This window comes from Equus przewalskii, chromosome 16 (genome assembly GCF_037783145.1).
Source record: "Equus przewalskii isolate Varuska chromosome 16, EquPr2, whole genome shotgun sequence".
Classification (NCBI taxonomy): domain Eukaryota; kingdom Metazoa; phylum Chordata; class Mammalia; order Perissodactyla; family Equidae; genus Equus; species Equus przewalskii.
In genome coordinates, this window is record NC_091846.1 from 36,928,786 (window position 1) to 37,000,874 (window position 72,089).

Sequence of the window (72,089 nt, forward strand, 5' to 3'; positions counted from 1 at the left end):
CAAAGGACATTATAACACAAAATTGGAAAACACATAAACTAATAATAAAAGTCATTCTTCTAGACTGAATGCCTTTAGTTATTGAAAACTAGTCTTAATCCACACTCCTTCCAATAGTATGACATTCTTGCTTTTAGTCTTCTACGTAATATCTTATTTCACTGCTTTATGCACTAAGATTTTGTGAATTTTTGCCTTCTCTCTCACACCAGGATATAAGTTCCTTGAACATATGGAGTTTTATATCCCCGTTGCCAAACTACTGTACCACATAACAGCCACTCATTAAGTATTTGATGAAAGAAGAATGTGTGACTACAAATTAAAATAAAAAGTTTAGTTAGATATCTAAATGGCTCTAATTTGCTTGCTCCTTTTCCTTTAGAGACAAAGTATATGGCAGAGGTTTATATGCAGTCCAGATATTTTCTTGTTTCAATATACTAGCCATGTGCCACATATGTTTTCCCCTGTCACCTTCTATTGTCAGAAGAAAAGGTTTTTAATTTCTGCCTCATGTTCTTCAGACTTTATTAACAGAATTATACAGTTGAAACTAGCACATTTTGCATTAGTAATTGCTAACATAGATGTGGTAACTTCTCTTTTCTCAGAGTAGCACAGTCACTGCTTAAATACATTTGACATTTGTAAAGCTAATTTCTATATTTTTCAAGGTGAGATAAAAATTTGATTTTTTAATACAACTTTAGACTACTGCATTTATTACCTAATAGATACTGAATTCTCACCATGTTGTTCGCCCGTAATAATTGTTTACAGAGACAATCTTTATCTTCAGGGATCTTGAGTTGATAACTGATAGCTATGATTTTCTAACTTGAAATTTTTGCTTGAATGATAATAGGAAACAATTCAATGACTGGTTTTCACATACTTATTTAAGGCAATGCCTATCAGAATTTTATTTGATATGAGGAAATATGCCAATATGACACTTTTGCACAAAAAAAGTCCATGGAATAAAATTTGTATATGTTATTTGAATTCATTATTGTATGTATATTTAATCTTCCTTCTTGTTCCTGACCTTTGTTCTATATGCCTTGTATTTTTCTGTGTTAAGGATGAGGATAAGAAAAAACAATGCAGGTCACAGGCCTTCAGTCCATCATAGTCACACTGATGTGTTCCATGCCCAAGTTCACATGGTCCCACAAGGACGTTGGCTCAGCTCTACTCAGCCTGGCTTTAGCACAGGACTCTGCCAAGATTGAGTCCTCGCTGTAGCTCTTTGTCTTCTGCCTGGGTTCGTTACACACCTTTTCTCTCTGAGTTGCTAGTACCACCCAGAGCACAGCCAGGTAGCAGAACATGAATCCCCAGGCCAGGCCTTGGGGCATTTCAGTGTATTTATTAGGGAAACTAAAATATAGAACAAAGGTACTTTTGGAGTTAATTCTGTTAATGTTACCTTGGGGAACATCTTAAAGGAGTGATTTCAACATAGACAGCTTATGTGTTTCATAATCTTACCATCTCTCATGCATTTTAGATTTTATACTTAATAGTCTCATCCTGATAACTCTGTTAGGAAAAATTATACATAATTACACTCTTCTACAAGATAGTGAAAAGAAACCAGGAGAGTACTGCATTTAAAAAAAAATTTTGACAGTTTTTAGCACTCTTTCAAACTTCAGTATCATAAACTCTGTGAAGATAAAGATAATTGTCCTTTGCCGCACTTGTAAATTATGTTACTTAGATATTTAGGATATAGTTGGTTCTCAAGGTCTTTGATTCTAAAATATTTTCCAGGTTTCATTTTCTAAATGCCTGTAAATTTTTTTTACATATATGATTAGTGGATTCTAGACCTTGGAAATATTCCATAAAATGAAATGAGATAATTTTTTAACGGGATAGAGGGATGAGTTGATATATAAAAGCAGCTTGTTCTTTTCTTCATATTGGTGTCATCAAAAAATTTTTGAAATACCATCGTTAAAGAGAAAAATTAAGTTAAATTTTGTTCCTCTTCATTATACCACATTTTCTGCCTTGGGCTTTTCAAAGACCCTCTATAGTTGAGTGTAGTTTATTTTTGTTGTTTATTTCATAAAAAGTGTCAAGTATGAATCTCAAAAACATCATGTTAAGTGAAAGAAACCAGACACAAAAGACTACACATTGTACATTTTGTATGATTTCATTTGCATGAAATGTTTCGAAAAAGGAATGCCTATAGAGATAAAAAGATTTGTGGCTGTGTTGGCCTGGGAGTGGGAATGGAAGGGACTACAAATAGGCATGAGATTTCTTTCTGGGGTGATGGAAGTCATTTAAAATTAGATTGTTGTGATATATTCTGTAAATATACATAAAAATCATTGAATTATACACAATGAGTGTTTTTTATGGTATATAAATTACATCTCAGTAAAACCATAAATATGCCTAATAGCTCATCGAAGACTCATAAGCACTATAACAAGGAAATTTGAGGTGTTTTAGTAATACGAAAATTTTTTTTTAAGCTCAAATCTCTCTTATTTTTGCAATGGCTACCAGATACTTTTTGAAATTACTACAAGGCTATATAAGTAAGGGAAACACATCAGTACAGTGCCAATATATTACAAACATTTTTATTAATATGATAATCATCTGTGATACTGAAAACAGACACTTGTCCCCTCATAATTCTGCCCCCTCCCTAATAAAGCATGAAACATTCTGGTATGGGAAGTAGGCCAGTCTTAGAGGGATTTCCCCACACAGAATGAATAAATATTACAGATTCTGGAAAATCATAGGACATATTGACAGTATACTTCTCAAGATCTTCATTGTTACTAGGCATCCATGGAACTGTAAAGTGGATCTGTAAGGTCCAGTATTTAAGTAATGGCAACAGCAAGGTAGACAGAGGAGTGGAGCTTCCCTTGAGGGGATGAAAAGAACTATCAGCAGATAAGGAAACGTGGCACATCAGACAAAACTAATTCCACACATTTTGAGAAAAGTTTTTTGCCATACATATAGCAGTTAGAGGGCTAATTTATTTTACATACAAACAGATTATTAAAATTAGTATTTAAGAAACAAAAACAAATGATTAAAAGAAGCAACACTTCTCCTTTTTTAGATTGCTTGCCTAGGAAGGTTACCCAGATCCTTATTCAGTGAGGTTCTGAGTCTCTGTTTCCTCACTCTTGGCAGGGCATAGTTAATACAATTTCCTACTTTACTGAGGATGGGAGCACAAACAGGCACCCCAATGGATCCCCTGAATCCCAGACCTACTGGTCCCTGCCCCCGTTATGTAGTAGCAAACAAACATTTTCATGATATCCAAGATTGATTACCCCACACGTACAGTGGTTTACTTTTTGCCTATGGATGTACTGGCATGAGGAGTCCCAAATGACCATGTGACATCATTGCTTAGGTTCAGTGTAACCTCACTATATCCACAGGTGAAAACATTCCAGCTCTTGAATTCTACTCCTGTAATGCTGCCGAGTCTGAAGTTTCAAAAGCAGTGAAGCACAAAAACATAAGAGAATCACAGAGAGGAATGGTGACAGACATCACTGCTAATTCTTCTTCTGTTTCGTAGACTCAACATTTTTTTTTGTATTGGCAGACACAGTACTATGTAATGACTATCATTTTAACTTACATACCAATCTTCAATGATGATGCCCTAACCCTACAGGATGTCATCCCCAATGTGATATTATTTTAGCCTTGAAGAGGTCATTTCAAGGTGCTGTCAGGCCAGGAGTTTCTGAGTGATGTGGTGTATGGTACATGTAGTGGATTTTTTGATCAAGTGCTCATTTTCACATCTAAAAGTGGGTCTTTTGGTGTGAGGTGAGGTTATGTGAGGTCTTATGTTGTTAAATCTAATGTTTGTGTACCTTCAGATGGTGGTGCTGGTATAGACTCAGAGGGCAGGTTGGACAAATCCATTAATAGAACATGAATCAATCTAGAAATCAATATCCCCTTTAGAATGGAAGGATTGTAATGCAATCAACTTGCCAGTAAGAGACTGGTTGGTCTCCTTGAAAGGTCAAGGACTCAGCATTGGTCTTTACTGCTGATAGGTTGCATATTTAGCAGCTGCAGACAGCAGATCAACTTTAAACAGAGGAATCTCCTTCTGCTGTGTCCATGAATATTTTCCACCCTGATACTATGGCTATGATGTGCATGTGACGTTATGAACACGCTTGGGATGGCTGAGGTCAGAGACTGGGGGACATCCACTGGAGAGTCATTCAGTCTTCCTGTTGGTTGAATACCTCCTCTGTAACACATGCTGTGTGGTGAGCATTGTACTTCTCCAGGTTTATCCATGTCCTTCTATTACAGAATTTTCTCTTTTTTGTTGTCCTAGCTTGCTCTTCCCAGAACCCTAAACCATAAATCTAAGTGATTCATCCACCAAGTTTATGGCCAAGTATGTTAGTGTCCACTGGAACGATTTCTCTCCTTCTGTCTTTCAGGTAACCCCTACATGGGGCTATCCATCTTCCGTTCACAGTAACATATTGAATTTTCTATAAATCAGAGCTAGATTTTTTTTCTTCACTGAAGGAAACTACTCATGAGGCTATATGCATGAGTTAATGAAGAGGCGTTAGTGCTACCGAGGTCAATGGGTGTCTTGATCACTGATTTGTGTACCCTCAGATGTGATTGGACTTGATTCTGTATGTACCATTTCCGTTGTATAATGGACTGCTGTTGCATCTGCTTGACCTAATGACTTGGTGCAATTTATAAAACCCAACTCATAGTGAGCAACTCTGAGCACAAAATCACTTGATATCTCATGATAATACTCTTAGTTTCTACCTAGGCTTGGTAGTATACCAGAAGCTGATTTATTTTTAAATTAAACTTTTTATTTTGAGATGATTGTACATTCACATATATTTGTAAAAAGTAATGCAGGATGATCTTCTGTATACTTTGCAAAGTTTTCCTCAATGATAACATCTTGCAAAACTGTAGTACAATATTACAACCGGAATATGTACAACTGATATTCTGCCAATATTATTCAGATTTTACTAGTATACACATCACTATTTTAATGAAGAGAACATGGTCATCTGGTGGATTCTCTAATCTTACACAATAAATCCATTCTAATACACTTCCTTCTTTGAGTATTCTGAAAGGCTTCTTTTATACTCTTCCAATGCAATTATGGCATTTTTACCTTGATTACTGTAGTGCACGGTTTATTCCAAACTTCAAGGAACTATGCTCTAAATGTATTAGGATTAATTTCTTGTCAGAATCACTGACAGGATTTATTACACCATCCCAAACTCTTTCTCTTGTTCACCCTTCAAGAAAAAAGTAAACTTTTTTTAAAATAAAAAAAATAATAGTATATAAGCATAAATTTGAGGGGTATCTTTCCCACAAAAGTTTACATGCGTGTTCCATAAACATAGAAATCCAAAGAAATAACAAAAGATTATTTTGTATTTGCTGTTAAAGTTACATAAACACTGTTATATTCATTCATTCAGTGAGATTTGAGTAAAGCATAATAACCTCCTCTAGTTGCTGGGAAAACGTCAGTGAGTAACCGAGACAAAAATCTCTGCTTTTATACAGCTTACATTGCAATGAGCAATGGCAAATCCAAAAATAATTAAAACATACAGCCTATTATATGGCAATAACTACAATGGAGAAAACCAATCTACAAGGGAATAGGCCAATGAGTTAAATACTGTTACCAGGAAAGGGTTTAGTGAAAACGAGACATTCACAGCAATACTTGAATGAGCTGAGAGAATGGTTCTTGCAGATATCGGGGGCAAGAGGTGTTCCAGTCAGTGGGAACAAGAAGCAGAATAACCTAAAGGAAGGAGTGTGATCTTTTGTTTGAAAAAAATTAATGAGACCAGTGTGTAAGTCTGGGGATGATCCCCAAATAAGACCAGTATGTCAATCTTGGGATGGGCAGCAGAGACAGTGAAGGACATAAGGATCAGTGAGGTAATGCAAAACCATATTTTCTAGCATGATGCAAGTCATTGTAAGACTTTGGCTGTACCCTGAGTGAGATGAAAAGACATAGGAAGGTATTGTGTGTACAAGTGATATTATCTGACCTAATTTTTAAAAGAATATCTCTGACACCGTGTTGGAAAAGGTTACAGGGCAAAAGTAAGGAACTATTAAAAGTCACTAAAGTTTTAAATCCACATATGGATTTAGTGTTAACAGGGAAGAAAAAGAAATCAGCACTGTCTAGTTTCTGACTGGAGGAGCACCATTTGTATTGTATTCTTTGCAGCCTGCAACCCCTGGAGCACGAAGTGAATGGTAACCTCTGGGATTCTCAGCATGGCAGCTATGTGAGGAGTGGTCACACAGACTGTTCTGCAACTTGATCTGTTGCTGGATATTGACTTTTTAATATCTACTCATGTTGATTCATATAACTCAAGTTCTTTATTTTTAAATGAATGAATATTATTCCATTGGATAGAAATACACACACATCATAAACAACTTGATATGTATTACAGTTGAATGATGGTTAAGATAGTAGTTTCTAGAGTATATTGAGTAATTTGGATCTTAGCCCTGCCACTAACTAGTTTTATGATCTTGAACAATTTACATAATTAACCTGTGCATCAGTTTTCTTATCTTTGAAGTGGGATTAATAATAGCAGCTTTCCTCTTAAGGTTTTCATGAAGATTAAATAACAATACAAGTAAAATATTTAGAAATGCAATTGCTCCATATGGACTAGATGCTATTGTTATTTCTGCTCTGCTGTTGTTATTTATATACACCCTCATTGATGGACAATTATGTTCTCAATCTATCACTATTATAAACAACAGTGCTATAAACACTCTTTATGACTGACAAACATTTTATGCATTTTGGGACATTAGGTTTCTCTTGGGTATATATTTCTATATATTCCATATCACAGGGTAATTTTAATTTTCTAGATACTGTGATATTGTTCTTTAGCATGGTTGTAATAATTCCTACTCCTACCGGGAGTGTGTAAGACAGAGTTTAACCACATTACTATCAACTGATATTTTCACATTTGGGCCCACAAGACATTATCTCATTATTGCTTTAATTTTCATTTCTCTAAATGATAGTCAAGTTGAATATCTTTTCATGTGCTAGCCTCCCCTTCTTAGGAATTTCTGTTTATATAATTAGCCTTTTTTAAATAATAATTCCTGAGTAAATTCTTTAAATATTACAATTTATCATTTTTTTAAATTTTTATTTATGTTGGAGAGTGTACTCAGTCTCTGTGGTTTGTCATTTTACTTTGTTTACACTGTCATTCTGTATAACAGATTTAGTTACAAGAAATAAAATATAACAAACTACTTATATTTTTACCTTTAATTCACTTCAAATTCATATCTGTGTATGAAGTAATGTGCATTATAATTTTATCCTATTTAATTTATGTGGAAAGATGACATTATATCCCATTTATAGAATAGGCCATTTTTTTCTCACTAATAGGGAAGGCAATGCTGTCAAGTTCCCATATGTATTTGGTTATGTTTCTGCCTTCCTAGTATGTTTTATTTATTTAGTCATCTATTTACTCATTAATTAGTATGCCAGTTCCCAGTGTCTTAATTGGTATGACTTATAAAAGAGTTTTGAATGTGGTAGTCCATTTCTCCTTTTCCAGAATTGTCTCAAGTTTTCAGCTGATTTTAGCCTTTGACTCTCCTTATATATTTCTTTTTCCTTTTTTTCTATTCTTGTCACTGAATTTCCTACTTTAGGTCACCAGCTATCCTCACTTTTTTTATATTTCTTGGTTATTTCGCTGTGAACAATAGCAGCAACAAAAATAGCAAGGGTAACAAGTAAAAGCCATTTTATTTAAAGCATATTAAAGGGCTCACACATTTCATTCAAGGCAGGAAGATGATACTGAGGAATAAACAGGATCAAAGGAATCTCCAGAAAGTCAAGAAGTCTGATCCAAGAATCCTATAACGGGACAGCTTGGAGAACAAGCAGTTGAAACACTGCGTCTGCTGGTATCACCATGCCTGGTGTGGTGTGCTCCTCCACAACCTCTGTTTCCTGTGCCATGTGCTTAAAATCTAGTCTCAGGAAAGAGCATGTTCTTGGATGGTGTTTGGCTTCCTTCTCTCCTTCTGTCTTTAAAATAACTGATAGAGAAAGGATCTAGCACCCTTGGCTTCTGTTTCATCCTCTGCAGGAGGGTTGAGGATGAGGGAGACCCAAACTGGGACCAATTTTACATATTCCTGTCTTTCAATTCCACTTCAAATAAAACACCAGCTCTTCCACAGCATGCGTGATCTGACCTGTTTACCCTCTTTAAGCCTATTCTCTGACTTACTCTTGCTTGTTACCAATCTAGTCAGGGAACAAGATGAACCTGTTTTGCCCTCAGGGCCTTTGTTCTTCTGGCCTCTGCTTGGATTGCTGTCTCCTGATCTTTGCCCTGCTGCATCCTTCATTCAGTGTAGTATCATCCTTTCTTTTCCTTCTGATATTCTCATTACAGGTATGATACACCTTATGTAGTTTTCCTACAGTCCTTGAATATTCTCTTCTGTTTTTCTCAGTCTTTATTCTCTTTGCTTTTCAGTTTTCAAGGATTCTATTGATATATTCTCTAGCTTAGAGATTCTTCCCTCAGCCGTGGCCTGTCTACTAGTAAGCCCATCAAAGGCTTTCTTCATTTCTGTTACAATGTTTTTTTTTATTTGCAGCATATGTTTTTGTTTTTTCTAGTTATTCATCTCTCTGCTTACATTGCCCATCAGTTCTTGCGTGCTGCTATTGTATCCATTAGAGTTCTTAGCATATTAACCATAGTTGTTTTAAATTTCTGGTCTGATAATTCCAACATCCTTGCCATATCTGCTTCTGATGTTTGCCCTGTCTCTTCAAATTGTTTTGTGCCTTTTTCTACGTGTTGTGAGTTTTTCTTGACAGTGGAGTATGACTGTACTGGGGACAAGGAAATGCTGTGGATAGGTCTTCGGTGACGTGGTGATGAGGTGTGGGGCAGGCAAGTGTTCTATAGTCCTGTGATTAGGTCTCAGAATTTTAGTGAGCCGTGCCTCTGGACTATGAACTTCACAAGTGTTTCTCAGTTTTTTCTGCCCCCTTAGGTAGAATAGGATGGCAAGAGTGGGCTGGAATTGGGTATTTCCCTTCCCCAGGTAGTCTCTGATAATACCCCAGCAGTTCTGGCTTTGGTTAATTAGTTTCCCCTGATGTCAGGTCTTGTGAAGAAGAACAGAGTACTCTGGAGTGTTTCAAAATGGTTCTTTCCTCTTCCCCCTACCTGAAGCCAGAGGGGATACTTCTACTACACTCATTGTGAGAAACTGGTGGAGTGCCAGAAGAATGTCACAATATTGTTGACTGGGTTCCCCTGGAGTTTTGAACTCTCAGACTTGTCCACACTGAGCTTCCAGCAATTTGTCAATTACAGTTCAGTTTTCTGACCCTGGAGTCTCTGATCCAGTAAGCCGTGATTCCCTGTGTGTCTTCAGTCTTGGGGGTAGTGGTTGCTCTATGTCCTTCCCTCTCTTACAAATCCAAGAAGAGTTCTTGATTTTTCAGTCTGTTCAGCTTTTTACTTGCTGTTATGAAGAGTGGCAACTTCCAAGCTCCTCATATGCAGAACCAGAAACCCAAAGTCCTCATATTTGATTTCAATGCTGCTGAAAAGACATTAATTTTAAAACATTCATATTCTAATTTTTATTGGTTGATATACAGAGAAATGAATGTATATATTTTCATTTTCCTGGAAACCTAAAAAATTTACTTATTAATTATAATAGTTTATCTACATATTATTTTGGGCTTTACATATAATTACATCATCTGCATGAGGATTTTAAAATTTTTTGTTTAAAAATTTTATGTTTTTATTTACTTCATTCCCTCTTATTTTACTTATTTTTACCTTGTATATAATTATTTTTTTCCCATCTATATAATTCTTAATAGAAGTGATATGACAAACATCTTTGTCTTATTTTGATTTCAAAGTGAAAATTTTAACATTTATCCAGTAAATGTATTAGATGGACTTTTAAAATTTTCTTATTTTCTGAAATATTTTTATTTTCCAAAGATACATATTAAATTTTATGAAACACTTTAGCTAAATCTATTGAAATAATTACATATTTCTCTTTACTATTTTGAAGACATAGTATACTACATGGCTTTTCAAATGTTGCACTAGTCTTGCATTTGTGGAATATATTTGATTTGGACTTAAAAGTATACTTTTACTTATTGCTTGTTTATGCAAATTTTTGAAAAGATTTTTTCATTGATTAAAGAACTGTATTCACTTATAATTTTCTCTTTAGTAATATTATTTTAAGTTTTTGCTATTGAGGTTGTTTGTGCAATATAAACACACTTTCCAGCCTATATGTTTGGAGGAAGTAAATCTTGACATCTATGGATCTGAATTTCTCAATAGAAGTTTTTCAGTTAAAGATAGAGTTTCTTAGAATACTTGGATTTTTTATTGCATTTTGTGTCAATATTACATGGTGTGGTTTTCCAAGAATTTGTATAATATATTAATTAAGTTTCAAATTTATGTGACTAATTTTTAAAATATACCCATGAATTTGGTTATATATGTGGGTAGTGTAGTGAGTGTTCTTTTCATTCCTGATATTAGTTATTGTGCTTTCTCCTTTTTATTTATTTAATTTTTTTTTGAGGAAGATTAGCCCTGAGCTAACAACTGCTGCCAATCCTCCTCTTTTTGCTGAGGAAGACTGGCCCTGAGCCAACATCCGTGCCCATCTTTCTCTACTTTATATGTGGGACGCCTGCCACAGCATTGCTTGACAAGCAGTACATAGGTTCGCACCAGGGATCCGAGCAAGTGAACCCTGGGCCACCAAAGCAGAACATTGGGACTTAACCGCTGCACCCCTGGGCTGGCCCTCTCATTTTTATTGTTGATCAGTCTGACTAGAGGATTCATCAATTTGTATTAGTCTGTATCAAAGAAATGATTTTTGGTTTTGTTTATTTTCTCACTTATATATTTGTTTCTCTTTCATTTATATCTGCTCTTATCTTTACTTTGCCATTCCTTCCTTCTGCTTTACTTAAAGATATATTTGCTCTTCATTGCTTTTACTTGCTCGTTGGGATGAACTTTTAGTTCATAGATTTGAAATCTTTCATTCCTGTTTACGGTGATAGATTTTCTTCTAAGCAAGTTCTACATGTGAAGAAGGTTTTGTTTATTCATTTGGTTTTTGTAGTTTTTTTTTTTTTTTACCTTGCTCAGAGTTAGCTCACATCCTTTCTCTATCTCTTTTCACTGTCAGTCTCCTAAAATGTGTAGTCCAAACTCACTGCTCCTGCCTCCTCCTCTCCCATTCCTTCTCTTAGTAATGTCTTGAACTTTGACTTCCATCCCTGAGACTTTCTCTTTTTTTTCTGTTTTATTAAGAAACAATTTACGTGCAATAAAATTCATCAATTATAACTATACTTTTGAGGGTCCTTAAAAAATGCAGTCATACAACCATACCACCAAAAACATGATTAAGATATTTCCATTTTCCAAAAAGTTTCCTCATCTCTTTTTCAGTCAATCTTTCCCTCTACTCCCTGGGTTCTGACAACCACTCATATTTCTTCTGCTATAGATTCACTTTCTTGAGAATTTTGTATATATGGAATCCTCACGCAGTGTGTAGTCTTTTATATCTGGAGTCCTTTCCTTAGCATAAGCCTGTTGAAATTCAACCATCGAGTACAGTTTATGAGGGTGTAAATAGCACATTCTTTTCTACTGCTGAGTAATATTTCATTGTGTGAATATACCATGAGTTTTTTATTCATTCACATTTGTATCATTTTCAATTGGGGGTTGTTATTGATAAAGCTGCCATGAATATTAGAGTATAAATCTTTGTGTGAAAATAGGTTTTCACATCTTTTTGGTAAATATACAGAATATGACTTGCTGAGTTTTATGGGGAGTTTGTGTTTAACTTTTTAAGTTTCTGATATATTATTTCTCAATAGAAGAGAGTTCCACTGGCTCCAGAGCCTCTCCAACATTTGGTTTTGTCTCTGCTTTTAATTTCAGCCCTTCTAGTGGATGTGTAGTGATATCTCATTGTTATTTTAATTTGAATTTCCCTAAGGACTAATGGTGTTGAGCATATTTTCACGGTTTAATTCCTATTTATATATCTTCATTGGTGAAGTATCTGTTCAAAACTTCCCATTTATTTTGGATAGTTTGTCTTATTATTGAGTGGTAATACTTTATATATTCTGAATACTGGTCAATCCTTGAATATGTACTTTGTAAATACTTTCTTCCTGACTTGCCTTTTCATACTTTTAATTGTGTGTATGTACGCATGTTTTGTTTTTGAAGAGAAAATTTTTTTATTTTGTACAAATAGATTTATCATCTTTTTCTTTTGTACGTTTTGAAATCTTTTTAATAGATGATTGCCTAATCCAAAGTTACAAAGCTTCTCTTCTAATATTTTCCCTGCATGTTTGATACTCTTATTTATGTCTTTAAGTTTTTGATGCATTACATCTCATTGTTTTGTGTGTGATTAGAAATAAGTGTCTAGGTTTTGATTTGATTCGTGTTATTTGCATATGGATAAATAATTCTTTTAGCACAATTTTTTGGAGACAATCCCATTTCCACAATAAATAACTGTGGCAAATTTGTCAAAAACTAATTCCTCTTTTATGTGTGTGTCTGTTACTGTGCTCTCTATTCTCTTCATGGATATGTATGTCCACGTCTATGCCAATATGACATTCTACAATTATAGTTGCTTTATAGTCTTAAAGTTGTATAGTGTTAGTCCTCCTTTTGTCTCCTTTTTCTTAATGATCACACTTCTTTGATTCCTTTGGTCCAATATAAGAAAACCTTTGTTTCATATATTTTGTCAAGTTTTCTCATTGTTTAGAGGGGAGGTAAATTCTTGTAAAAGTTAATCATGCCTGGCAGGAAACAGAAGTCAACCACAAGTTTTGATATATAGTATTTTTATTTTCTCTGTGAGGAAGATTGGCCCTGAGCTAACATCTGTTGCTAATCTTCCTTTTCTTCAGAGCCTAGGTTTTTTTTTCAAAATTTTGACTACTTCCAATGTCTCCAGTTTTTTGTTTGTTTGTTTAAAGATTGGCACGTGAGCTAACATCTGTTACAAATCTTCTTTTACTTGTTTTTCCTTCTTCTTCTCCCCAAAGTCCCCCAGTACATAGTTGTATATTCTAGTTGTAGGGCCTTCTGGTTGTGCTATGTGAGATGCTGCCTCAGCGTAGCTTGATGAGTGGTGCCATGTCCGCACCCAGGATCCAAACTGGTGAAACCCCGAGCTGCTGAACTGGAGTGTATGAACTTAACCGCTAGGCCACAGGGCTGGCGCCTGATATATAGTATTTTAAATTTCATTTATTTCAAAATGTTTTCTAATTTCGTTTGTGACTTATTTATAAATTTTTATTCAAAAACAGATTGGCTTTAATGTGGTTTGCGTAGAACTTTGTATTATTGAGTTATAGCTTAATTCCTTTTGGTAGGAAAACAATCATCTTACATTTAAATTTTTTTAATTGAAGTAACATTGGTTTATAACATTATATAAATTTGAGGTGTACATAATTATATTTCATCTTTTGTATAGGCTGCAGAATGCTCATCACCAAAAGTCTGGTTTCTATCTACTACCTTACAAATGTCCTCCTTTAGCCTTTTGCCCTCCCCCACCCCCTTCCCCTCTGGTAACCACCAATGTTCTCTGTATCTATGTGTTTGTTGTTGTTTTTATCTTCCTCATATGAGTGAAATCATACAGTATTTGTCTTTCTTCATCTGACTTACTTCACTTAGCATAATACCTTGAAGGCCCATCCATGCTGTTGCAAATGGCAAGATTTAATGTTTTTTATGGCTGAGTAGTATTCCCTTGTGTATGTGTCTCTCTCTCTCTCTGTGTGTATATATATATATATATGTGTGTGTATATATATATATATATATACACACATCTTCTTTATATATATATATATATATATATATATATATATATATATATATCTTCTTTATCCATTCATCCATTAATGGGCACTTAGTGTTTCCAAGTCTTGGCTATTGTAAATAATGCTGCTATGAGCTTAGGGGTACATAAATTCTTTTCAAATTATTGTTTTCATGTGTTTTGAATAAATACCCATAAGTGGAATAACTGGATCATATGGTAGTTCTGTTTTTAATTTTTTGGAAGAATCCCCATGCTGTTTTCCATAGCAGCTACACCAATTTACATTCCCACCAGCAGTGTATGTGAGTTCTCTTTTCTCCACATCCTCTTTAACAATTGTTATTTCTTGGCTTTTTAATAATAGCCATTCTGATGGGTATGAGGTGATATCTCATTGTGGTTTTCATTTCCATTTTCCTAATAGTTAGTGGTGTTGAACATCTTTTCATATGCCTGTTGGCCACCTGTATATCTTCTTTGGAAAAATGTCTGTTCAGATCCTCTATTTTTTTAATTGGGTTGTTTGTTTTTTGTTGCTGTTGAGATGTATGCATTCTTCATATATTTTGGATATTAACCTCTTACCAGATATGTGATTTGCAAATATCTTCTCCCAATCAGTAGGCTGTCTTTTTGTTTTCTTGATGGTTTCTTTTGCTGTGCAGAAGCTTTTTAATTTGATATAATCACATTTGTTTATTTTTTCTTTTATTTCCCTTGCCTGAGGAGACATATTCAAAAAGATATTGCTAAGACCGATGTCAAAGAGTGCACTGCCTAGGTTTTCTTCTAGGAGTTTTTTAGTTTAAGATCTTACATTCAAGTCTTTAATCTATTTTGGGTTAATTTTTATGAATGCTATAATAGTTCTCTAGTTTTGTTCTTTTGCATGTGGCTGTGTAGTTTTCCCAACACCATTTATTGAAGAGACTTTCTTTCTCCGTTTTATGTTCTTGGTTCCCTTGTTGAAAATTAGCTGTCCATAGATGTGCGGGTTTATTTCTGGGTTCTTGATTTTGTTCCATTGATCTGTCTGTCTGCTTTTCTGCCACTACCATGCTGTTTGATTACTATAGCTTTGTCGTATACTTTGAAATCAGGGAGTGTGATACCTCCAGCTTTGTTCTTTTTTCTCAGAATTCCTTTGGCTATTTGAAGTCTTTTGTTGTTCTATATACATTTTAGATTTTTTGTTCTATTTCTCTGAAAAATGTTGTTGGGATTTTGATGGGGGTGGCATTGAATCTTTAGTTTGCTTTAGGTAACATGGATGTTTTAACTATGTTAATTCTTCTAATCCATGAGCATAGAGAATCTTTCCATTTCTTTATGTTTTCTTTGATTTCTTTCAACAATGTCTTAGTTTTCAGAGTACAAGTCTTTCACCTCTTTGGTCAAATTTATTCCTAGGTATTTTGTTCTTTTTGTTGCAGTTGTAGATGGGATTGTATTATTGATTTATCTTTCTGCTAGATTGTTGTTAGTGTATAGAAATGCAACTGATTTTTGTAAGTTTATTTTGTACCTGCAACTTTACTGTATTCATTTATTATTTCTAATAGTTTTTTGCTGTATTCTTTAGGGTTTTCTACGTATAAAATCACATCATCCACAAATAGTGGCAGTTTTACTTCTTCCTTTCCAATTTAGATAAGTTTTATGTCTTTTTCTTGCCTAAATGCTTTGTATAGGCCTTCCAAAACCATGTTGAATAAGAGTGGCAAGAATGAGCATCTTTGTATTGTTACTGTTCTTAAGTAATAGTCTTCAGTCTTTCACCATTAAGTAAGATTTTAGCTGTGGGTTTGTAGTATATGGCTTTTATTATGTTGAGATACTTTCCTTCTCTACCCATTTCATTGCGAGTTTTTCTCATAAACTATGTTGAATCTTGTCAAATGCTTTCTTGGTGTCTATTGAGATTCATGTGATTTTTATTTTTCACTATGTTAATGTTGTGTATCGCTTTGATTGATTTGTGGATTTTGAACCATACCTGCCTCTGTGGAATAAATCCTACTTGAATGTGGTGTATGATCTTTTTAATATATTGTTATATTCAATTTGCTAATATTTTGGGTATTTTTGCAACTATGTTGATCAGCAATTATTGGATTCTAATTTTCCCTTTTGGGTTGTCCTTGTCTGGTTTTGGTATCAGGGTAATGTTGGCCTTGTAAAATGAGGTAAGAAACACCCCATCCTCATCAGTTTTTTGAAATAGCTTGAGTATAGGTATTAAATCTTCTTTGAATGTTTGATAGAATTCACCAGAGAAGCCATCTGGTCCTGGACTTTCATTTTTGGGGGGATTTTTGATTAATATTTCAATCTCCTTACATGTGATTAGTCTATTCAAGTTTTCTATTTCTTCTTGATTCAGTTTTGGGAGATTGTATGATTCTAAGAATTTACCCATTTCTTCTATTTTACCCAATATGTTAGCATATAGCTTTTCATAGTATTTTCCTGTAATCCTTTGTAATTCTGTAGTATCTGTTGTAATTTGTCCGGTTTCATTTCTGATTTTTTTTTTTTTTGTGAGTCTAGCTAAGGGTTTGTCAAATTTGCTTATCTTTCAAAGAACCAGTTTTTAATTTCATTGATCCTTTCTGTTATATTTTTAGTCTCTATTTCATTTATTTCTGCTCTGATTTTTATTATTTCCTTCTTTCTACTGACTTTGGGCTTTGTTTGTGTGGGTTTTTTTCTAGTTCTTCTAAGTATAGTGTTAGATGTTTTATTTGAGATTTTTCTTATTTTTTTCTAGATAGGCCTGTATTGCTATAAATTTCCCTCTTAGTACTACCTTTGTTACACCCCATTTTAGTATGTTGTGTTTTCATTTTCATCTTTCTCCAGGTATTTTTGATTTCTCCTTTGATTTCTTCATTGATCCAATAGTTTTTCAGCAACATATTGTTTAGTCTCTACATATTTGTGATTTTCCAGCTTTCTTCCTGTAGTTGATTTCTAGTTTTATACCATTTTGGTTAGAAAAGTTGCTTGAAATGATTTCAATCTTCTAAAATTTATTAAGGCCTGTCTTTTTCCCATTGTATGCTCTATCTTTTACAATATTCCATGTACACTTAAGAAGAAGGTGTATTCTGCTGCTTTTGGATATGATGTTCTGTATATATCTATTAAGTCCATCTGGTCTAGTGTTTCATTTAAGGCCAATGTTTCCTTGTTAACTTTCTGTCTGAATGATCTATCCATTGATGTAAGTGGGGTGTTAAAGTCTCCTACTATTATTGTATTGCTGTCAATTTCTCCCTTTAGGTATGTTAATAGTTGCTTTATATACTTTGTTGCTCCTATGTTAGGTGCATATATATTAATAAATGTTATGTCTTCCTGATTGAATGTCCCTTTAATCATAATATAATGTCCATCTTTGTCTCTTATTGTCACCTTGGCTTCAAGTCTATTTTGTCTGATATAGGTATGGCTGCATCCACTTTCTTTTGGTTGCCATTTGCTTGGAATATCATCTTCCACCCCTTCACTTTGAGCTTGTATTTTTCTTTAAAGCTAAGATTGGTCTCTTGGAGACAGCATATTGTTGAGTCTTTATTTTCTTTTTCCCTTGAGGAAGATTAGCCCTGAGCTAACATCTGTGCCCATCTTCCTCTATTTTATGTGTGGGACAACTGCCACAGAATGGCTTGATCAGCAGTGCATAAGTCTGCACCTGAGATCTGAACCAGTGAACCCTGGGCCACCAAAGCAGAGCATGTGAACTTAACCACTACACCACTGGGCCAGTCCCTGTTGGGTTTTGGTTTTTATTCCATCCAGCCACTCTGTGTCTTTTGATTGGTCATTCAATCCATTTACACTTAAGGCAATTATTGATATATGAGGACTCAATACTGCCATTTTATCTTTTCTTTTCTGGTTGCTAAATATTTTCATTGTTTCTTTTTCCTTATATTTCTGTCTGACATTTCAGTTTGGTGGTTTTCTGTGATGTGTTTCTCAATTTTCTCTTTTTTAGTGTTTTATGATTTTGCTCTGAATTTTAATTTTGTGGTTGTGATGAGGTTTGTATAAAAGGTCTTATAGATAAGATAGTCCTTTTTCTGCTGATAGCATCTTATCTTTATTTGCCTATGCAGGTTCTTTTCCCTCTTACCCTTCTATGTTTTTGTTGTCACAAAATATCCTTTTTGTGTCATGAGTTTGTTACCAAACTGAAGTGATTATAGCTATTTTTAATCCTTCCTTTTCCTTTACTCATTAGGTTATAATTGTTTACTAACTTATTCTGATATAGAGTTGTAATTTTCTAATTCTGTCTACTTGTCATCTTGCTCAAAATTTTGTATATCTTTGCCATTTTGTTTCAGGTGGAAGAGTTCCTTCCAACATTTCTTGTAAGGCAGGTCCAGTAGCAATGAACTTCCTCAACTTTTGTTTTCTGGGAAAACCTTTATTTCTCCTTCCTATCTGAAAGATAACTTTGCTAGATAGGGTATTCTTTGCTGACAGTTTTTATTTTTAATATTTGGAATATATCAGTCCATTGTTTCCTGGCCTGTAGAGTTCCTGCTGAGAAATCTGCTGATAGCCTATGGAGGTTCCCTTGTAAGTTATTGTGTTTTTCTCTCTGGCTGCCTTTAATATTCTTTCTTCGTCTCCGACTTTTGATGGTTTTATTATCATGTGTCCTAAAGAATGTCTTTTTACATTGAGATAATTGGATATTCTATTAGCTTCATAGATTTGTATATCTGGTTCCTTCTCCAGGTTTGGTAAGTTCTCAACTATTGTTTCTTTAAATAAGCTCTGTGTTCTTTTCTCTTTTCTCCTTCTTGGATCTGATTATCCTAGTGTTGTCCTTTCTAAAGGAATTGGATAATTGTCAAAGAATTTCTACATTTTTAAAAAATCTTAGTTCTCTCTCCTCTTCTATCTGTATCATTTCTAGGTTTCTATTTTCAAGTTCCCTATATTTCATTTGGATTTCTTATATTTTCTAAATCTATGCTGAAATTTTAAGTATTATATTTAATTTCCTTGAACATATTAAGTATAGTTATTTTAAATTTAGTTTTTGAGAACTCCAGTGGCTGGATCACTTGTGGGGATGTTTTTGCCATCTCTTATATCATGTGGGCTAATTCACATTGTTTCTTCTTCATGTGTCCCCATTATTATTCTTTTCATTGAGTGGTAGTATTGTATATACAAAGTTGTATAAAGAAAGTCTAGATGGGATTATCTTCTTCAGAGAGATTGCCTGCTGACCAGTGGATTTAGCAATCTTATTTCTTCTTATTTCAATTTTGGGAAATGAAATGATTAAAAGCTGGCCTTCACTCCCTTTGAGGAATTAAGTACATTTGGTTTACCTCAATCTGGCTTTGCTTTTGGGGTATTCAACTCAAAATATGGATGGTTTATTACCTCTCCTTGTCAGACTCTGGAAAATAGATTTGTCTCCCTCATTTACCTCTTTCTAAGTTGCCAGGGAAACTGGAAATTTAGGGGAAAATGGACCTCAAATGTTCAGCTCAGCTTAACCCTCTGGGTTTTTTTCTGTTCCTGATTTTTGTCACAGTAATTTTTATATCCTTATTGTCTCTCACAGGTTTGCAATCAGACTTAAAATAAAGTACTTTCCAAGATTTTTCAGTTGCATCAAACTTCCTAATCCACCATTGAAATAATTCTCCCGCTATTTTTAAATAATGTTTCTTTGATTTAAGACACTAGATCTGTATACTCTGGTTGATAAGCACATACTGTATCATTCGAAAGTTGCCAAAGTGAAAAGAAGGATACAAAAGTGAGTGGAAAACATCAGGGAAAAGGAGGTGATAAATGAGCAAAAACAGTTCAGTAAACATATTAATAGGTAATTTGCTATCATAACTATAGACATAGGGGATTTATATGAGAAGAAATAGGAGTATATGGCAAGTAGCTATGTGATAAGTAAGGAGAAATGACTGTTATAAGAAATTTTCATATGATTTAAAAATTAGGAACAAAATAATTTACAAATTGGGCAAAGATAAAACATTAAGCTCACGAGAATCACAATTTAAAAATCTTTTCCAGTATTACTCACTATTTTCTTCATGATCTGATCTGAATACCTTACTATTTTCTTTGGAATGTCTGTCAGATCCCATGTGTATTCTCCATAAATTAATTCAACTACATTAATTCATATTACATTAATGTAATAAATGATTAAAGATAAATGAGACAATAACTTTTTGTTCAATTAATTGGAAAGGCTTTATTTTAAATGTAATATGACATAGTGCACTGTTTTGAGAAGTATAGCATTTTAAATTCTCATCTGTTCTTTCTTTTTGTGCTTGCCAGCTGTATTCATTAACCCACTCACCAAATATTTATTATGCATCTGATATGTTCTGGGAATTGTCCTAGAATCTGGAGACACAACAGTGGAAAAGACAGATTTACTCCCTGTAAAGCTCAGAATATAGAGGATAACAACAACCATGTATTTAGGAATTACAATGTGCCAAATACATCACATAAGTAATCTCATTTAACTTTCAAACCTTCTCACTGAAACATTATTATGATTGTATCCTGAGGGAAAAAAATAAGAATTCTTGAAATATTTTTAAGTCTTCAGCCCTACATAGTAATGTCAGATAATTTTGGAATTTAGGTGTTTCTAACTTTAAAAACTAGTGTGATGTTGCTTCTTGATTTGCATTTTTTTCTAGCTTAACAACTCCTACTTAGCTTATATTATTCTCTTATTTATCTTTGATTTTGAAGAATGCATTTTCCCAAATCTTATAATGCCCTTACTCATCTCAAGAGATGGGATCTGGCGGAACACATGAAAATATTTTATTTTTGTTATTGTACTCCAGTTCTTAATTATATTATAGGGATGGAAATTTTTCCTCTCTGGTACATAAGATTTATGTAGCCTGAAATTTTTTATGTGAAGATCAAAGACATTGCTGAGTGATACATGGTCACCTGAAAGTTAGATTCCTCTGATTTATTTGGAATATTCACAGATCAATTAGTATCATAGTAGTTCAAAAATGGCAAAATTCTACAAAGGAATAATACTGTCCTAAAAATACCATTTTTGATTTGAAGATGAAGATTTATTTTAAAGTTTATTCTTCCTACATATTCTGACATGATCCATTTGCCTACTCTGGAATTTGTTAGGAGGAGGCTATACTAGGGAGAAATTACATGTCATGGAAGAAGTCCTTAACTGTATATGAATCTTTACAACTACTTACAACTTTGAGTTATGCTTCAAAAATCATGTGTTTGCTTTCATGATGCTTGCAGGCAACATGAATTAAACTGAGAGACCAACAGGTTTCTTCTCCATATGATTCTAGAAAAGTGAGGGAGCTTGGGATTGCCCTGAAAAGGGTAATGTGGACGCTGATACAAAAGGTAATGCTATATGATAAAAACTTATCTGTGAATAATAGAAAATTGATTTACTGGACTTGAGTTGATTATCTTCAAGAGTATTACTAGCCACTTCCCAGTATTTAAAACTAATTTGCAATACAAAATATTTTGTAAGTGCTAGCTGTTTGTTTGCATAATTCATTTAAATTTAGAAGAGACTTTATCATCCTTACTGGTACAAAGAGTAAATTTTAAATCTGAAAACAGGAAATTGTAAAAATAAAAAAATTAAAGGCTTTTCAAATAAGCTTGATAAAAATATTCTTCATGAATAATGAAAGTTAAAACATTATCAAGTCAAATTAGCATTTCCAACAGAGAGAAGAAAACTTTAAAAATACATTCTTCCTAACAATTATAACTATCCTTGTAGCTACTTGAATCACAGTTTTCATTTTCAGATATCATCAGAAAAATCTCTTCACGCATCTTTTCTTTCTTTTTTCTCACTTTGACATTGTTTTTCAAATATTGGTGTGCTAGGCCATGAATAAAATGATTACTTAAATTTCTCCTAACCTAGAAAAATTCCTGTCAATACTTTTTGTGAAATTATTTGTATCGTGCTTCAATTTTTAGTTTTCCTTGGCATCATTCATATGAAAATTTCTAACCTCTTCCTTCTATAAAGTGATCTATGAAGGAAGAAAAAATAAAGAGCTTCATTTCAGGACAAAAAGATGAAATTTAAATGCTCATTATTTAAGGCGTATAATTATCAAGCATTGGAGATCCAGCTTTAAATCAGGGCATAAAGTGCGTAAATGCTCAGTCACCTCAACGCTACAGACTCTACAGGTCGCAAAACTGTTGATAGATAAGTAAACATCTGGCTTATTTCTTTGATAGAGTGATTAAAAATTCTAACTTTTGCAAGTCTGGCATGTTAATAATATGGTTGTTAATCATTTTCCAAACAATAACGGATATCTTTCAAGTTTATATCTCACTAATCTTATCCGGACTAACTTGTCCGGAAGCATTCTGAGTTACGTGTGATACAATCAGGCAATGAAGATCCATTTTTTAAAATTATACCAAAGATTTTTAAAAAATGTTTTAGAATGATTGCATTAATAACTTCAATTGTTTCTCTCTCTCTGTATCTGTAACCCTGCAATGATTTTCCAACCTTCATGCTGCTTGAGCCAATTGTTTATAATAAATCTTTTTCTCTCTATATAAAGACATCCTATAGGATCTGTGTTTCTGGAGAACACTGATTAAGACACCACTGGAACCTACTGGAGGATCAAATATAAATTGAGGGGAATTGCCATAGTGGCCCCAGCCAAAACCAGTGCAGATCAATCACCAGCTGCTCAATCCTGACAAGATGATCAGAGTCTCCTAATGGACACCAGCTGACTTCAGGTGGATAAGCAATAAACACTTATTTCGTAAGCCATTGGGGATTTTTATTGTTATTTAGCAACACTATAACAATAAATTACTTACATAGGAACTAAAGTTTCTCAATGCCTAAGATACTTTCCAATTATTAAGCACTTCTTGAAACTTTTTGTAACTTTAAATGTAAACAGGGCATTGTTTAGCAAGTGACAAACAAAATTGTATTTTCTTCAAATTTTCAATGAAAGCATATTCCAGAAGTTTTTCCAACTCATTATTCATCAAAACTACTAAATCTTTGAGTATTGTCATTATATTTTATAATTTAAATATGATATTTCACTTATGTAGAAACATCTGAGAAGTAAAATTGCTTACATTTAGTTATATCCATCTGAAAGCTACACAAATTATTTGGAGATGAGTTCAAACACCTTTGACTACAGGTCTAAATGAGGATGGAAAAGAATTTTTGACAGAAGAATTCTTGATGCTCTTAACACTTGTTTTACTTGTTGCTAGCTTCTGTAAAATATCTTCTTCTACAAATAATACTAAATGTTCAAGAAAGTAATGGAGTATTAGATACTCTAAGTTTTTATAATAAAATTCATATTGTAAATCTAATTCTTATGTTCAATTTTACAAATCAGTTTTTCTCTTTCCTGAGTAAAGGGTGTAAGTTTAAGCATAACTGAAAACATATATTAAGAATATTTCTAATTAAACCTAAAAAAATCCTTAAATACTGGAGGACAACAGAAAAAAATTATTTAATTTAGAATAAAATTAATTTTAATTTTGTCTTCAGCTAACATATATATATGTATATATATATACATACTCCAATATATATACATAACTCAAATTATGTCAAATTATGTATTATTTATAACATATAACATATATGCATATACTATATATGTATATATGCATACTAAACATATGTACATATATTATACATATGCACACATGCATATTATACATATGTATTATACATATGTGCATAGTTTGTGGCCCACTCTATTATTTCAGGGAATTCTAGAAACGTATCTAGGTAGTTATATAATTTTATCTTTTGTGTAATTGAAGCAAAATCCTAAGGCATTATTTGAATCTTTCTTTCCAGGAACTTCTCTGCTTCTTAGGATTGTAATACTCAGATAAATAGATATAGTTCCAAGGAACTGATACTGAGTTAGTAAACCCATCTCCTTTCTGTAATAATAAGTAATTTCTGTAATAATAAGTAAATTCACTTATTTACTCACATATCATAAGAACATTTATTGAATGCCTACAAAGCCCCAAATAAAGTTATTTGCTCTGGAAATTAAAGCTTAGACACTGTCCACGCCTTCAACTGGCTCATAGTCCTGAAATAACTTGGCAAACAAACACTACACTCAAATTCTTGGTTCATTTTGGAAAATCCTAAACTAAGACGACTAACAGGCTAAATAAAAGTTCTCTGAGCTATGCTGTGACAGAGAGAGGTAAGTTAATAAAGGTTAGTGTTCATTTGATAGATGTAAACTGCTTCAGATTTCACTGACTAGTGGGTCCATAGCTGCTCTCTAGGACTGTATATATTTCCTCCAAGAAAAGTAACAGATCTTGTAGCTACAACAGGTTGTAGCTGATTGGCATCACAATCTGATTAAGGTTGTAATAATATATTGCCATTATTCACCTCACAAATCACTCTTTTAGAGACTTATTAGATAAATTCAATGTGACTAATACAGGAATTATATCTCCTCCTCTCACAGTTTTAATGGTGGCAGTAATTTTTGAAGTTTCCCCAAAGAGATGGCATTACGTTTAGTTTATTATCAAAGCGATAGAGGGTGCTACCTATGGGTTATGTAGATACTTAGATAGAGTGAGTGTGGCCACTTCCTGGGGCTTCCACTTAGACTTTACTACAATAGTAGCTCTCACTTAATGAGTCTAGGGACTATCAATGGGTCTGTGATTGCACTGGAAGTGCTGTTAGATGTACTTGGGCTAAGTCTTTATTTAACCCTTAACTCTTTGGGTCTCCATTCTCACTCTTGGACTTTAGTGGCATTTTGAATCTCTCTGGGTCAATATAAGCTCAGAGTTGGTATCTAATAACCCCCAAAGGTATAGCTACTTATCTTTCTCAGGTTTACAATCCTCTGGAAAATAGAGAACACATGAAGGAAGACTCGTAGTCTACACATATGACTGTGAAGAGCAGTCTTTCCTCAAAAAGAAAGTCTCCACCACAGTCAAGAGACCCAGGTCTGAGAACTAGCTTAGTTTTAGAAAACAAGTAATAGACCATGAATTCCCACTACTGTGAATTGAGTTAAGATGCTTAAATTTCCCCCCAAATTTATACAGCAAGTAGCACTTTAACAGGGTGCCTATCTATTTCATTTTTAGGAACTCGGTGATGAATTAACCATCACTAGAGATTTCTCATTAAACAGTACTTGGTGTTATCATTCCATTCCCATGGCTTACTGTGATAACTGTGCTCATCTCTCAGATAGTTAACATAACTTGACCTCTAATTCTCCAGGATCACGTTATTTCTATTGAAATAGAATAAAATTTCATTGCAGTATTCATATATCGTCTCTGACCTACAAAGGTGAGTCATCACAAAAGTCTTCAAAGATGCTGGTGTCCTGCTCAGCCTGGGGAATGGAATATCCTATTAGGCATTTGCAGGTCTGGTTAAGAAGTTTGCTTACAATTGATTCATTATAAGAAACCCATTTCCTACAATCCAAGATCTTTTTTTCTCTATAGTAGGCCTGAGAAATTCAGTCATTTCAAACTCATTAACTGTAGTCCAATATTGAGCCCAGGCTTTGATTAACTAAACTAGCAGACTATTAACACCATTCGAGGGAACTAAAATCAGCACATTGAATAAACCCTTACTTCTAAGACAGCACACCTTTGAAGTGATTTTACCCATTTGAGTCTATATTCTGCTCCCCTTAATCTAATACCCTTAAACCCCTTAAGTGGAAGTTTTGAGTGGTGGGCAAATGATTTGATAAACTTTAAGAAGACACTCATCTGCTGTGATAGTTAATTGACTGAAGAACAAGAAATTCAAGCAGATCAAGCTGGAAATTTTGCAAAATCCACGTGAGAGATGAGAGAGGCTTATATGAGGGCTGTATCGATGGTGAGAAATGGATGGATGCAGGAACAAAGATAATAAAGCATTCAAATCCATGTGGTTAATTTGACTAAAAAAAGAGATGGTTGATTCTAAACATAATTTGAAAGTGCAGCTTCTAAGATTTACTGGCAGTATTAGTTTTGATTTGCTATATTTTATAAAAGGTTAGTTGAAGATATGATTTTTAACTTGAGGGCAGTTTCATTCTATTGAGAACACTAAGAATGGAAGTGGCATAATCATATACTTGATTTTTCAAAAAATGGCTAGTTGCATGATGAACAATATAATAACAGAGACAGGGAGATAAAATAGGAGATTTTTCAAAATGGTGATCCAAACAAAAGTGGCTATAACATAAAGTAGACTGAGAACAATAGGGGTGGGAAGAAGAGAGCTCAGAAAACTTGGAAGTGAGAAAGAGGATTTAGTTATATGTCACTTGGAAAAATGGAAATTACAGCATTGTTTATAATTGAGATTTTTTTGAAACTACCTAAATTCTCTGTCAATATGGAATTTATCTAATTGTACTATACTACTATCAATTAATAATTAAAAATAAAAATTTCCATGGTCATGAGAAATATTACATGTATATTATAAAATCCTCACTTATATATTATTTAAAGAATTAAATGGTTGCTTTTGTTCTGTAACAGTTCATGGGTCCAAACTGAGGACTGGCTGTTAGCCTCAAGAATTGTTTAATCTTTTTATCTTTAATTCCGCAAAATAGATCATAAAAAGATCTATTTTATCTTTTTATGTTAACTAGTTATACATGATTTCATGTCACAAGCTCTGCCAAGTATTTATGAATCTGTGATGCATCCAATACGGTTACACTCCCTTGGCTGACATATTATGCCCATGTATCACATGAGAAAACCAGGACTTTAAATTGCATAATAAGACTCAATCTAGATAGTCTAATTTCAAAGCCAACACTTTTTCAATCATTTATGCTACCTTTTAGTAAGATCCAGATAACTGGATGACATAGGTTTCTGAAGTTAAGCAAGCCCTTTTAGTCAGTCAGAGAATTGTAGAGAAAACTATTTTCCTATAATTTCTCCAGGTAATTTACTTAATTCTGTAAACAGAAATAGTTGAGGGCTATTGGTTTTCAGGCTACAGAGAGCTAAATAGTTCCCCAATATGCTTAAGATTCAAACAGTATTGGGTTAAATCAGAAGAAGAACTTTTGAATAATCCTATATCTCGCACTTGGCTATTTTCTCTTCAGAGTGCAAAAGTTGTGAATACACAGACATTTTTCTGTTGTTCCTATAGATCATTTTAGCATCCGAACTGGTTACTTTAGATTACCACGCAATTGCTCACATCCCTCTGGCAGTAACATGTCTACTTTAGAAAATGTGATATAATGAATTTATAATACTGAACTTATTGTTGCTGTTATATATCAAGAAATATCAAGAGAAAATTATCCTGGAGCGATAAGATTTTTCTGGTCCCCTGTTATGTGAATTACCATAGAAATGCCAGGTACTAGAACTTGCCATATTCTAGGGAAGTTATTATAATGTCCAGGTTTATAAAATTCCCCTTTTTGTATCAGAATTGCCTTGCTTCCATAGTGTATAGGAATCTATGTGGACAAAAAAGTTTTGCAAGATTTTATATTAGTTATGGGACTTTGGATACAAGTAACAGAATCTGATTCTGGCCGCTTAGCTAAAGGGTAAAGTGGAATCGGTGGAGTAAAGTAGAAAACTAGGCTTTAAAATAATTATGGTAAAAAGAAATTGCGGTGCTGTTATGAAAGGATATTGGTGCCAATTGACCAAAAATTCACCACACATTCTAAGGCAAAATGATCTGTTACAGTTTACCTTAATCTGGGATTCTAATGGGTCACACTCACACATCTTAGTAGATACTTTTTACTAAGGATTTTGAAAATTAAGAGATTTGCAGAAAAGCTGGCTAAGATTTAGGTTGTATTTTATTAAAATTTCCTTTTTTTTTTCTCTGAAGAGTTCACAGACAATTTAATATACTACTGGATATTTAGAACATATTTATTTAAGTGGCAGTAAGTTAATCCTTTTCCTCAGTAAAGGGCAGATACCCTGACCAGGCTTGATTTTATATCTGAAAAATAATTTATCATGCTAAGTGCATTCTTAACAAAGCATAACCAATGATAAGAAATTTCATTATACAGCTTCTTGACTGATTTGGAGAAGCTCGATTATCATACCTTTTGCATTAACTGATGTTTTGGACGCTTACACATTATGGATTTGTTACCATTTCTGTGATGCATTTGCCCTCTAAAGAGGTCAAGCTGTGTGCAATTGCTATTCTGGCTTGGTATACACGCACTATAATTTTGATAAGTAATGGATAGTCCAAACTCTTACCATTCTCCAAACTAAACTACATCTGATAGAAACAATCTCTCTTTTCAAACAAAATAAACTGTAAATGATTTATTCACATTATTATTTAATCAAAGAATGATATCCTAGGAATAGATGAATATAATCTTATGAAAAAATCAGTTACTGACTAGCAAATGTCATACTGATTATTTATTCCTGAAAAATGAATCTCATTTAAGCTCTCAAGTCATTACCCAGAGTTCCCCCAAAAGCTAGGGTTTCAGTGTAAACCCAAGTAACTGTGTCTTGGATGTCACTTCCCTTCCTTAAGGGAAGAGGACAGAAAGGACCAGTGACTACAAATTGATTAACTACTTCCCTTTAAGTGAATTAATTGTTGTTTCCCCCCCATCCTCCCCAGGGAATATCGCTTGTAATTCACAGGAGAAGATCAATAATGATAGACATTTCAGGCCATGTGGGAGGGAAACTGAGACGTTTTAGTAGTGCTAAATTTATAAGTTATATCTGTTGAAAACATACCGAAAGCAAGGCATTATTTTTAGCACTTCACGTATATAATCTTATTTTATTCTCACAATTGTATTTATTGTACTATACCTATCTGAGAAGTGAGGGAACTCTATCACAGAGATGCAAAGTCAACTTCCAATGTCTGACAGCTAATAAAGGATTTTAAGTCAGATATTCTGAGTCTAGGGCTTTCACTCTCGAAGATAAATATTACATAGGAAGGAGCTAGTCCCTAAGTGTCTGGCCTGGCAAATAGCAGTTAGTATAACTGTGAAGCTTTGGACTTTGGACTAACCAGTCCACTGCCTCTTTCTCAACACCCAGGACAGCACCCCCAAAGTGGCCCAGATGCAGGCCATCAACTGTGGTGGTAGGAGATGGAGATGTAAGTGAAACTTGCCTACTAATCACTTACACAACCAGTGTATTTTCTGGAAAATGCATCCCCACCATCTTTGACAAGTATTCTGACAATATTATGGTAGATAGAAAACCAGTCCACCTGGGTTTACCGAATACAGCTGGACAAGAAGATTGACAGACTATGCCTCCTATCTTATCCACAAACAGATATATTCTTCGTTTGTTTTTCCCTTGTGAGCCTTGCATCATTTGAAAATGTCCATGCAAAGTGATATCCTGAAGTGTGACACCATTATCCCAACACTCCCATCATCCTAGTGGGAACTAAACTTGATCCTAGAGATGATAAAGACATGATTAAGAAACTGTAGGAGAAGAAGCTAACTCCCACCATTACCCACAAGGTTTAGCAATGGCTAAGGGGATCAGGGCTGTAAATAACGAAGTGCTTGGCTATCGCACAGTAAAGCCTTAGGACAGTGTTTGATGAAGCTATGATAGCAGTTCTCTGCCCACTCACATCAAGAAGAGGGAGAGAAAATGCCTCCTGTCGTAAATATCAAAGCCCCTCCTTCCTTGCCCTGACCCTCTTAGAACCTTTATACACTTTGCTTAAAAGTGGTGGAGACTTTGCATTCTGTGCTAAGTTTTTCTCACAGATTAATTTTTCCATAAATCCAGTTAGAATTAATTAGAAATTTCAAAGTTTCATTTGTTTAAATTATAAGAATTCAAACTTTACATTCCATTAAAATTTAACCCTAAAATGACAAGGCTTCTTAAAGACTTCTTTTTCAGTAGCCCCTATTCTTGCTTAGATCGAGTTGCCAAAATACTCTGAATTAAGTTGCTTTGTGTGGTACAAACAGTAAGCACTTTACTGTTTTAAAGTCTTTTGTCTTTAAAACACTGATACTAGGAAATTCAGACACTTTCTAACTAGTTTTTAGATATGTAAAGCAAAATATCCTCCTTAATGAAATGTTGCTTTTTAATACATTCAATAATTTGTCAACCAATGTTCACTACATAATGTACTGTGTACCATAATGGAATGACTATAAACTAGTTTATTAGCTTTTGTGAGATTTTGAACAGAAATCTTACACGTTTCCTCTAATGAAGTAGGCTGCTCTTAGTTGTGGGTGTACTGGGCTAGAGTGTGTGAAACACTTGACGTGATCAAAAGATGAAGACAGTATTTTGACAAAGATGAAGTGGTGATTAACTTACACTACACTGGACATGGAATAATTAAGATGAATAAAAGTGTCATGGGTAAAATTTTTAAAGGTTAATTTCTGTCAAATGCAGTAGATGATGAAGAAAAGTTGGTATTATCAGTGTTGTCTTAGGATTTTCGTTTTTCTTAAACCTGCCATCTCGCCCCAAATTGGGCATTTAATTCATCTTTGAACTGGTCATTTCTGTACTTGATAATTTAGTAAGTGCTTTTCTTATAGAACCCTCCTTATTCAGCAATATGTCTCCGTGTATTGTAAAATCTTTCTGATAAATCAGTAGAACCTTTTACTAGGTAGATTAGTAAAATGTATTCCTGATTTCACATTGCTTTATTTATAGGTAATACTATACATGCTTTCCTTAGTGTTCTATAAAGTAGGAATAAAAATCATGTTTTAAAGGTTTACAGTCTGTAAAATATTTTATTTTTAAACTATGAATCTTCTTACCATCACTGTCTTGCCAGATTACCAACACTGTAACTTGAGGAATCCTGACCCTACTCTTTACTTCAGCTACATGAACAGACAGTTTCTATTGCTGCTTTGCCTAAAAAATGTTTCTTTGTGTTTGTGAGGTTCCAAAAACTTAGTGCTAGTGCTAACAAGGTTCAGAACAAACTTAGAAACTGGAAGAATACAATGTTGGACCATTCCCACTTTCAAGAACAAACTTTTTACAACTGATAGTTGCAGAATTGTGGGATGTTCTTACAATGATTTTTTGCTAATGCAGTTAGCAGCGTATTTTGCAAGTATGGTTTAATAAATCCTTGAATCATCATATAAAAGAATTCTATTAACAACTCTATCCACAAATTTGAAAACTTGGATGAAATGGACCAATTTCTTGAATGACACAAGCTAACAAAACTCACATAAGGTGAATACATAATCTGAATAGCCTATATCTATTAAGGAAATTGAATCAACAATTCACAATCTTCCAAAAAAGGAAGCATCTGACCCAGATGGTATCACTAGGGGATTCTACTAAACATTTAAAGAAAAAATGATACCAATTCTCAGCTAACTGTCCATAAAATAAAAACAGAACGCATCTTAACTCATTCTAAGAGGCAAGCATTACCCTAGTACTATAACCAGTGGAGGACATTAAAGGAAAGGAAAACTACTGACCAATATGTCTCATGAACGTAGCTACAGAGATTGTCACCAAATATCAGCAGAGTGAACCAAAAAGTGTATTAAAAAATTATACACTGTGACGGAACTCATGTGTAGTTTAATATAGATATTAATGTGCTTGCATTTAGAAATATTTATAGATGTATGCATATACACAGGTTAGGACACACAAATATTTATCTTTACTTTGTCAGCTGAGAGGACCAATGAGTGATGACACGCCATTAGCAATGCCCAGGTCTTAGTTTTTAATGCCTTTCTCCTGTATAAAGAACTAGGGTTCCTTGGAAAGTGGCTGATCCCAGGATGGGGGATCAGATAATATTGGAAAATCATCTGAAAAAATGTGAAAGATGCTCACATAAACTGTAAAACTTTGAGGAAAAGCATAAAAGACCTGTATAAATGGCAAGACTGCCAGACTGCCAGAGAGACACCTCTATACCGTAAAAGTGATGAGTTTTCCTTAGATTATTCTATACATTTAAAGCCATTCCAATCAAAATACAAAAAAAAAATCTTTTTTTTAATTGAGAATCTAATTTTAATTTAGATTATATTCATCCAAGCACCTACAGCAAATATTTAAAATAAGTAACTTAGTATGGAATAATGGAAGATGAGTCTGGAGCATTTTACAGTGCCTGAAAGTAAGAAAGTGCTCACAAACAACAACAAAGAGCAACAAGAACAACACAAACACATTGATGAAGGTTTGTCAAAGGGATATAGGAGCTGACTGAAAGAATTGATAGCCAAAGTTGGAACAATTTGAGCAACTGGAGAAAAAGAATACTATTGAATTATAACTCAAAGTATAAAATAAATGTTCCTAAAACCATACTGATATAAACTATTGATTTAAAAAATGACCTATAAAAACTGTTGATTAAATAAATTTTTCTTCCCATGCAGAAAAATTCCAAAACGTTTATATGGACATTCTGCCTTTGAGGGAGGAGATCATAATTCCTCATGCCTTAAATATGGGCTACACATGGGGACTTCCTTCCAAAATTAAAGTATTGAGAAGGGGAGAGAAAAATGAATAATCTTACAGTGATGAAACCTGACAAACCCTACCATCTCAACCAGGTGATCAAGGTCAATGAACAGTGAGAAATTATGTTGGTAGTACATAGCCTTGATATGATGTGATAAAAATGGCATTTAGATCTCCTGTCATTCTCCAAGAAACATATAATCCTAGTCTAATCATGAGAAAATTATCAGCAAATTACAATAGAAGGACGTGCTACAAAAATATCTCACCAGTACTCCTCAGGACTTTCAAGGTCACCAATAATAAGGAAAGTGAAAAACTCTTTCAGCCAGGAGGATGCTAAGGAAACACAACTAAATGAAATATGGTATCTTGGCTGCAGTACTGAAATGAAAAATGACATGAGGAAAAAACATGAGGAAAACTGAAAAACTTAAGAGATAAGAATGAAAGGGTATAGACTGTCTCCAGATAAAAAGAATTCGTTCTTGGGCAGCAACACTTATGTGTATCAATAAGGATCTCAGATAGCATGGATTCAGCTGAGTGGAGGTGCTTCTCGAAAGTGCTCATACAAATGACCTTATATTTAGCATCATACCAGCATATTCTTTCTTTTGAAAATAAACATTACATGCCATTATATTTTTTTGGATTTTGAAAAACGCATTTGATAGTGACATGTACTATAATCAACAATGGTTCATTAGATGGGAAAAATGTTAAGTTGATAGTTTTCTTCTCCTACCAGCAATCCCAAGAAGTGCTCAGATTAAAAACAAAACACAACAACAAAAAAATTAAAGTTCATTAACAAGTCATTTTTTAAAGATTGGTAAATAAATCATTTAATGAAGACTCTCACTTTCAACTTAATGCCCAATTAATTGCTCTAATGAAAGAAACTAGTGGTAATCCCTTAGAATACTGGGAATCGAAAAGCTTAATTGCACATTATTGATCCTCAAAGTGTTCATGCTAATCAGTACAAAAACATCATTTTGTTAATTATGCTTCTACTTTTCTTACAAGTTACATGTTTATTTAAGTCATATAAAGTACATGACTGTATGTGCTCAGAAATGAATACATGAATGAGCTCTAGTTCATTGGGAAACACTACGCCTTAGGCAATTTATAAAAATGCTAAAATTTACATATAAGTCAATTTAAAATTTTATGTAAAATGTATATGACTGAACCAACATAAAACTAAGTAAAAATTAGTATTGACAATGTAAATATTAATAGAAAAAGTTGATTTGCTATACCAATATAAGAACTTATTTTATAGTTATAACAATTTATTGATTTGTGATAAAGCATTTCTTCCTTGTCTTTTCCCTCAATTATTTATTTTAATAACTGCAACTATTTACATATGAAATGATAGATTCCTTTTATTATTTAACAACTCTGGTAATGTTGAACATTCATTAATTATATTAGCGTATTTGTCATGGTGAGTATATAAGTTGAATACTATCATGTATGTGTATGTAATATTTAAGTGGAAATGTAAAAGTAAATGGCTAACATCCATCACCTCATACTATTACAAAAAAATTATTTTCTTCTTTGTGATGAGAAATTTTAAGACGTACTCTCTTAGCAACTTTCCAATATACCAAACAGCAGTGTTAACTATATCCATCATGTTGTACATTACGTAAGCTAAATAAACTTACTGTGGTAATCATTTTGTATGTCAAGTCATTATGCAGTATATCTTAAACTTATACAATACTGTGTGTCAATTATATCTTTACATAACTGAAAGAAAAAAGGCTATTTTATTTATTTATTTACTTTTGCTGAGGACGATTAGCCTTGAGCTAACATCTGTTTCCAGTCTTCCTCTATTTGTATGTGGGTTGCTGCCACAGAATGGCGGATGAGTGGTGTAGGGCCATGCCTGGGATTTGAACCCACAAACCCAGGCTGCTGAAGCGGAGCACTGCGAACTTAACCACTATGCCACGGGGCCAGCCCCCCACAAAAGGCTATTTTCAATAACTCAAATATGATAATTCAAGAAAAAGATTTTATGGACACATGTTTTATTTACCTTGGGGTAAATACTGAGAAGTGGATTGCATAATTTTAACTTTTAAATATAGGAAACTGCCAAATGTTTTCTAAAGTGGCTGTATAATCCTCATTCTGAAAGTTCCAATTGTCCCATATTCTTTCCAATACTTTATTTTATCAGTTTTTTAAATTTTTAGCAATTCCCTCTATATTTCACATAGTTTGTCCAATTTTCTAGTTGTTTAAGTGGGCAGGGGAGGGCAGTAACACAGTCTCTGTTACTCAATCACAGACCAAAGCAGATGTCTGTCAATTTGACTTGTTAAAAAATGCACTAGCAATATTTAATAAAAAATTAATTTAAAAATAGCAATCTGAGAATAGGAAATCTTATAATCAAAAGGGAAAACAAAATTGCTGAAATTAAATTTGTGTGTGCCTATATGGGTTATAAACAATAGAATCAATATTACCAAAATCAGAACTAGTTATTTGAAAAAATAATGAAAGGAGAACTAATAAAATATGGGGGCAAATAAACTGGGAAATCTGTTATCAGGATAAATGTGGCTGCAGCAGGAGGAAAAGGACCCTGTGAGTAGCATAATAACTAAAGTAATGAAATTATAGGAACTAAGAAACAGGTGGGCTATGAGATGGAAAAGATTACATCATTAAGACCCAAACAGTCTTAACACAAAAGATCTATATTTAGTTGTATCTTTTTTTCCAACAATAGCAGTAATTCTTTCTGTTGAACCCCTTGATAATTCTCTGTAGGCTTACAGCTACCCACTTAAAGGAAATTCCTAAGAAATTTTTAAAGATCTCTCCTGTAAGAACAATAAATCTTTTTTAACTATAATGAGTGTCAAAAAACTGTTGTTTCTTCTTATCTAACATACCATAACAGCTGTTAGTAATGATATATACCAAGCTCTATCTCTTTTAATTATCATATTTATCTATTTTTTTCACATTAGTTTGAATAACTTGCCCAAAGTCACAGAGCTAGTAAGCATCCTGTCCTAAATGTGACATCTAGGCTGGCTGAGACTATTACCAGAGTTTCAATCTCTGTGCTATATGGGGGCAATTAAAATAATAAATATCAAATCAGCATAACCTATTCTCATTATTTAAATATGCCACCTAGGTCAATCTGTCGTTTCAATGACATGAGAAAAAATATAACCAGAGAAAGGGCCCAGAAAAAATTCCACTCAAATATAATGTTTGTGAAAATACAGTCATGAGTATCTTTGAAAATTACTATGGAAGTCAAAAATATCTGATATCTAATTTTGTGTGATCAGTAATTAAATGACTTTGATAGTTCCTTTGATATCTAGCCCCACCCTAGTTATATACAGCACTTCATTTGTCTATTAATAAATCTCGGATGATAAGAAGTTTATCATCCTTTTCTTTTAAAAATATATACTTTTCTGATATTAGGATTATATAGTTGCTAAAGAACTTTTCAAATCAGAAACTATCTTCTTAATTCAACCAAAATTGAATTAGAATATCATAGCACTTCTATGAGAAGTATGAACCCTATCATATTAAATCAGATGAAATAACAGTTCTAAGTCTAAGGCTTCTATGGATGGGTGTTTTTATCACCAGTATTTCCTCAACTAAACTGAAAGCTTTTCTAGTGATATATATGAAAGTATCCTGAGCAGACCAAGGATGTTTAAATTAAACCATAAACAGAATCCAAACATTAATACACATCCTTGTTTATGGAATGCAATTCCAATTACCCAAAATCTCCATTGAGTATAATTTTCTCTCTGATTCTGTCCTGAATGCATAAAGAGTGGAATATTTGCATATCTTTAAACTATAGCCTGAAATAAAATGATATTGGCTTTTCTCTATTCAAATTTACTTTTACACGTAGTTAATTTCTGATTGAAAAGCTTTATCTTCCTATTAATTTATTCCCATTATAACACAAAATACCATATGTCTTCTATACATACAAGTCTATATGTATATACAAGTCTTTTCTTACAGAGCCGCTCATTTCCTTGAGACTCATTGTCCTGGGTAAACGGAAAGTATCTCTACCATCTGAGGTTAGGCCACTGAGTTACATCTGCACGCCACTCAGCAAGGTCAGTCAGGTACTGAAGAATCATTTAACCTCAAAATTCATAAGGGAAAGCAGTTATTTTCTCTTATTTTTAAAATATAAATAATGTTCCTATGTGTCTTTTTTTAAATGCCATAGTCAATTAATTTACATTGGACATATTTTAATGACAAGAACCCATATCAAATCTCAGACTTGCCTAAATTTAAGCTGATAGAGCGTGGACTCATAAGCACTTGTTTCCTGATTGATAGAAAACTAGTGGATTTTCAACAAAAATATATGTCATAAGACTCTTGTTAAATTCTTAAGAAATATTTCATATTATTCGTCATATTTTGACATAACAAAATCCAGACCAAATTGTGGCAAGTTTCATCAATACTGTTTATAAGTTTATAGGAATGAAAGTTGGTATATTGTACTTTTTCTGAATGCCTTACATTATTTACACATAGTAACAGTTCTGTTTTTAACTTTCCTGTAATAACTAAGAGAACAAAATGAAAGGTGTTTTTCATAAATTTAATAGAGCATGAAATCAGTTACAGGAGCAAGGAAATGCTGTTGAGACCTCAAAGACTCACTGTGGATTTTAACTGAGATACATGACAAGTACATTGGAAAATCGCTTCCAAAAAATGAAAAGCTCTGAATACGTATACATATATAGTAGTCCAAGGAATTCACATACAGACGTACATTTACCCCTGCAGAAAATCTGAGCTTGGAAAATTGTGAGTTTTGTTTCATTTTCTTCCCTTTAATTTTTTTTAATAAAATCCCAAGATCTTTTAAACTTATATATTTTTAAGAGTAAAATTATCTTCCTGATCCATCTTCTATATCAGTGGCATATTATACAACCCTTCTTTGCCAAATCACACACATGATTTTGGTTAAAATTATCTCTATAAGAAAATTACCTAATATGGAAATAAAATGTACTACAAAAGGCACAATATTACCTCGTTATTCTAGAGGCTTTATCTTTCTAAACTGTTTTCCATTCTTTCAAATGTACACACTCAGATTTTTATATTTGAGATTAGACTCAGAAGTCCATCTGTAGACATTATTTGGAAATGACTTTACAATCAAAGTAATAATACACACCCAGGGGTATCGGGGAAAGGAATTAGATTTTTAGAAAAAATGAATTCCTCTCTATTAATTTCTAATATTGAATAATTTGACTTCTAGTGTCAGGAGTGTTGTACACTGATGGCCATGAGATACAGAGTCAGCCTTGATGGACCCCTACCTTCAGTAATTTCACTCCTCCTATGGGGACAGGAGCCTGAAAGGCAGCGTTGGGTATCGGTTCATTTACAGTAAGAGTTCTTGTATAGCACCTCAAAGGGTTTTATTTCAACGCTCTTCCTCTGGGATACTTTTCTAAGACACTAAGAAGACTGTGATGGGCTGTGTATTAAAGTACTACAAGTTCGCTGATGACACTTTGATTTGTGACTTTTTCTGTTGAGCTGGAAAGGAAAGAATCATTTGTTTTGTTTTGTTTTTCTCTTGCAGGAAACTCTTTTAGGTAAAGGAGAGTATAATCTTTTAAGTTTTATTACAACAAAAAGTGCGTACAAATATTAACATACAATACTATGTTTTAATCCCTCTGGATTATATATTATTTTTATGGGTTCTATTTGTTGTGTTGTTTGTTAGTGATTGTTTTGCCAAACTGCTGTACTGAATCATCATCCTTCAGTGTTCAAGATTACATTCTTAATATTATCTTGAAAGATGTCTTTCTTTTTAAAAACATTATTCATTTCATTGTGCCCAGTTGTCCTTTAAAATCACAGAAGTTTGGATCTTAAATGTTAGACTTCAAAAATCTCCCTGTTTGTTATCTTAATTATAAGATTCCAAGTAATGTTTCACACATGTTGGCTTCTGCCATTTTAGCAATGCATAATAAGGAAACACTGTAAATTTTCTTTATATAAAAATCTTTGTTAGACATATAGAATGTAATAATGAGTTTTCCTAAGAATGATCCTTAGATATTTTCAGAATACAAAAATAATTCTAAGTTATTAAGATGTGTTTATTACATTCCGTGTGGTTTTATTAATATACGCTTTTTTGTTATATGCCCTCTGAAAGAATAAGTTAATCAAATATTGCAACTATTTATGGATTGCCTATCATATAATAGACTCTTTCAACATTTTTCATTTATATTTCACAGGAGTATACCTATATCTGGTGTTTAATATTTCTGTCCACTTTGTGTGTGTGTGTGTGTGTGTGTGTGAGAGGAAGACTGTCATTGAGCTAACATCTGCATCAATCTTCCTCTGTTTTATTTGGGACGCTGCCACAGTTTGGCTTCACAAGCTGTGCCAGGTCCACATCCAGGATCCAAACTCGTGAACCCCAGGCTGCCGAAGTGGAGTGGTGCAAACACCACTGGGCCGGCCTCGCTTTCCACTCTTCAGCATATTCTGTGATGATTAGAAGGATTCTGGCAAATACTTACATTTCTGTCATTGGTATCCTGTGGTGTCAAAATTTAATACACTAGAAACTGAGCTGACATGTTGACACTTGAAACTGTGAGAGATCATTTCTTTGGTAAATTCATCCTTCTTTGAATTATAATTCAGAAACTGAGATGTGTTTATCTTCAGAGTGCTGTATTAAAATTCCAATGGCTAATCATTTTTATCCCTTAACATCATTCATTATTGTTATAAAAAATTTTATATCTGAGATGAGTTTATCATTTCTAAGTTAGTGTTTATAAATGGGAAGACATGTAAATGATCATAAGCCCCTTAGCATTGTTTTTTTAAATAACAGCTTTATTGAGATATAATTCACATACCATAAAATTTTTTCTTTCAAATTGTGCAGTTCGGTGGTTTTTAGTGTATTGATAGTTGTGTAACTATCACCACTATTTATTTTTAAAACATTTCTTTGTCCCCAAAGTAAACCTCATATGTAGTAGTAGTCACACTCCATTCCTACAGCCTCTAGCCCCTAGCCACCATTAATCTACTTTTTTGTCTCCATTTATTTTACTAATCTGGACATTTTTCATAAATGGAATTACATAATATGTGATCTTTCATTACTGGCTTCTCTGACTTAGAAGAATGTTTTCAAGATTCATCCAGGTTGTAGCATGTATCAGTATTTCACCGTTTTTTATGACCAAATAATTTTCCACTGTATAAAAATACCACACATTTTTATCCATTCCTCAAGTAATGGATAATTGGGATCTTTCCATTTTTTTGGCTGTTATGAATAATACCATTATTGACACTTACATAAAGCGTTCATGTAGACATATGTTTTCAATTAAGTTGAGATATACCTAAGAGTTAAATTGCTGGGTCATATGTTTAACATTTTTAGGAACTGTCAGACTATTTTCCAAAATGGTTGACCCATTCAACAACCCCACCAGCAATGCATGAAATTTCCAATATCTCCATGTCTTTGCCAACATTTGCTATTGTTTATCTTTTTGTTTTTAGTCATCCTAGTAAGTGTGAAGGATATCTCGTTGTAGTTTTGATTTGCATTTCCCTAATAATTAACAATATTGAGCATCTTTGCATGTGCTTATTGGCCATTTATATGTGTTTAGAGAAATGTCTATTCAGATTCTTTTCCATATTCCAATTGAGTTGTCATTTTATTGTTGAATTATAAATATTCTCTATATATTCTGTATGGATGTCCCTTATCAGACATATGATTTGCAAGTGTTTTATTCTATTCTTTGGGTTTTCCTTTGATTTCTTTGATAGTATCCTTTGCACATAAGTTTTTAACTTTGATGAAATCCAATTAATTTCTTTAGTCATTTTCACTTGTATTTTTTAATTGTATTTAAGAAACTATTGCCAATCTAAGGTCATGACGATTTGTTCCTGTGTTTTCTTCTGAGTGTTATACTTTTACCTCTTATATTTAATTCTACAATAAATTTTAGTTAATTTTCATATTGCATGAAATTGGGGTTCAAATTCCCTTTTTCTTTTTCTTTTTGTTTATGATTGGCACCTAAACTAACATCTGTTGCCAATCTTCTTTCTTCTTCTTCTCCTCCTCCTCCCCCTTCCCTCCACTGCCCTTCCTCCTCCCCCTCCTTCTCTCTCTCCCCCAGTACATAATTGTATATTCTAATTGTGAGTGCCTCTGGTTGTGCTATGTGTGCAGCCACTTCAGCATGGCCTGATGAGGGGTGCCGTGTCTGTGCCCAGGATCCAAACCCACGAAACCTTAGGCCACCAAAGTGAAGCCCGCAAACTTGACCTCTCAGCCACGGGGCTGGGCCCTCTTATTTATTTATTTTTTTTGCATGTGTATAGCCAGTTGTAATTTGTAAAAAATATTCCCTTATTGAATTGTCTTGGCACTCCTTCAAGTATCAATTGGCCATACATGTATGAGTTTCTCAAATCTAATCCACTGATCCATATAGCTAACCTCATGTTATTACCATACGGTCTTAATTACCATTAATTTGCAGTAAGTTTTGAAATCATGAAAAGTGAGTTTTCCAATTTGCTCTTCTTTATCCAGATTGTTTTGGCTAATCTGGGTCCCTTGAGTTTCCCTAGTGATTTTAGGAACACTTGTAAGGCAACTGAAATAATGATAGGTATGAATTTGGAGGTTATTGCCATTTTAACAATATTTCCTTCTGTCCATTACCTCTGATGATGTTTTTCATTTATTTTTTTCTAATAGTATTTCTAATATTTTTAATTGTTATTTTCTGTTTTTTGGTATGTATACTTTTATCTTTAGCGTTTTCTATATACAGGATCATGTCATCTGCAAATAAAAATAGTTTTATGTCTTCCTTTTCTAATATGGGTACTTTTTGTTTCTTTTTCCTGCCTCTTATCCCGTATTCTCCAGCACAATGTCAAATAGTAGTGGTGAAGACATCCTTCTCCTCTAACTTTGAAAATGTGAAGGAAGGGTGTTAATTCCTCTTTAAAAGTTTGCTGGAATTCACCAGTCATGCCATGTGGCCCTAGGCTTTTCTGCATGGAAATGTTGGATTACTACCACAATTTACTTACTTATTATAAGACTATTAGATTTTGTATTTCTTCTTGTCAGTTTGAATAGTTTTTGTCTTTCTAGCAAATTGAACATTTCAACTTTGATATCTAATTTACTGGCGGATACCTTATAATTCTTTTTATTTCTTTAAGGTCAGCAGTGTTGTGCCCTCTTTCAACTTGACTTTAGTAACTTAGTAATTTGAGTCTTCTCTTTTTTTTCATTGTCAGTTTAGATATAGGCTTGTCAATTTAGATGTTCTTTTCCAAGAATCAAATTTTGGTTGATTTCCATTGCATTTTTTCATTTATTTCCCTCTAATATTCATTGTTTCCTTCCTTCTGCTTGCTTTCAGTGTTATTTGTTCATGCTTGGGAACTTACCCTTCTTGCCTCTCCACCATCTGCACAGAGTTATCATCACTTTCATTCTCTTATGATGTTAACTTTTTACTAGAAATCGCAAAATTATTAACATGTTTACCAACAGAGAATCACCTAAGGATTTCATTTGCCTCTGGGTGTAAGCATATTAATAGTTTCAAGATTTCCAGATGTCAATATCTTGGTAAGTATTGGTAATTTGCCTTAAGTATTAGCATTGTTATTTTACTTCTATTTTCCAAGAATAGTTGCTGATACTACATTATGACAATGATAAAGATAATGACATTTAAAGTCCTGCTATGGGTCAAGTGATGTAAAAATTTAGGCAATAGATCATTCTGTGACATATTACAACTTATATAAATGAAAATAATTTTCATTTATAAATAAGTAGAATTAAAATTGATTAAATGAATTCTTTCAAGGAGTGGCAGCCTGTCAGGATAAAAAGAATACATGAAATCATAAACATATAAGTATTTACTTGAGTGACCTTTTCATGTCTTTGCAAAATATAGATATACACATATTACATTTTACGTTGAAGAAGACCTTTGTTTCTGTTCTTATCTTGTTCTTTATCATATCATATAATATTCTCTACCTTAATTCTAAAGAAAATCCCACTTGAAGAAAATCCCATTAATTTATTTCCTGAATAGATGTCTAAGTATCTAAATTTGTGGGATCCCTACTGAAACCAAGATTCAAACTGAAACCATCTTGATCTCTGAAAACTGTCGCCACTTAAAATGAATTTAGTTATGTATATTTAGGTTCTTTATTAATGTTTCCTTCAGAAAATTCTATAATGCTCATATAGGTTGAATCAATAAAATTAGCGTTCATATATCACAATATACTTCATTTCATAGCGACTCTTTAAGATGAGTTTCATAGTCCCCCTCTGTTAAGAATCCTCTTGTTTAAAAAAACTGAGAATTGGCTAGATTGAAAGGGAAGCAGCCGTGACTCTGGTTCTCTGATTCCAATCCCCACAACCTCTCTACAGCAGTACTAGGATTCTGCCATTTCACTCTCTTCCCAGACGAGGAATTTTAATTACATCCTCTAATAAGAGGTGCTACTAAAGAGAAAATGCAAATGGCTTTAGAATATCTGAATAATATTTTACGTAAAAACACTATGGGTAAAGTTTTCAAAATCTGAAAAATATTTACGCAACTAAGACTTTTAGTGAATTTAATCATGGTATTTAGAAAAGCCCTTAGAGATTATCTTGTTCAAGCTAATCATTACACACACAAAGAAATTGAAATCCAAAGAGCTTAAACCACTTTCTGGTGGTCAACAGCTAAGAAACTGTGCAATCAGAAATATAAAGCAGGCAAAATAGAAGCCTTATTTGAACTGGAGCAGATTGTACAGCTAAACTGCTAGGGTTTGAAAACAGAGTCTGTCAAATGCCTGTTGTATAGCCTTAGACAATTTTGTAACATATCTTTGCTTCAATTTCATCATCTGTAAAATAGAAATGATAATAATAGCACCTTACTGTCAAGGATGTTTTGAGAATATGTGAGTTAATACATAGAGAATATTTCTTATCACATATTAATCACTCAGTAAATGACATTATTATTTTAAACTCCAGCCCATGCATTTCATTTTTCATATAAAAATCAAAATCATTTCCTTCCAAACCATAAGTTCACAACCAAGTTAAGTATATATTTACTCTTCCAATTTTCTAGAAGTATTTATAATCACCACCTTTTCCTGATGTCATCAATGTGGAAAATTTGAAAGTTGTCATTTGAATGTTCCTGGCTCTTTCACTTGTTGCATTTGAAGATTCTTTTAGACAATTTTTGAAATCTCTCTCTCTCCCAGGACATTAATTGGTAGGCCTTTAATGTTTCTTTTGATGATGAGAATAAGAATTGCAGCCAAATGAAATTGCATAGGCCATCAGTGTGCATTCAAGATTTACTTGTTTTTGACAATAACTGGAGGATATTAGTAGATAGTGTTAGACTAATTCAGAGGTGGGCAAACTATGGTCCATGGGTCATCCATCCTACTGCCTGTCTTTGTAAGTAAAAATTTATTGGAAAACAGCCACACACATTCATTTAAGTATTGTCTCTGACTAATTGTGCACTACAATGGTACAGTTGAGTCATGAGAGAAAGCTTATGGGCCATAGATCCTAAAATATTTACTCTCTGGTCCTTCTTCAGGAAAAGTTTGCTAACTCCAGATTTAATCCTACAACACAAGTCAAGCAAATCCAGGCATAATGCTTTACTCCGGATTATCCTGTATACTACTAGTCAAGCGCCATATCACTATTGTAGCTATTCTAACACTATTGCACATCTCACTATTGTAAGCTAATATGCCACAAAATGCTTTTAGGAACTTATTTTATCATGCTTATTACAGTCTGAGTAGTATATAACCAAACTGATAAAAAAGAAAGAGATGTAAACATTACTATGCTATATAGTCATACATTGCTTAATGAGGGGGACACAGAGTTAAGTGATTTTGTTGTGCAAACATCATAGAGTGTATACTTACACAAACATAGATAGTATGGCCTACTACATACCTAGGCTATATGAGACTAATCTTATGAAACTACTGTCATATATGAGGTCTATCACTGACCAAATGTCATTATGTGGCACATGATTGTAACGTAATATATACTGGAAGAGATAAATACTCATATATGAATATATCCATTGTGTTTATATACAATAATATATAATGATATAACAATGTAATTATGATATATATCGTGCTGCATTAATCATTTAATGAGCTAAAACTTTACAATTTACTACAGTCACACAAAAGAATATTACATTCATTTTTAGTTTGGATATCCAGAAAGTAGAAACATTTTCATGAAATTTGAAGCATGGGTAAGAGTTTGTCAGGCATTGTGAAGATTATATATTGGGTAGAAATTTATTTTGAGACATAAATTGAAGTTTATATCTGAGAACTGTACAGTATAATCTTCTAGGATGTGATTGCAGATCCAATTAAAACTTTGATTCTGGATAGTACTTAAAGGCCTCACATATCAGACTATGGGATTTAGAATTTTCCTACAGGGAATTGTTGGCTGTGAACAATTTTATAAGGAGAACTGTGTACAATTCAAAGTTAATTTAAAGTAAATAGAACATATATTTATAATTTTTTCAGTTTGAAATACCAATAAAAAGAATTTAAGTAATGTCACATCCTAACTCTGTTTATTAGACAATGCTAGGTTTTGAAATGATATGTTTTATAGCAGAACAAATGTATCCCATAGGATATCATCATGATTTTTCTGTCAGTGACTTCAGTGGGAAATTCAAATTATTTTTCACTATCTGGTGTAAAAAAGTAACTTTCCCCAATAATGACTCTTTTATATTTTGAGAAATTATGAATAAGGAGATCTTAGTAATTCTTAACAGTACAAAATGACATGCTTGGGTTTAGTTATTAATCTCATTAAAGTCCAGAGAAAGAGTCATAGTATTAATCTAGAAAAATAGAAAAGCAAACTGTTCAGCATTTGCAAGATATTTTTTACAAATGATTATGTAAAACTTATGAGAAATTGATAGTGGTAAAAGTGGAAAGTGTTGGTGTTCTTATTTACTGCAGATTTGCCTGAAGTGGTACTAATTCTTTCTCTATCTTCGCCTACTCTGCCTTTTGGTCTATGTGAAACAATACATGCAATAAAGCAAAATTATCACATGAATCTTTTACAGTGCAATGTATTCCTTTCTTTTGTTTATTCAATTAACTTGAAAATAATGCAAATGATGTCCCTTCATAGATAACTTTTATTCTAGCTTCCCACAGCCTTCTACCTCTTATTTTCCAAATAAGAACAGACAGTGGCATCAAACATAATGCCAAACACAATGTACCAATACAAACAGTTATATACATAATAATAAAACAAACACATCTTTCTTCAGCCGCTTATGTGCTGGTTTTATGATTATGCACAAATGCACACCCACATAGACAAGACAAAAAATGACCTCAGTTGCTCATGTACTTGCTTAATAATCAGACTGCATAATGTTGATTTGATCAAGGTAACACTGATTTAATAAATCTCTTTATTATTTCCACTAGGAGAAATGAGTTGATAAACATTTAATAAGAATAAATATTTTCATAGACATAGTCTGAATCATTTTAAAAGTATAGTATTCCCTGACTAAAGGTGAATGAGTTAATTATTTAACTACTTCTTTTTAAATTTAGTATTACTTGACAGTAACATGCTAGTGTTGGGTAGTTAATTAATGTATAAAGAAAATTACTTAAATTATTGGCTGTTAGTTTGATATAAATTTATTATAATTTGTTAATTGTAGGACAAATATTATTTGAAATATAAAAGAAAGTAACAACTGAGAGTTTCTTTCAATAATTTTGGTATATATTTTATTTATGAAGAAGTTCCCTCTTAAAATACACACATATGGGGCCGGCCTGTTGGGGCAGCAGTTAAGTTCACCTGCTCCACCTCGGCAGCTCGTGGCTCACAGGTTCAGATCCCGGGTGCGGACCTATGTACCAATTATCAAGCCATGCTGTGGCAGGCACCCCACATATAAAGTAGAGGAAGATGGACGAGCTCTGATGTCAGCTGAGGGCCAATCTTCCTCAGCAAAATAGAGAAGGATTGATGGAGGATGTTAGCTCAGGGATAATCTTCCTCAAAAATAAAAAAAAAACCCCACATATTATTTACTTCATGGAAGATTCAGAAACCTGTCATGGAAGAGATTGTAAAACATTCAAAATTCTGATGTAGGTTAGGTAATTTCAAGATGTCAGTGATTCCAATTTAGAAAACAAATCAAAGTAATCATGACTCCATGTGGACACTTACTGTTAAAGCCAAGAGGACATTAGTTAGTAAGAATATATCAGTGCTTTTATAGCAATGCCAGGAGAGGGACTCTGGATACAAGAGCATGTGCACATGGTTAATAGAAGGGTTTTCCTGTTGGGTAGAGATATTTCATCAGATATCAACATGTTCTCTATGGATTCTAACACCTTTCTTAGAAAAGAAGTGTGATTACTAACTTGATTTTACAAGAATCTTGATATCAGGAAAAGGGGTTAAAGAATACCAGCATTCCAGCAACTATAATAAAAAGAGATCCTGTAAACAAGGAATTGAATTTTGTCTTATGAAACAAAATAATAAGCTATTTCTCTTAATCACTAGTCCAGTCTTACTGAATCTACTGAACTCTAGCCTCATATATTAAACATTTTATTGACATCTTCAATAGTATAGCTAATATAAATCTCAAATTCAGTTTGTCTCAAAATGAATTTTGTTCTTCTTTCTGAAGCCTGACACTGGTAATTTTTCCCATCAGAGTTGACGGCAATTCTGTACTTCAAGTTATTTAGCTCAGAAACCTTGACTTTTTTCTTTCTATAATATCCCATATTAAGTTTAATGGGAATTCATATTATTCTAACTTTAGAATTTATATAAAAACCCAACCACAGACCCTAATATCTGCTGTAATAACCATGGCCCAAACCAGCTTCATCACTCATCTGAATTATTACGATAGTCTTTAGTCAGGAATATCTGCTTCCACACTTAACCCCTGATGTTTATTATCAAACCAGTGGTCAGATAAGTCATTTTAAAACTAAGATCATATTATTTCACCCTTTTGTTCAAAATTATAGTAGGCTAACAAATATATCGAAAGGATTACATATCATGACCAAGTGGTGTTTTTCATGGAAGTGCAAAGCTGATACAATATTGGAAACCAATTAATATAAGATGACATATCAACAATCTAAAAAGGAAAAACCACATGACAATATCAATAGATGTGAGCAACAAAACGAAATAAAACATTTGGCAACTTCAACATCCATTCTTAATAAAATCTCTCAGCAAACAAGTAGTAAAATGCAACTTCCTCAACTGATAAGAGACATCTATGAAAAACAGATAACATCATATACATCATGATGAAAGGCTAAACATTTTAGCCCTCAGATGGGTAAAATGTAAGGGTATGTGTTTCTCACCACTCCCATTCAACATTGTAGTAGACATCCTAGCCAGTGGAATAAGGCAAGAGGCAAAAGACATATAGATTAGAGGGGAAGAAATAAAATTTCTCTCTTCACAGATGACATGATTATCTTTATAGAAAAGGCCATAACAATCCATAAAGAAGTACTGGATCTAATAAGTCCATTTAACCTGCTTGCAATATACAAGAACAAGCAGCAAAAATAGCTGTACTGCTAAATAATAGCAATGAGCAATCAGAAATTGAAATTTCAAAATAGTACCATGCGCAATTACACCAAAACTATGGCATGCTTCGGTATAAATTTTTTAAAAGTATCATGAAAAGCACTAATCATTGATGAAAGAAATTAGATAAGAGCTACATAAGTAGGTTGATTTAACATATGTATGAGTTGGAACATAGTATTTTAATATATCAATTATCTTCTATAGATTCAATGTAATCTCATTCAAAATTTCGACAGCATTTTTGTAGGAATCTACTGGTGATTTTTAGATTTAGGTAGAAAGAAAAATAATTAGATTATTCAAAACAATTTTGAAAAAGAACAAATTTGAATGACCAATATTAACTGATTCCAAGCTCACCATATAGTTTCAGTAATCAAAGCAGTATGTTTTAGTGAAAATATATATAATGATAAAAACCAAATAGAGAGTCCAGGATTCTGGAGAAATTGGACATCTATACACCAATAGATAATTAGAATTTTTTTCTATTCTGCTTCTCCAGCTTCCTTACTGAAGGTCACAAAGGTTTTCTGTCATAGATGCTTCTAGAAGTTTTATAAAGTTACACCTAATCATTTTCACTCTAACTCTTGTTCTTATAATGGTCGAACTTTCCTCTGAAGAAGCAACCACTGTTACCAGTCACATCTGTATTCTTTCAAGGATATATTTTGGAGACAGGCAGGCATATATGATTTTCACATGAATGTAACACTGTACATACGCAGTTGTGCACCTTACATTTTCAACATAACGCAATAATTCACATAATGCAACTTTCTTCCCATCTCCTGTTGGTGAGTTCTTTGAGGGAAATATATCAATCTCGAATTATATATCACAAGGTCTTAAACTAGACTTTAGATAGTGAGCACACTTTAGTATGTACAGATGTCCAATTATAATGTTGTACACTTGAAACTTATACAATGTCATAAACCAATATTACTGCAATAAAACACACACACAAATTGAAAATTAATGAATTTGTTTTAACTCTGTCCCATTTGAAAAGTGATTTTTTTATGACTTATTTTTAAAATGGCAGATTAATACTGTTCTCCAATAAAAATAACCAGGTTTTCTTGGAGAAATGGCTGATTCCATGCTGGGACAGGAAATACTCAGGATAAGCCTAGAGTATTTTGGAGTAGCAGAAAATAGTGACAGGCTAATAAACCAGCCAACCAATCAACAAACAAAAACTAATGATGGCGTAGCTCAAAGGTGCACAGGAGGCAACTGCAAGAACTTCCAATGGCCAAAGTGGGGACAGTTTTACCAACAAGTAAATAATGTAGTATTGGATTATAATGCAAAGCTTAAAATAAATATTCAAATGCCCATATGATATGCACAAATTATTGAGAAATTAATAAATGGAGGAAAACAACAAAATCCCTTTTGCAGAAGATTTTCAAATAACTTATGACAAATAATTTTATATCATTAATTATCATTAATGACTATCTCCCCCCACTACACTGTAAGTCCCCTGATGGTAAAAATCATCTTTCTCTTGTCACTATTTTTATGATCAATGATTTACTAAATTCATGATACATAAAGGATTATCAATAATTATTTGTGGGTTAAATGAATCAATACAGCAATATATTAAGCAAAAATAGGAATTTTATCAATGTGAAAATCTTAAAATAGATAGTGGATTCCCCTTATATTTTATTTAGTTATTTTTATTGCAGTAACATTGGATTATAACATTGTATAACTTTCAGGTGTACATTGTAATGTTTTTCGAATTCTGAGAAGACTATATCATGTTCACCGCCCAAAGACTAACAACAATCCATCACCACACATGTGTGCCAAACCACCCTTTTCACACTTCTCCTTCCCCCCTTCTGCTCTAATAACCATCAATCCAATCTCTGTTGCTCTGTGTTTGTTTGTCATTGTTTTTATCTTCTACTTATGAGTGACATCATACAGTATTTGACTTTCTCCCTCTGACTTATTTCATGTAGCATAATACCCTCAAGGCCCAACCATGTTGTCACAAATGGGTGGATTTCATCATTTCTTATGGCTGAGTAGTATTCCATTGCGTATATATACCACATCTTCTTTATTCACTTGTGCCTTGATGGGCACCTAGGTACTGTATTTTTGCCTGTATCAGTGATTTTATTGCCTATTTTGATTTCTCGTTTTGATACTTTTCTTATCCCTATTTATAGTCTTCTCTTTCTTACTTAAATGAGTCCCTTCTGCATTTCTTGTACAACTGGTTTCTTGACAATAAACTCCTTTAATTTTTGCTTGTCTGGGAAGATCTTTATCTCTCCTTCCATTCTGAATGATAACCTTGTTGGATAGAGTATTCTTGGCTGTAAGTTTTTTTCCTTTCAGAACTCTAAATAAGTTGTGCCACTCTCTTCTAGCCTGTAGGGTTTCTGCTGAGAAGTCCGCTAATAGCCGTATGGGCTTTCCTTTGTATGTCACTTGTTGTCTTTCTCTTGCCACCTTTAAGATTCTCTCTTTATCTTTAATTTTGGACATTTTAATTATAATGTATCTTGGTGTGGGCCTCTTTGGGCTTACCTTGTTTGGTGCTCTCTGTGCTCCCTGTACCTGGATGTCTGTTTCCTTCCTTACATTAGGAAAGATTTCAGCTATTGTTTCTTCAAATAGATTCTCTGCCCCTTTGTCTCTCTCTTCTCCTTCTCAGACACCTATAATATGAATGTTAGTGCACTTAATATTGTCCCAGAGTTCCCTTAGACTGTTCTCATTCTTTTTAATTCTCTTTTCTTTTGTCTGTTCAGCTTGGGTGAGTTCCTCTAGTCTTTCATCCAGCTTGTTGATCCATTCTTCTGTATCATCTACTCTGTTATTAAGTCTCTCTAGTGAATTTTTCATTTCCAGTATTGTATTCTTCATTTCTGAATGGTTCTTTTTTATATTTTCCAGTTCTTTGTTGATGAGCTCACTGTGTTCCTGCAGTCTTTCCCCAACATCAGTGAGCATCCTTATGAGTTTTTTTTGAACTCTTTGTCAGGTAGATTGCTTATTTCTGTTTCATTTAGCTTTTTTTCCTGGGGTTTTGTCCTGTTCCCTTGCTTGGAACTTATTCCTTTGCCTCCTTATTGTGCTTCTTTCTCTGTGCTTATATCTATGTATTAGGTGAGTCGGCTATGTTTCCTGATCTTGGAGAAGTGGCCTCATGTAAGAGATGCCTTTTGAAGCCCAGCAATGTGCTTCCCTCTTGTCACCAGTTCAAATGTTCCAAGAGTGACCCCTGTGTAGGCTACTTGTGTCCTTCTCCTGTGGCAGGGTTGCTCTTACTGCAGGTACCCAGGGAGTCTAGGCTTTCCCTTCCCTGGCAGCTGTTTGTCAATTGGATTTGGGGAGCCCCACTACATTTGGCTACAAGGTCTAATAGCACACTCCTGTTACAGTTTTCCTGTTAAATTGGTACCACCCAGTGTAGCTGGTTGCTAGGCTCAGGGGCTTAGTTGCTGCAGGCCTCAGGCCTGCAAGGCTGTTGTCAGCTTTGTTAGGACTGCAGTTGAGTGAGGCTGGCCCCAGCATGGGAGTATCCAATTATTTCAGCCTTTGGAAGGTGGGGCTGATTTTCTTTGTGGCTGTTTGTGAAGCAAAAGTCTTCTACCACTGATAAGCCCCACCTATGGCAGATCCAGACAAACTGTCAACACGGTCCTGGCCTGTGCATACTTCCCGAGCCCCTGGTTCATACCCAGTCACCTCACTGCAGTGGCCCTCACCTCTCCACCAACATGCCCCACAGTTCACCTGGTCCTCACACAGGCCCTGCCCCACAAAGGCAGACACACTCACCTGACTATGGAGGATCAAGGCACCCAGTCTATGCAGGCTGACAAGTAGCCTGAGGGCTTGCTGTTGCTTGCTGTTGGGTGGGACCAGTCCCTAGAACGGGCTTCCTGCCCTGGCTGAACTTGTTTAAATCTGCACTCTAGCGGTTGTGGCAGACCCTAGGGCTAACAACCCAGGGGAAGAACTTCAATGGAGTCTGCCAGCATCTGGGTCAGCATGCCTATACCAGGTCATAACAATGACTGCCAGCAATCTTTCAGTCTCCAGAGAGGTCTCACTTCTCACCAAGATGCACCCAGAGCCTAGCAGGTGAGAATATTTTCACCAAAAGACTATGCAGCTTTCTTTCTAGTGAGTTTATGTTGCTATCCGAGATGGGTGAATTTGTGCACAGGTCCTTTAAGAGCCAGGTTTTTTTTGGCTTTCTTCCAACAGCTTCTCTAGGGGTATTCCCTATTGCAGTTAATAGCCAGTGAAGACAAATAGTAGGACACTCATCTCAGTTGTGCTGAGTCTAAAGGATGCTTATAGTGGTAATGCATCCCCACTCAGGTCCCCATTTTTCCAGGGAGGCTAGTGTACCTTAGGGTGCCTCCTGCCTGGCTGGCTGTGAAGATCTGCCACTCACAAAGATAGCTTTTTTTCTCTCCAGCAGGAATTTCTGCCTCTTCCACCTCAGTAAGGACTGTCCCATGTTGTTGGGATTCTTTTTATCCAGTTTTCAGTTCTCTCTCTGGGGTAGTTTTTCCATGAATTATTTCCATGAATTATTGTAACCTGGTTGTGTTCATAGGAGGAGGTGAGTTCAGAGTCCACCTATGCCACCATCTTGATGAGATCTTATTTTCCCTTATATTTTATATTAAAAAATCAATGTATTTTTGCGGCCATCTGAAAAAGTCCACCTATGTGATCAGTGCTTTCTATATTTCCTTTTACTTGCACAGGTAAAATTCCATCCCAGTTTGATCTATCTAGAAAGACTCATCCTGTTACCTCTGTGTTAAGCAGGAAAATGGCCCCTTGAAGATCTCAATGCCTTAATTCCCAGAATCTGTGAATTTTGAATATAGGAAAGAAGTCTAAAGAAGGAAATACTTTGTGACAGATTAGCTTTCTGAGCTCTACTAAACCAAATATTCTTCTTGAATTCTACTTGAAGCCTCTATTTTCTCATTTGATAACTCATCTTCCTTTTTCTTTGGAAGTAGAATTTTACTCAGGTCAGGTGAAGAACTAGCACCAATGCTGGGACACTGGTATCACCTCTCTGACTCTCTTGAAATAGAAGAATCAATATGATCACTTTTGAGTGACCAGTAGCTGTAGATATATAGTGCTATATCTTTCTTATTATGACTTTGATGAACTCCAAAAGATTTCCTTGAAAAAGTGTTGATAATAGGGAAGATATTACTAGAGTTAAAAGGTTGGTATAATATGTAAAATATCTAGACATAAGATAGACAGAAAACAAACTTGGACCTTATATCTGTGTACCTCTAACTGGATTGAGGTTGCAATCACATTAAGAAGAATTCATATTTTCTTTTATAACTGTGGGGTAGCAAATTAGAACCTTGATCTTGAACTTAAATCTTTTGATGTACTGATATTTGATTCCTGACACAGTACCAGGTTTACTTTAAATTCAGGCAACATTGTATGATACAACTGGAAATTGCTAATGTTACTACTTGAAGTTGTTTCTAAGACAAATGGAAAAAATAGGTATTAAAAGGCTGACTGTTGTTTAGGAAACGTGTTGGTAATAGGATTTGAACCACTAGACTGAGAGAAGTAAATGGCTTCTATTGCTGTACTTCTAAACTATTATAAAATTATAGTAGCAATAAAATAGCACTGTTTTGAATTCAAAAGGCATAGACGGAAAAGGCAAAGATGAACTGTATAATCTCAAAACAGATACTTCCAGAATGTTAATTCCTCTTTCTATGTTAGAATGACCTGTTATATACTAAAAAAATTTTGTTCGGTATATAGTGTGGTATACACTTTAGTAGAATGCTCTTAGCTTTAAAATTGTATTTACTTAAAAAATTGAATAATTGTACTAACTGATGAATACATGGTACTGGTTTCATAAAAATACTATTATCAAGAGTATATTAATTGGAAAATATTCTAAGCATTCATTATTCACCAGATGCTAAATGTTTGCCCAAATATTTTTCTAGAGTTGAAACTTGTGCTTGGTAATAGTTTCAACCAAATACTCAAAAGCAGAAAAATTATTTAATCCAAAACAGTAAAATATTTCCTTCTTTAGACTTGTTGCCTATGTTCAAAATTCACAGATTCTGAGGATTAAGACATTGACATCTTTAAGGGATCATTTTTAGAGCCTTCCTAGATAAATCAAACTGGGACAGAATTGTACCTGTGTATGTGAAAGGAAGTATATGTTATTTAAGATTTTCACATTGATAAAATTCCTATTTTGTTTAATAAAGAAAAAATATTATATTTTTCTAACAGTTTATAACTTGGAAAATGTTTAATGAAAAGAGATACATTCTTGACTGTTTTCAGAATGAATGCCTTTAATAATATTTACCAGACGTATTTTTATTTGCCTGTTTTTGTGGAAAAAAACATTTTCATAGAAGAGAGAGATGCAAATAGACAAAGAGAAGAAAAGGGTAACAGATATAATGCAGGGAGAAGAAAATACATCTCTCTCTCTCTATCATCTCCTTAGGAGCTCATTGAAAAATCACCCCTCTCTCATTCTAGACAATAGACATTTTAGAATTCAACCAATCTCTTGGATCCCAGAGTAGTTTATGATCCTGGTCACATGATTCATATTCTAAGAACCACAAAATACGATTGACTCAGATATAAGTGAATGGCTCAACTTGGACCAATCAGAATCAATGTGGGTGCTTTGACTGAAGTACTTCATTGGGAAATATTGGAAATTTTCCCAAATGCTTCCAATTGTTTACAATATTTCCCAGTGGGAAATACTTTCTAATATGATGTTGGTGATTTGTTAGTCTGGAGATATGGTGACTATCTTTACCAAAATATCTTGACAAGTGCCCAGTACTTCAACTTGCAGAGAAAGTAGAGTCTAGTGATGGGAAGACATTTAACAGCAGTATCATTGTTTTTCATACTGAATTGAGACTTCTTGAAATAAGATGTACACAATCTTTTAAATTATGCTTTTTGTCACTTGAACCTAATAATATTGAAAAATACCTATGTAGATATCAGAAATGGGTGTGGCATTGGTTGGATAAGAATACTTGTAATAGGCTGAGTCAGGAGTGGTTGTGGGGCAATGAGGATTCCTGCATCCCCTGTGGGGAAGTCAACAATCCCTGATATGAGATAGTGAAGCAGTTGCTTGAACTTTTAACTCAGATCGTTTGCCTTTCTAGCCTGGAAATTTAGAAAAACTGAACTGGAGAGGGTCAAGTGAGTCAGTATGTTGGAGTGTTGTAAATACCTCTCATAATCTTCAGCAAAGTCCTGTAGGAAAGGAACATGTGGAATCATAACTGATAGATCTGGAAATAGAAAAAGAAATGGGACCTTGCTAATGGAAGCCCTTTTAGTTTGCATCCAACATTCCAAGATGGCTGAAACTTGTAGTATTAAAGAAGCTGAATTTACTGCCTACCTTTCATTTAGTGAGATATTAGGCAGGGATAAGGAAGCATGGTATAAACACGTAAGATAATAATATCTGAAAATCCTGAACTCACAAGTGAGATCTAAGGGCATCCTATCTGAAAATAATAGCAATTATCCCCATTGAAAGTATCCATGTATGTATTCCATTTTCTCCAACATTTGGTCTAGATATCTAGAGAAATATTCTCATTAGAAACACCAAAGAGCTAGATAAAATCTTACATGTTAACAAATCCAGATAAGCAGACCAAAAAAGTAACAAATAAATACAGAGGTAAAAAAAAAGGAAAAAGCATGATTTGAAAAACGGTAGGTTAGCACCGAGCCAGTAAGTTCAGTGAGGACGGCGGAATTTCAAGTGTCTTAGCATTTTCATTCCACAGCTATACAATGGAAGGAGACAGAATCTGGGGCCCCTACAAATTGGAACAAAAAGCCTTCACATAACACCAGATCACATGATAATGAAGTCTACTCTTGAACAGACAAAGATAGAAAGTTTGCAACCACCTTTTAAAAAAAGTTTTAAAGTAGGAGTAGACATCCAAAGATTCAAGATCTGAAGTAAGCCATTTTTATGAAAGAGAGGGATCAAACAGAAAAAAAAGGGAAACAGGGGTATGGCAGGGAGAAGAAAATATTTTCTATCCATCTGTTTATGCATCTATCTCTATCTGTATAGATCTGTATATGTGTGTATATTACTCAGGAAATATTTATAAAGTGAACAATATTAAATTTTAAAAAGAGCCTTGGAAATTTAAAAAAAAGTTCTGATGCCAGATATGAAAATTAAGTAGAATAATTTGAAGTACATTTTATCTCCCATAAAACAGAGCAAACAGCTTTAAAAATTAGAACAGTCTAGAAGATCCAGATATCCACTTAACAATATTAAAGAAAGAAAGGAAAAGAAAAGTAAGTAGTAAGGAAATTTAATTTTCATGAGTTTGTTTTTTATCAGAACTGAGTGAAGAGTGTCTAGATTCAGAGTTCATGCAGTGAGAAGCACATGAATGAAAAGAGATTTACATAAATGAACATTATCCTGAACTATTAGAAAACACAAACACACACAAACACAGATTGGCATTGCACTTCTCAACAATAACACTGGAAGCCAGAGAAAATGAACATATGTTTTGAAAATTCTGAGGGAAAATAATTTCAAATCTTGACATCTGTACCAGTCTCAATATAAATGAAGTTTAAACATAGAATAAATAAGCTTATACGTGCAATTTTTCAAAACTTTTTACCTTCTATACTGTCCTCCTTCGGAAAAGATGGAATAATAATTAGGGAATCCATGTTCCTTCTGTCTTCTGAAGCTGCCTTCTTAACACATGGCTATTGAGTTCAGTGTGGAAATGGAAGACATGGAGATAACACAAAAGTCCCTTAATGACCTTGGCCTGTAATTGATATGCATCATTTCTACTCATATTTCATTCACCTAGACTAGTCATAAAGTCTATCTAGATATCCATAAAGAAGAGGGAAAATATAGTCTATGGATTAGTTGGCACTTCCCAGAAACAACTCTAAACCATGGAGAGGAAAATGAATTTTGACAGTTTACCAGTTATCCTTGACAAAGTTATCTCTGCCATAATCATTCAGCGAAATCTAACTCAGTGGCTTCAACAACAGATATTTCTTGATCATATTACATGTCAAAAGCTTAACTTTGACTTTAACTTTTGGTTTAACATCCATGGCTCTTCAGGTTTTCAGGCTGTGGGTCAAGTTTAGTTCTAATCCATAAGCTTTTTCATTCTATATTTTGGTGTGAAAGAGATCCTATCTGACAGGCACAGGGGGAAGCAAGCTCAAACTAAACAACACAATAATATTTCAACCTTCTGTTTGAGCATATGTTAGGCCCCTCTATATTCCATTGGCCGAGCAAGGCATGTGACCAAGTCCAATGTAAATGGAGTAACGGCAAGAGAGATATACTTACCCACATGAAGAGAGGAAAGGAAGAGAAATGGGAGATACAATTACCACAATTATATTGGGGAACAACTAGTTCCAATGGAGAAAATGTGAAGATGTACCTGTTCTATGAACTGAACTTTCTACACTTTAGAATATGCCCTAAAGGAACTAAGTAGAAAAATATTTATAAAAATTATTTTTCCTAATAGGAGTAAGACTAGAAGAGTAGATACCTAAATCAGTATATATAGATAATACAAAATATAAAAAACAACAATTTGAATGAATATAGCTTAATCTTAAAAATATATTGTTAGGAACTCAGCACACAGATTTGGAATGGTCCACAGGGGCCCAGCAGCAGCCTGCCTGACAGGGGGAGAAAAGACACAGCATAGAGCTGCCACCACCACCATTGTGAGGGCAGCTGCAGCAATGGACTGCTGCCAGCAGAAAGGATTGCTGATGCTAAAGGGCAACATTAACTGGAACTGCCTGTGGGTTGAGAGAATGGCTGGGGGCCTTTGACTGAAGAGATCAAGTTGACCAATTCCTGCTTTCATTGCAGCTCAGAGAAGTTCAAAGGGTTAAACTGTGCAGACCAGTTCTAGGCCAAGTAGGACAGAAGTTCCTGGACCTCTATATTCAGAAGAAGAAGGAAGAGCAAGAAGAGGAGAAGCTGGCAGAAGATTTAGAGAAAATGGAACTCACAAAAAGCACTGCAACTAAAAAAGGAAAAAGGAACAAGTAGATAATAACCATAGGCACTAGGCTCAAATCCTTCCATTTCAGGAAGACAGGAATGTCTTAGAGAATGTCTTTTGGTCACTTTCCTTCTCTTGTTCTGAGCAGTGTAATCTACAAAAAACTAATTTTACTGGCAATCGCCTTGGTCCCTAGAAAAATACACTGGAAAGGATAGATAGAAGTTGTATGTGTGTGGATCCCATGCGAGTTTACCAGTAAATGTAGCTGCCACTTTTGAATTCTTTCCTAGATCATCCTGAATTTTATCACTTTGAAATAATATATTGGATATTCTCAGCAACAGATATCACTACCCAGGAGTATTTCTTGTGAGTGAGCTGATTTATTGTGATCCATTTCCCTTTTAGTACGTTTCCAATCCTTTTGGGAAATCAAGAAGAAACAAAAATATTTCTTAAAAAATATTGTAGTGTGGACATTTTAGTTAGAAGAGGTGTGGTTATTCAAGAGTTATTTCTTTAAAGATTCATGACATTGAGTCATTTCTGATACATTTTTTATTTCTATTTATACACTAGCTCTACATTTGTAAGATATGAATTCAGAATTTGTCATTTTCAATGTCTTGATAAGTGGAGGAAAAGGGTGGTTGTTCATTTTTTTCTAAAGGCTCTGGTTTGGATATTTTCATTGTCACTGTTTGGTTTGACTATTTCAACATATAATGCTATTACTCTTGACCAGGTAGGTGCCTAAAAGTTACAAAAGTAAAGCCACAAAGAAAATGGTGTGATTTAAGCGCTAAATTTAAAAGTTAAAAAAAATAAAAATTTATAGTTGATTACAAAGTACGTAGTATGTGACAAAATATCTCATATTGTATGATTACGTTATATCAAGTCAATAACAACAAAATATATATTTATAAATATATGTGGTATGATGAGGAATTACTCTTTCAGGGAAAGAAAAAAGGGCTAGGGGCACATTGGCAAATTCTGAGATATTGATAAAAAATTTTTCTTAAATCATTTTATGCACATAAAATATTTATTTTTTAATTTTTGTTTATGGTTTAAATCGAAGTTTTGAATATGCTTTGATATAGATGACATGTTGCATAATAAAAGCAATGACATTTGGAATACTCCAAGTAAGAAACAGACAATTGTCTGAGTTTTCACATGGCAGCCTATTAATTTTCCTTTGGCAGAGACCAAGACCAAGATGGACATCAACAACTAGACAGCTGGGAGAATGGGAAGAATACTGAGTCATATTTTTAATAGAAAGAATATAGAGCCTAGGATTTGACTTAAAAGATCAATATTGCACGTCTCTGATTTAGGTCCTGGCCACCATGTTCAGATTTGCAAAACCTCAAAACCACTTAATTTAAAGTTATTTTTCCAGCTGACAAATGTTATAAGAGATAACGTGAACTTATTTGATTAGTGAACCCAGGCAGAATAAAATAATTATATTTAATGCTGATAACTTTAAAGACATGCCTGTTTTAATTAAATCAATAAACTTAAACTAGCTTTTATTTACCAAAGATTATCCTAGATCATGTGAACTTGACAAATATTTGGATTAGTTTCTATATTTCTGAGAGTATGCTTGACTTACATAAATGCTTGTTTGTCTTTGTAGGAGAGAAAGACTTTTCCTCTACCTAATGTGGGTGCGTCTGGCCAGAGAACAAATTAAATTCACATGAGACAGAATAGCAAGAGAAAATTAAGCAAAGCTTATAAGGGCCATGGCCCAGGGCCTTTCTTCCCGAAGGAAGAAAGGGCACCGAAGAAGTGGGGTGCACAGAGTGGTTATATACCCCCAAACAGGATATTTCACGTATGATTGAAATGTCCCTCCCACAATAGTCACAAGATTGCCCTGTTGTCACAGCGCATGATAGACACAGCAGATAGTGAGTCTGCTGTCTTGGTGGGCTTAGCAGGAGGCAAGTCTATTGTCTCCACCGGGGTGGTCACAGGTGAGCGCAGCAGCAATCAGTTCCTAGCCTAAGGAAAGATGCATAATCCTTAAAGAAATGCCAATGTTGGGAGGAGGTGGGAAATCACCTTTATCTCAAGGGCCTTTGTTCTTGCCATAGGGAATATCTAAAGCAGATATACAATGCGTGCTCAATGGCCGCAGTCAGGCCCTTTTGGAAAAAATAGCAAAGTCAGGCCGAATTAGGCTTACACCAAATGGCTTCCTCATGTATTCCAATATATCCTTATTGCTTGCCATTTCTATTTGTTAATGTATAGATGGGAGAGGCTCAGGCAAGCCAAGCAGCTCACCAAAATGGCCGAAACCACCACCCCAAATATCATATCCAGCCAAAAGACAAAGGAGGACACTGGGGGTGGGGGGAGCCAGTTACAGGAGGTTACCAGACAAGCACAGTAAACAAATGCAGATTTAAGTCCTTGCCTTTCCCATTGATTAAGAGTTTCTAGAGACAAGGTCATCCCCTTTCTTCTTCCTGGTACAGAGAGGGAGGCACCTTTACAGATAGAGATTTACCTTACAAATGTAAATCTCTCCTAACAAAAGACAAGCAAGTTCCACCCCTCAGAGCCTCCTTCCCTGTCCCAGTTTATCAAAAGCAACCAGCCTCAAATAATCCTCATGCCAAAGAGACAAGTCTTGGCGTGTCCAAGACCAGTTCCCCACATCTTTAAGCTAATTAAATAGAGATCCTTACAAAATAATTTTGGTAATATCATCCAGAAGTAGAAAAAATATCACACATTTATAACATAAATACATAGATATACATAAACACAAAATGGACAAAGAGATCTTATGACTTTGCTTTAAAATTTTAGCCACAAGACAGGTATGATAATGCAAAACTCACTAGTTTATAAAAGAGCAGTTGCATCCAAATTATGTTTCTTGCAGACAAACTAAAGTTAAGTTACTTTCTCATATGACACATAGCTAAAGCTTGTTATTAATATTTATGGAAGAGACACTCAAGGTTTTCACAGGCCTACTTTTCAAAATAGCCTTTTCTATTTTTTTTCTCCTGATAAGAATTACCTTGGTTCCTAGGGAAGACTGGGTAGAATACTTACATCTCAACAGACAAGGAGAAAGAGTCTAAGTTCCACCATAAAGGACTTTTGTTCTCTAAGTCCAGATCTTTTACAATATATGCAAATCTTTTGAGATGAATAAGGGAGGTTTGGGAATTGTTGAAAAGAACGATGGGCTTTGAATTGTTTTTAAAGCCACATTTCTGTTCTTGTAAAGACTCGATTTGTAAGACAAGTACAGTTGTTTTTAATTCCTTAAAGAACTGGATTGCAAGAAAAGGACTGGATTACAACTTGAATATCAAGGTGTTGACCCAGCCATCCAGCTACCTTATCTTCAGTTTGCTTCTTTGTATCAGAGAGAAGATCTTCAACCAAGATAGAAATCAGAAGATTCCTATGTTCTAGATTTAAAACTATGTGTCTTTGGAATCTTTTAGTAAATCCTGCCACAAAGGCTTCAGAACGTTTTCTTTCCCTCTGGGTACATAGATTCACTCTAGCTTAGGGGAGAAGGCCTAAAAACATTTCTCTCAGGCTCTGAATGTCAGCGTCAAATTTGGCCAACTTCTGACCATAAAGCTACTTAAAAAAAAAATCCTTTTGCCTATCTTGTCTAATTGCACCTGGGACAAAGAATAAATATTCCTGGCAGTATTGAACAACCCCATGGAAGCCAGAGGTGTCCCCAAAGAGGCTGCAAAAATACTGCCCTCCCAAGATCCAGAGTCACTCTCACAGATAATCAAAAGAAATAAAGACTTGGACAAATCCCCTGAGAGCTGGCAACAGTCAGTAGGAGCCTAGGCACAAAAGGAATGCCACCCATGTTTCTGTTTGGCCATATTTTTGTGACCCCTAACTTGATGGTCACCAAATCAAGTTTTCAGGACGCAAAATGAGACAAACAAGAAGGCAATAGCTATCCCTGGGACAAAAATGATCGACAACCAATGGGTACCCGAAAGCAGATTCACAAGTCACAATTCAAAGGTCTAATTCTTAAAAATGTTTTTTGCCTGTCAGTCTGAATTTGGAAAGGAAGAGACAACATGAAATTTTACCTTCGTTTCTTGACCAGGCACCACAGACAGAGATCTGGGAGAGATGATTCAGTAAGAATTCTCACTCTTTGCCAGCTTCTGCCAGTCTTCCCAGGATCCATCTGCAGGCTCTGGAGAGAGTGGGGTGTTCCAGATCTCATCCTGGTCACCAGACACTGGAAAGGAGGAAAAATAATTTTCCCTTTACCCTTTATGGTGAGTACTTTGCTGGATCCCTTTTTCTCTAGGGCAACATATAAATGGATAAGCTTATCTAGGTTAAAAGTCCTCCACTGTGGCCTCTGTATTCAAGATTGTCTTGGTAAGTTTAACCTACTTGTTCAGCCTTACCACAAACTTTTACTCACCTGAGGCCTCACAGTGGGCCCAGTCCAGTTTCTAAGTCAGACTCAGTCCAACTTGGGCTGGTTTCCAGGCCAAGTCTGGGAAAATAAATGCTCAAAGAAATTCTGAAAGCTCTTAAGGCAAGAACTGCACAGCTAAGATCCATGAGGGACTTGCCTGTGACCGCCAGAGGCAGCAAGAAAGCAGCAAACTCAAGGGGCTTAACAGGTACCTACTCCTGGTTGCTCGTTGCTCCTGGGGACTGTTGGGGGTGTCTCCTTTGGTTCCTTCTTCTGACACCAGAACTGTTAAAAGATAAAGTGAGGCATATTAAAAATTTTAAGAGTTTATTTAAACAAAAATCAATTTGAATTGGGCAGCATACAGTCTTGCAGATAGAAAGGAGCTCTGAGGAGCTGTACAAAATGAAAGACTTTTATAGGCAGAAGGTAGCAGGAACAAGGAAGTTATGCCAGGCAAAAAAAAAAAAAAATGAGTTAATTATTGCAATGTTACTTTCCTTTAGGGGATGGCAGGGGTCTATCATGCAGATGACCTAACTAGTGCTAATCAGATGATTCCGGATTGACTGGTTTAAGAATCCATTTTGGGGAGAGCCGAAACTGTAATTAAGTCCTGGTTTGGTGATGTGGGGCTTAGCATAAGTGACTCCATTTTGGGCCTGTTGTCATGTTTTCTAACCGTATGTGTATACATATATACATATATGGAGGGAGAGAGAATGATAAAGCAAATGAGGGAAAAGTTTGCAATTATATCAAAATATATAGTTTTCCCAAAATAAGCTGCATTAATTTGTAGTTTGAATGATGATATAGTCACAAGTAGACATAATTCCAAAAAGCTCATGGCACTGTAGAAGTCATTGACATCTAAGCAAAAATTGTGATTAGAAACACGAAAAATGTTAAATGGGATTATAGGAGAACAATGGGTTAATTCTACCCTTGGCATGTAGAGGTCATACAACACTTCAGAAAGGCTACATTTAAGTAAGTGTTGGCGGTTAAGTTAGATTTCTCAGAGTTTATTAACTATATTTCAGGAAGACATTGTAATATGGTAAAAGGCATGATGACATTGTATGAATGTTGAGATTAATTAATATGCAATACAGTTAAAAGGTTAAGTTGAGATAGAAATGTTTTATTCTCTAGTAACCTCTTTATGCATATGCTCCCAGTACCAGGACCCTTTACTTCTGATTCGTGCAGTTCCTGGGGTCCCAGTATAATTTAACAGCACGCAATGATCATTGGTCCAACAGAATCTTAGAAAATGCTAATGATGACACAACTTTTAGGTGTCAGATAATATTCAGATTTGGAGAAATATATTTAAAATACTATAAATTCCACTATTCATTACTTTTCCCTCATTGTTCGTATTTTTGCCACTTACAGTTCCTTAAAAACTTACAAGATGAAAAGTTTTCTGATTTTATGTTATGCCAGAGTTCTTGACACATTTGATATTTAATAGTCCACAACAAAGTGCAGAGCTTCTTATATTTTACATGTCAACAAAATGTCTCCTTATCAGAGGATTATAGAAAATAACAGAGGAAGTCTGTTGTACTTTGCTGGCAATGAAAGGAAAGGAACAGCATTGACCCAACCAGGGGACCACTCAAAGCTATTGGTCATAAGAACATAATCAAGGAGAACTGAGTAGGCAGATAAGCTTTCTCTTGTTTATCTTTCTCCTCAAATACTAAATATCTCTAATACACATCCCTTTCAACTGTAAGTGTTCAACAGTATATAAGCATTAAACTGATGATTCACTGGCTAACAAAATTTTACAATTTAAACTTAAAAACATAGTTATGCTGTTTTACAAGGAATACACAAAGCCTGTATATCCTCATCTACTTGACATTACTGCTTATAAAAAGACATTCAAAAAGCCCTGCTCAAATATTTGTCATAAAAGAAAAGAAAAACAAAACAAACAATAATAACTAAAAATCATAATGATAGTTTTGGCTTGCCACTCTTCGAACTGAGCTAATGGATAGAAATCGTTTGGATTCAGAATGCCCATTTCCTATTATTCTTTTTAAAGTCTTCGTTTGGTGGGGAATTATTTTCCATACCAGGGGAAGTAGCATAGATATGGCAAACAAATTCTGTGACAGTTAATGGTCCACACGATGTTAGGAGATATGGGAATAAAAATATCTATTGTATCATTAAACACAAACATAAAAGAGCAACGTTCGGGAAACTGAATCCTTGAGATGGACCATTTTAATGTTCTTTCCTATTATTTACCTAACTTGTTGAAACAAATAATATAACTGCCTTTTGCTCATGAATAAAAAGAAAAGCATTATCATCCTAGGCTCAAACTTACTAGTGGTTTGAAGCCTCATTCATATCAAGACCTGATTCAAACTGCCATCGTTATTTTAAAACTCTCAGAGGATATTTGCAAGCTGCTTCACAGCTGTTCTGCGCTTTATTCTTTCTGCTCTCTTGCCTTTTCTAATACAGGAAGTGTCTTTCTTACTTCACATAAACTGGCTCTCTTCTTTGACAATCGTTCAATCTGTGACTTTCCAGTACTTCATTGCTGCAGCGATTTTTTTCATTTCAGGTCAATTTTAATATGGTAAAAATCTGGGGTTTTTCATTGCTATATACGTTTCTGATTTCAGATTTTATTACAATATTATTTTAATATAAAAGTTAGTCACCAAAAGTAATTCTCTATACAAATTCTTTGAAATATTTTATTCAAGTGCATTTTGTAGAATAGGAGATGAACATATCCTAGGGGTAAGAGTGATTAAGACAATCACTTATTTATTGAACAAAATATCAACATATCTATATTGTATCTAATAATTGTGGCTTAAGAAAAGACAATCCTGTTCTCCCTACTTATAATTTATTAGGAGGATATAAAATCAATAATAATGCCACAATATTCACAAATGGTCCTCTGTACTAAGTTTAAAGGGATCATAGAAGAAGGTCGATCTTTGCTTGGATATATAAGGAATGCTTCACAGAAGATGTAACAGAGATCAGGGGACAAAGTTTATGATAATTTAGTTCAATTTCTTGTGAAACATGAAGAAGTTGAGGACTACAATGCTTAGGTGAATTGCTAACATTTGCACAACTTATTAGTGGTAATTCACAACTATAACTTAGATCAGGAATGATAGTCTTAAAAGTCTCAAAAGTCTATAGAGAGAAGGCAGGATAAAGGATGATGAAAATATACAGCCTTACATTTATTATGTGAGTGGAGATACTAGGATGAGCTAAAGAACAAGCCAAATCCAGGAATCTAGATTATTATGTAAAATGTTAGCTCAGATTTTTGTTTGTTCATCTGGTAAAGTTATTTTAATCAAACAAATTTCTCTAGATGCTAAATACATTGTCACCATTTTGGGAACTTACAAAGATTTTCAAATTATACAATGATTTAACCCCTTGTTATTCCCTGGGACTTTACCAAGGACAGGGACTGATAAATATACATTGATAAAGTTGATAAAATAATAAATAATTATTCATGTGTCATTTTTTAAAGAAAATTTATAAGACTGAAATTTTATATATTTACTTTGATAAGATCTATGCAAACAATCCATAATCCATCTATAAATCAAAATTGGGATGAGTTTATTACGAGCCAGATGTGAAGACTAGCCTGGGGTCTTCCTTCCTCAAGGAAGGAAGGAAGGGCACCAAAGAAGTGGGGTGTACAGAGTGGTTATACACCACCTTGGAACAAAGAGCATACATCACATATGACAGGAGTGTCCCTTTTACAATAGTCACAAGATTGCTTTGCTGGCACAGCAGATCAGTGAACACAGCAGGTTGGTGGTGACAAGGTGAGTGGTCACAAGGTGAGCACAGCAGGTCAGTAATTAATCCTTAGTTTAGGGAGAGATGCTTATCCTAAAGGAAATGCCAACATGGGGGAAGTTATATTTCTATCTTTAAGGGTATCATTCTTGTCTATGGGATGTGGTAAATGTTTAAAGCAGATATACAATCCATGCTCAACAGGCCACGTCAGGCCCTTTTGGAAAAACAAGTTCAGGCCAAATTAGTTTTGAACCAAATGACTTCCTCATATGCTCCAGTATATCCTATTGGCTTTTATTTATTTATTTATTTATTTTGGAAATCAATAACCTTATGCACTGTCTTTATTTTTCAAAAGGAATATATCTTTGGGCAATTCTTGGGTAAATTTTGTCCCATATATGGTTCTATGACTATAGGATAAAACAATCCAACCAAGTCCAACATAATAGGGAATTTGAGGATCCTTAGAACAAATGTATTACATTTTCTAATTAGTAAAATTATACCTTTCTCACAAATATTATTTGACAGTCCGCAAGCTCATAGATAACGATTACTCTTCTGATATTTTAAATGTGGAATAGAGTATAATAGTCTATTGGAATTCCTACATTCAACAGATCAAAGAAAGACCATCTGTGGCCCTCAGTTGAGCTGAGCCTCTTAAGGTTAATCAAATGTCTTTAAATCTTTCTCTGTAACAAAGAGATGATTGATTCAACTTCAGTTTGAGAAATAACTAAGAGTTCACAAATCCAGTACTCAGCACCAATATATGGTTTGGTTGTTAAACGATTTCTTTCTTTTTTTTACTTTCTTGTGAAGAAAAAGAAAAACAAATTCCATTTGGCTGGTCAAGGATTTCCCATTTCAAAGGCAATTTGTTCTTTCAAGCTATCAGCAATATGACTTTTTTCATATCCAGCTTTAACTTTGACTCAGCAGTCTTGTTTTATAAGCTGTTCACATGAATTCTACCTGGGCGGACAAAGTGTTTCTAGGTTTCTGGTGGGAAGTAGTTTATTTTCTTAGTTGTTTGTATTATTCTAAATCATTTTTTAAACACCATTGGCAGTGACTATACTGATTTTTTATTCATTTTCATTTAAGCTTTTATATTCTTCTAATAACATCTTAAATTTTTCAAAATGGTGTAATTTTTTATGCTGCCGTTTATAAGTGGTCTCAGCTTTTTAAAAGTTCTAATTTGCAACTGTTTCTTTGTAAATGATAGAAAGGTTGCAGATATTAAATTCTGAGTCTTTCTATAGAATTTTAGAATTCATTAAACATTCTTTTAAAAATATGCCCTCTTACTATAGTGTACATTCAAGCATTATATCGACTTAGTGCTTTCTCTAAACTGTCTACAAAGCCATAGAAAAACAATTATTATTTCTCCAATGTTCTCTTTTCTATTTGGGTATTTTCTTATTTCTTGACAGTCCATAATTCATAATGGACTGTGGACTTTTTAAATATTTTATTCCTTCATAAGTTTCTCTTCATCATATGTTTGCGTATGTTGTTGTTTTATTTGTCAGTTTAGACTGCTGTTCTTGAATATGCCGTCACTTCTGTTGGGTGCTATTCAGCAATTATCATCCCTTCTGCTAGCCTATAGGTAGTATGCCTTGGAGATAGATAAAATAACAAAAGCTCTTGGTTTACATCAGCATTTGACAAAGAATCCCTTATTTTGCAAAGCACTTTTGCCTAGAGACAGATAAAAGGGATTTATTGAATATTTATTTTGAGTCTGTGGGGACAGAAAATAAAATGTGAATTCATTGTAAAACATCAGGCAAAGTAGATGTGCGTTTCCACTATGTTTCTAATTCAACAAAGAGTATCTCAAGTACAATGGAATTGACATTTCTACATGTGGAAATGTAGTGTTTAAAAGTTTTTTGAAAATTCAACATTGGTATTATGAATACAAAAATAGATCCAAGCGGTGTAATACTGATGGTGGATTTTAAAACAATATAGAATCAGATTTCTCATATAAAAATGATATGAATTTGAATTCATAAATATATAATGTTCATCTACATTATACCTCAGGCAACTCTAATATTATTAAAATTCAAGAGTTTAGTGTTTTTGTTTTTGTTTTTTCTGATGAGGAAGCTTGGCCCTAGCTAACCTCTGTTGCCAATCTTCCTCTTTTTTGCTTGAGGAAGATTGTCCCTGAGCTAACATCTGTGCCAATCTTTCCCCATTCTGTATGAGGGACGCCAGCACAATGTGGCTTGACTAGTGGTGTGTAGGGCCCTGCCCAGGATCCGAACCTGCGAACGTTAGGTCGCTGAAGCTGAGCGCACGAACTTAACCACTATGCCACCAGGCTGGCTCCAACAGTTTAGTTTTAAATCATCCCATAATTTAAAAGGTATTGTTTCAACTGAAATTAACTTTTCTTCTCTTAGCATATACTAAATAGTTACACTGTTTCAGCTTTTTACAACTGCCAAGTAGTAGTAGCAATTCTGCACAGATAGAGAAATTAATGTTATGCTGGTTGATGATCATCAATGTTTTTGATAATTAAATCCTTAGTTTTAAGTAAAAAATATGTACTTACTGATTCATCAGAGATATAAAACTCAGAGTATGTGGGTGTGTGTGTGTTGCTCTGAAAACAGGACATCTGAGTATAGATTTCTAATAAATTATATAATCAAAGTTTACTGGACCCTTGTAGCTATATATTCAAAAGAGAGTTTAAATTCATAATGTCCAAAACAGGGCTTTTCACTTTTACATCAACAAGGCTCCCGTCATGCTAACTTTATTCTTAGAGAAAGATATAATTATCTACTCATAGAGTCAAGCCACAAACCTGTAAGTAGTCAAAGCACCTCCTTCTTATTCATTCTTCCTTCTTACCCATTCCCTTTGACACAGTCAACAAGACAACAAGCTTCAGCACTCAGCTTCATTAACTATCCATATTCACAACTTGAAAGGCACAAATCTTTATTTTGCAATTTTAATTAATGTATAAAGCTTTTTCCCCCACACTCTATGAAGTTATTAGCCAGGAAATTCCATCATGTAACTGCATTCATCCCTCGGAGGCTATGGTGACATGTATGTACGTGAGTATGTGTGTATGCATGTGTCTACCCATCTACCTATCTTTTGCATACTCTATAAATTTGTGTAAGTGGAATCATACAATCTATCTTTGGTGGCTGTCTTCTTTAGTTCAGAATAATATCTGTAAAATTTGCCCATGTTGTTTCATATAGCAGTCTTTTCTTCTTTTATTGCTGTGTACCATTGTGTTGATATGCCAGAGTTTATGTGTGTATAGAAATGTATTTCAGCTTCTAGGTTATTGACAAAATATGTTCCTTAGCATTTGTAAAATTTTACATTCTTATTAGCAATATTTGAGAGTTCTGGTTGCTCTATATCTTCACTAACAATGTGATGTTACGTGTTTTTTTAATTTTTGCAATTCTAAAGGATATATAGTAGTATAACATTATTGTTTGAATTTGCATTTCCCTGGTAACTAATGATTTTAGCACTTTTATATAACTTTATTTGTCATGCATATGTCTTTTTAAAGTGCCTATTCAAGTCTATAGCTTACGTTTTGTTATTTTAAAAACTTTTTGTCTTTTTGTTATCAACTCACAGAGTCTGGTACCAGACATTTGTCAGATATATATTTTCCAAATGTGTTCTTCCAGTCTCTGGTATGCCTCTTTATTTTCTTAACAATGTATTTTGGTGAGCGCAAATTCTCTCTCTCTCTCCTTTAATCTTCTGAAGACATTTTCAAATTTAATAACATCTCTCTCCTTTAATCTTCTGAAGACATTTTCAAATTTAATAACATTTTCAAGGAAAATAATTGTATCCTGTTTCATTTATTTTTTTCTCTTTTCTATATTATTTATTTCATTGTAATAGCTTTGGATTTTACTTGCTCTTCCTTTCCATAATTTAAGGTGGGAATTTAGTCAATTTATATTAAGCCTTATTTAAGGATACAGTTTTTGTGTAATTACTATTTCAGTTTCATTCCACAAATTTAAAAGTGTATTGTCTTTAAAGTTTAGACTAAAATATTTTCTAATTTCTCCTTTGATTTCTTTTTTAATGTATGGGTTGTTTAGAAGTATATGTATGTACTTCTATACTTTTTGAGTTGGTAACAAAAAGACAAAAATTGAAAAATAAATAAATAAAAAATGGTCCAAAGACTTGAATAGGGAATTTAAAAAGATATATGAATGACAAATAAAGATATATAAAGTGCTAAAATCATTAGTCATTAGCCAAAAGCAAATTCAAACAGTAATGTTATACTACTGAGCACCCTTTAGAATTGCAAGAATTGAAAATAAACATAACATCAAATTTTAGTGAATATGTGGAGCTACAAGAACTCATCACACATTGCTAGGGAGAATGCAAATATATATAATTTTGCAAATGTTTAGAACTTTCCAGAGTTCTGTTTTTCATTTCCAGTAAGCCCAATGTGGTCAAGTGATATAATTTGTATAATATGAATATTTTAAATGTGTTCAGATAATAGGACCATAATATAGTCTACTTAGTTCATGTGCATATAAGGAGTCTGTTTTTCTGTGGTTGCATTTAGTGTGCTATTGAGAGAAGTCAATGAGGTCAAGCTGATTGATTGATTGTTTTCTATGTTCTTACTGTTTTTTTGTCTATGCATTCTCATAATTATTAGAAGAGTTTTGAAAGCTCTAGCTATAATTATGGATATCTCAATTTCTTCCTGTAGTTTAATTAGTGTATTTTGAAGCTCTATTATTAGTGGCATAAATATTCAGAATTGTTATACCCTCTAGATGAATTGATCCCTTTGTGATTATGAAATGATTGTTTTTATCCCTGGAAATATTCTTTGCTCTGAAATGTACTTTGTTATTAATAGTCATTCCACCTTTCCTTCAATTAGCATTATCATGATGTATCATTTTCTATCCTTTTAATTCTAGATATTTGGGTCTTTTTATTAAAGTGTATGTTTTTTACACAGAATAAATTTGGTTCTTAAGTTTTCACTTAA

The 72,089-nt window shown here is 33.9% G+C and overlaps 1 pseudogene; it reads left to right on the forward strand.

Moving 5' to 3' along the window:
- Positions 1 to 27,696: 27,696 nt before the first annotated feature.
- Positions 27,697 to 29,848, forward strand: LOC103555999 (ras-related C3 botulinum toxin substrate 1 pseudogene; annotated as a pseudogene).
- The last annotated feature ends 42,241 nt before the right edge of the window (positions 29,849 to 72,089 follow it).